The sequence below is a fragment of the Capra hircus genome, chromosome 25, assembly GCF_001704415.2.
Source record: "Capra hircus breed San Clemente chromosome 25, ASM170441v1, whole genome shotgun sequence".
NCBI lineage: Eukaryota > Metazoa > Chordata > Mammalia > Artiodactyla > Bovidae > Capra > Capra hircus.
In genome coordinates this window covers 42,623,107-42,690,568 of record NC_030832.1, presented here as the reverse complement: position 1 = coordinate 42,690,568, position 67,462 = coordinate 42,623,107, and the positions used below count along the sequence as shown (strand labels likewise).

Below are 67,462 nucleotides of genomic sequence, written 5' to 3'. Positions count from 1 at the left end.
GGGTGGATAGGTGGATGGATAGGTGGGTGGGTGGGTGGATAGGTGGATGGATAGGTGGGGTGGGTGGGTGGATAGTAGGTGGTATGGATTAGGTGGGTGGGTGGGTGGATAGGGTGGATAGGTGGGTGGATAGGTGGGTGGGTGGGTGGATAGGTGGATGGATAGGTGGGGTGGGTGGGTGGATAGATGGATGGATAGGTGGGTGGGGTGGGTGGATAGATGGGATGGATAGGTGGGTGGTGGGTGGATAGATGGATGGATAGGTGGGTGGGTGGGTGGATAGGTGGATGGATAGGGTGGGTGGGGGGGGTGGGTGGATAGATGGATGGATAGGTGGGTGGGTGGGTGGGTAGGTGGATGGACACAGGCTAGAGGGATAGAGGTGAAGCGCTTGGCAGCCAACAATGAAAAAGGAGGGCCCACTGATGGGCTTAGTTCAGGAAGCCAAGCAAACAAAGGTTACATACATTGTGACTTCATTTACATAAAACCATAAGAAACACCAGCCGCCAACCTGAAGTGACAGGAAGTGGAGGTGCTGGGGGCAGGTTACCAAGGGCACCGGGAAGCTGTGGGGCAACCAGCATGCTCACTACCCTGATTTTAGTGATGGTGTATACTGAAGTCAGGATTTACCAAAATATGATTTCACATATGTGTACTCAGATATCTGAGTAATGTCAATTTTGCCTCAATCACGCTGTTTTAAACAAGAAAGAAAATGCGGCATCAGGGTGGTGAGATACTCAAAAGAAAAAGATTAAATTGGATTCTTTCCTCGTACTCGATACCAGAAGCAAACTGGAATGGTTCAGAGACACAGAACCAAACGCGCGAAACCGCCTCGCAGGGGAGCGCCAGGCTGGCAGCTCCACTCCGGCCCAGCCGACGTTCTCGTCTGGCCCCCCAGGCCAAGTTCACCCGCCAGAGGGATCAGGTGGCCGGAACCTCTGTGCTGTCTTTGCCACGTCCTGCGATTCCATGACTGCTTCACAATGAAAAATCTTTTGAATAAGCAAACAATCCAAAAGGCCTGCAAGAAAATGTGGGCGCGTTTTCCACAATTTTTTGTTTAAAAAGAACTTTTCTTTGCAGAGAAATTAGAAACTAGATAAATGACAAAGTGAGAAAATGCCTCCCAACTGTATCATCATGGGTCAAAGATCATGGGTCGAAGGTTACCAGCGCAGGCTGTTTGGTGGCCTTTACATATAGAAAACGGCTAGCTACCTCCCAACCATATCATGGGCCAGAAGTTACTAGCGCCGATTTTTTAGATAGCTTTTACAAATTTAAAAAAAGGCTAGCTCTATAGAAAAATGGGCTAAAGAAATGAAGAGACAGCAGAAAAGGACGTCATATGAAAATGTGCTGGAAAACAGCAGGTGGGAAAACCCTAACCAGAGCTGTGGTGTCGTTTGAACGTGAGTATCAGAGACGGATGACTTAGGGGGCATTTGAATCGGCTGGAAAGCTTTCAAGGATGGTCAGGCAGCCCAGCAAGTGGGTCCACATTTCAACTGTAACCTCATGGGATCCAAGGACAGAGGAGGTCTTTGCAGGGAAAATGCAGGTGCAATTTCAGCTGTGCCGTCAGCTTAAGTTAAGCCTCAGACGCCGCAGGAAAAGGGAAACGGCTCATTAATGAGCTGTTCATCCACCCCTTGTTGGTGGGTGGCACCGTGCTGACCCGGCGGGATGGTCCTTTGGGGTCCAGGCCCGATCGGCCTGGACAGACTTGTCTCTCAGGCTTGCGGCCGCAACCCCCTTCTCTCTGACTCTTCTGCCGGGTTTAGGCGCGGGGCCAGTGTGACAGGAGGGTCCAGGGGGCGGCTGGGTCTCAACGGGGACACCGGCTGCAGGCCCCTTGGCCGTCCCGTCTTCCCTCCTCCCTGTCACCATCTTTCTGGGTCTGTGTCCGCTGCTGGGTTTGGTCCCTGCGGCCAGAGTCCTCCGGGCCCCTGGCAGGGGCAGGGTGCACCTACCGTGCACCCTCCCGCAGGGCCCTGCAGGGAGCCGGCCGGGCCACGCGGCCTCCCGCCAAGTGTCAGCAGGAAGCATGACTTCCTCCCACCCCCCCAACCAGGAGCTGCCAGCGCTCACCAGTGCCAGCTGCCAGCCTGCCCGGGCCGCAGGCAAGCTGCGTGTGAACAGGACTTTTCTGGGCCGCGACCCCGAAGGGGCAGAATGGATTTTCAAAGCGAGCTGAGGGGCGAGGCCTGACCCCGCGCCCCTCCTGGGAAGCTGTCCCAGGTGCCGTGACGGATGAGGCAGTGAATGAGTGCGTGGATGAGCCAGGGTGTGCTTCTGACCTCGGGGGCCCTGCCTGCCGGCACTGTTTGTGGGCCCCTGAGGGGGGGTACCCCTGCCCCGTTCAAGAGGGCACTGAGCATGGGCCCAGAGGCCGGGGCCCAGGCTCCCCGGGAGGGTCTCTGCTCCTTTCCCTGCTGCCTGAGTCTGTCTGCTCCTGCCGGGGACCCTCTGCCCCCTCAGCCCCCAGCTGGGCTGTGCTGCTGCTACAGGGGTGAGCGGGGCCCCAGGGGGTGCTCTGCCCTGCCCCCCGGGAGATGCCGGGGTGTCAGTGCTCGGGCAGCGCAGGGACCGCCTCACCCAGAGTGTGTGGAGCCGTCAGGGCCGGGGCTCCTGGGCTCTGGGGCCAGGATGACCTGCTCACGTGGGGGCGTCGCTTAGCCCCCTTCCTTCCGGGCTGAAGGACTGGCCAGCCTCCCTGGGAAAGACAAAGGCATTTGGTCATTTCCCTGAAGGCGCACATCCAGCGGCCCTGTCCTAAATAAACACATCTTGCCCAGCGTGCTGACATTTCCAGACGCGCACTGAGCCCCACGCAGCCGGGGCGCCCTCGGGAGGGGAGCGCTGTGCCCACCCGCAGGTGACTGTCCTGGGGTCACCCGGCAGGGCACCTGGGGTCCCACCCTCGGCCTCACCCTGCCCCACCCCGCAGAGCCCCTATAATTTGGAGTGACATCACCCCTGTCTTAGCCGAGTCCGATGAAAAGTCCCGTTCACACGAGAAGGGTAAAGTTTGTGGCGATCCCAAAATAGCCCCAAAGAGCTGCCTGCCACCCCAGGAATGCCCGGAAACCACGCCTGGCTGAGGACAGAGGTCACCCAGCTCCCAGGCCTTTGAAGCTCGAGGGAACTTGAAGAAGCTTCCAGAAGCACAGCAGGGTCACGGCTCCTCCCCTGCCTGGTCCACGGGAGCCGCGGAGAAGCGTCTGCATGGGGGCGAAGGAAGGAGGAGCTCAGGAGCTGGCAGGATGAGGGTCGGCTCTCCAGGGCCTCGGGGGCTCTGGCCCCACCAGCCTCACGCCCCATGGCCCCTGGAACGCGAGGGGCTGGATGCCAGCTGTGGGGGGCAGCCCCAGGACACTTGCCAATCGTCACGCTGGCGCCACTGGGTGACCCCCGAGCTGAGCGCAGAACCCCTTGGGGAGGGCTGGGAGGCCGCCCACTCAGCTAGAGTGAAGGGAAGGCCTCGGGGCGTGGCCGGTGGCAGAGGGCCAGCAGGGGGGCTCAGGCAGACCCAGCGCTCACCCGTGTGGCCACGGGCAAGCCACTTACAGCTTCCTGCCTCAGTTTCTGCACCTGTGAAACGGGGCCCTTCTGAAAGGCTGGAGGTCTGTGAGGCCAGGATCGCCTCCCAAGAGCGTGGTCACAGCTGCTGGCCTCCGCCCATCGCCCAGCCGCTCCCTTTTCCTCCCACGGACAGGGCCGGTCCCCTGCTGACCCCAGGGGACACGCACAGGTAATGCTGCCTTCAGGAGGGAGGCCCCAGGTCCCTGTGCACACCGGGATGGGGAGGCCTCGGAAATGCAGGGTGGTGCCCCAGGCGCTGCCCTCTCTCCGTGGGCCGGCAGCTGCTGCCCATTTCCTTTCCAAGCGGGCTTTTTCTGAGGCTTCGGAACATTCCAGAGAGGGGGAGTGGCCTGGCCCTCTGTCCCCGGGGCAGCTGTGTTTGGGCCTGGGGTCTCAGAAAGGTTGGCCTCAGCCAGTCCAGGGGGTCACAGGGCAACCCCTCTCCGTGATGCGCCAGGCGGTTGTGCAGGGGATGGAAGAAGTGCCCGGGGTGGCTGCTCCCCAGAAGGGAGCCCCGGGAACAGGTCCCACCACATCCACCACGGGTGGGCAACGGACTCTGCAGGGTCTCACGCCCATGGAACGGTCATGGGCTCTTGGGGGCACCATGCCCTCCTGGAGGATGTGCAGCGGCTAGGTCACGTCCCAGATGCTCTGAGGCCACAGCCGCCCTGCCTGTGTCCCCCGTACCCGCATCAGCGTCCACCAGAGCTGTGCAGACGGGCCACAGACACACGGAACAGCGCCAAGGGCGGGGAGGCCCTGCTTTAGTTCCAGCAAACCTGTGTGTGTCGTGTCCAGAGACAGTGTCTATTTCCTGAGCGCCCACTGCAGACTGCTGTGTGTCCTAGTCCATCAGCGCTCCCGTCAGACCCTGCAGATAAAGAGACTGCAGAGAGGCCAGCGTTGCCCGCAAGGTCCCATGACTGGTGAGGGAGGGCCAGCACCCGAATCAGTCTCCACACCAGACCCCGGCGGTTCAAGTGAAAGCCGCTCAGTCGCGTTTGACTCTTGGCGACCCTGTGGGCTATACAGCCCCTGGAGTTCTCCAGCCAGAGTACCGGAGTGGGTAGCCTTTCCCTTCTCCCGGGGTTCTTCCCAACCCAGGGACTGAACGCGGGTCTCCCACATTGCAGGCAGACTCTTTACCGGCTGAGCCACCAGGGACGCCCGCAGTAGTTTAAGCGGCCCTTTAGCTTCAGGGTCCCTGCTGTCTCTCTGCTGCGCTGGTTTCCGAGGCCATGACCCAGGCTGTGCATTGCCTTCATCCCCACCTTCCCGGCAGGTGTGTCTCACGGCCTGACGCGGACGGCTGTCCCTGGGGTGAGGCGAGCTCGTCCCACGGCTCCGGCCCCGGAGGCAAGCTGTCCTCCGGCTACTCTGCGAAGAGGAAAGGGGGGGGACCGCGAGTTCCCTGCCCGAGTGGACCCCCCAGCAGCAGGGCCCCGCCCTCGTGCACCAGGTCAGCAGCCCTGAACGTCGCCCCCACCCCCGTCCACTGGGTCAGCAGCCCTGAACATCGCCCCCACCCCCTGAGCCCCTGAAGGCAGACCCTGGGCCGGGCAGCCCCACCAGCAGCGGGCGAGCGGGTCTGAGTCGGGTTGGGAGCCTGGCTTTGCATCACCTGCAGACCCTTGGGTCTGAACTAACTGCCAAGCCACATGGACTCCCAGGGACACGGCAGGGACCCCTGGCCCCCGGGGGGCTGGGCCAGGAGTTGCTACGGCTTCCGTCCACCCAGACCACAGCCGGCCTCTCCCAGCAGCTTCCAGGCCGTGGGGCCATGCCTCAGAGCTGCAGTGAAGGGGTGCCCAGGGCCTCGGGGTGCCGCCCACTGGGGCCACAGCAGGATGCCCAGGGCAGCCCTTCCCCCTGGCCCCCAGCTGAGGGCTCTGTTGGTCATAGACTCACAGTGCCCCCTGAAATGGGAATTCAGGTATGGGCTTCCCCAGGGGGGCATGAGCTCCAGGACACGCCCCAAGCGGGTCCTAACCCCAGACCACAGCTACCCGCGATCAACCACCCCAGCTCTGGCTTCTGTACCCATAAAGCAGGAATAACCTTCCTGCTAACGCGGAGCAAGGCTAGTGGCGTCTCCGGAAAGTGCCTCCTGGGCAGGGAGCCCCAGCCTGGGACCCGCTGGGCTCCAGGACCAGGGGACAGGGCAGAGGGAGCCCCTCCTGAGCCTCAGGCACCCCCGCTCTGGGAGGGTGGGGGGCACTGGCAGAGGGCAGGCCGGCCCTGGCCGTTCCCCTTCCTCCAGCTCCCAGGACGGGGCGCTCTGCCCCGCACCCCGCACTGCTGGCCGCCTGCCAGCTCCCCAGCATGCCTGTGGGTGACTCCTGGAGCCCCGCCAGACGCTGTCACACGTCCCGGGGGCCTCGGATGCCTGGGTAGGGGGTGGGGCCCGGAGTCCCTTGGAATCCTGCACAAGATGTCAGGCCTGGGGGCGCAGACAGGGAAGGGGCCATGCGGATGCCCCCCTGCAGGAGGGTGGGTAGGGGTCCCCACTGGAGAGGCCCAGGGCCGCGGGAGCTCCGTCTCAGTGTCAGCCTTGCGGGTGGAGCACAGTCAGGGTCTCAGACCCGGGTGAAGGGGCGCAGGGCGGTGCCAGCCTTGGGGGCCGCACGCACGGGGGGTCCCGGGCCCCCACGCTGGAGGGGCCACAGCACAGGGGGTCCCGGGCCCCCACGCTAGAGGGGCCGCACGCACGGGGGGTCCCGGGCCCCCACGCTGGAGGGGCCGCACACACGGGGGGTCCTGGGCCCCCACGCCGGAGGGGCCGCACGCACGGGGGGTCCCGGGCCCCCACGCTGGAGGGGCCACAGCACAGGGGGTCCCGGGCCCCCACGCTGGAGGGGCCGCACACACGGGGGGTCCCGGGCCCCCACGCCGGAGGGGCCGCAAGAGTCTCCCTCCCACTGGGGATGGGGGCGGGGGCACGGCTGAGAGGGCCCCTGGCTGTGGGCTGCCCCATGGCGGGCGTCCCCAGCCCCGCTCCCCTGCAGGCCGTCGGGGGCCCCAGTTACGAGTGGCGGCAGCTGTGCTCTATTTATATCAGCGCCGCGCCATCCACAGGCCGGCTAGGCTGCACCACGATCAGCTTACATCTAAAATAAATGTTTCCTTAGCTCGAATCTGATCTCCGGTGGCAAATTTCGGGAAGCGGCGAGACAGGTCAAGACTCTGAGCAAGGCTTGCCTGCTGGGCCCGGGGCGGAGGCCGGGCCGGAGTGTCCCCAGGCGGGCACCTTGGTGATCCCGAGAGGCCACGCTCCCCCACCCGCCCCTCACGGGGTCCTCACGGGGGTCCTCACAGGGCTCTGGGGGCCCCTCCAGACAGGCGAGGGGAGGGACACACGTGGCCACATGGGGCCCTGAGCCCAGGGGTCAGGCGGTCAGACCCAGTGCCACAAATGCAGCTTTCAGAGACGCTGCCGCCTCCTGGTTTGAGGCGGGGCTCTGCATGGGAAGGGTCTTCAGAACCTGGGGGGCAGGAAGGGCGGCCCCCTTACCTGTGGCGGCTGTGGCCAGCGCGTCTGCCCCCCTGGGGCTCGGGCGCCCCCCCCCCCACGTCCGGGACCCACCACCTCCCCCTGGAAGGCAGGCGAGAGCGGGGCTGGGGAGCCGGGGCAGGAGGGTGTGCAGCCCCCTCCCCAGGCCACCCGAGCCCTCGGGCCCCCTGTGGGTGAGGACCCAGCGCCAGGCAGGGAGGGCTCAGAGCTGCCGGACTCCCTGCAGAGCCCCAGAGGCTCCGGGGGAAAGACTTCCGAGATGGCTGCCTCTCCACCACCCCACCCTTCTGGGGAGAAAGCCTTCGTGACGCCTACTGGGAGCCCCCGGGCCGCCCTGGGAGAAAGGGGTACGGGCATCAGCCCCGCCCTGGGGGGTGCCTGGCACATGGGGCCAGAGCGGGACCGACAGCAGGGGCGGGCGCGCCTGGTACACAGAGCTGGAGTCGGCGGATGGGGCGGACCAAGAGCCCCCGCTGATGACCCTGAGGGGCCTGGCCAGCTCAAGCCCAGATGTCAGGGCTCCTGAGAGAGAGGCAGGGACTCCCCCCCCCCGAATCCCACCCTGCCGCCCGCTTCCCTGCCCCTGGAGACCTGAGTCGCTTCCACAACAGAATTACATCCAACTCTGGGGGCAAACCAAACCCAGCCCACGCGGCCCTCTTGCCCATGACACCCTGAGCAGTGCCCCCAGGAGCGAGGGAGGCGCTGGAGGCTGCTGGGCTGCGCTTGTCCGACTCTCTCAAAGCAGGAATGCTAATTACCTCCCCCGCTGGGGCAAAGGAATCCTGAGGGGGGCCCTCCCAGCCTGGAAATTGCAATTGCCGGGGGCAGGGGGCCCTCCTCCTTCTGAGAGGGGTGCCTGCTGGATGTCAGCTGCGGCTCAGAGCTTCACTGGGACCCCCACCCTCAGGTGGGGTACTGTTCTGCCCAGTTGACAAAGGAGGAAACCGAGGCTCCAGGAGCTGGGATAGCCTGTGGGTGGTGGAGCAGACACAGGCCTGCTGACTTTGGAGGCCACGTCTGACCATGCCAGGCTGCGCAGACACGGGGGCCTGATGGTGAGAAGGGGGCCATGGCGGCTGTAGGTTGCATCCATGCGGCTCCTGCGGCCCAGGAAAGAGAAGACCCTCCCAGATCCCAGGGCTGTTCACTCAGGCAACTACAATGGAAGTGCCCACCCCAAGCCCAGCAAACACTGGGTGCCAACTGTATGTTCCACCCAGCGCCGTGGCATGCGGCAGCCGCAGCCCTGTGGAGGGGACAGAGGAGCGTGTGGGCCGCCCCGGCGCAGGGGAGGGGGCCTGGGCTGCGGAGCTGCAGGAGGGAAGCGCAGGGGCACGGCATCGTGGGTTGGGGGGCTTCAGGGACAGCTGGATCCAGGAACTCGGCCAGAGCTGGGCCCTGAAGGCTGAGCAGTCTTCCCCTGGGAAGGAGCCTCCAGGCGCAGCAGAGGGTGAGTGCGGGTGTGGCACGTGCCAGCATCTGGGGCCCCAGAGGCTGGTGGGGCTGACCGAGCGGAGAGGAAGCGGTACCCGCTGCCCCACGGCCCCGTCTGCGCCCAGCCCTCCTGCTGGGCAGCCTCTGGCTGGGAACCGGAGGTGGCGAGGGGCGGGCGGGCGCCCACCCCAAGGGGGCCTGAGCTCCTCCGGCCAAGACACCAGGCACTTCCTGACTCTGGGCCCAGATCTCCGGGCAGGGGCGGGCACCGAGGGGGCGGCATTCCAGCTGGCATTCCAACTCCTCCTCCACAATTTGTCCACTTCCTGCCCTGGCTGCAAATTTCAACCATTTCCCTCTCGGGCCACCTCCAGCCTCTGCCGCTGCCTGGCCCTGAGCTGACCCTGGCAGGGGACAGGACAGTCCTTGTCCTGCCAGCTCCAAGCTGAGAACCAGGCTGGCCCTCAGTCAAGCATCCTGCCAGCAGGCCCCGGGATGCTAGGAAGGGCACCGAGCCAGAGCGGGGGTGCGCCTGGGGTCCAAGCCGGGCTGTGTGAGCCCCAGCCCTGTGCCTACCCTCAGGGGCACACACACGGCGCCTACTGTGTGCCTGAGCAGAGCTGGTGCTGGAGGCTCTCTAAGATGGGAGGCAGCAGCCACAGGCAGGATGTGGGCAGCGCCACGTGCCAAGGGTGAGCGTCTCCCTGTTCACCTTGAAAGCACGGCCTCTCATCCCAGGGAGGGCAGGCTCCATGGAGAGGGGCCCGCAAGGTGCAGGGGGCCCAGGGTTCAGCACGTGGATTCCGGCGCCCCTCACCTCAGCAGACGGACCTCAGCAGATCCTGGCAGAGGTTGGCAGCGCTCCTTCCAGAAAGTTGCCGAGCAACTTGGGCAATGGACAATCGTTTCTTTGCAGGCACCCTCCCCAAGTTCAGAGAAAGTGCCCCTAGGAGACCAGCGTCCCCCAGATGAGGAGGGGGCCTCCCAGTCCCCAAGCAGGGAGTGTCCCGCCCTGGACTCGGGCTCCGCCAGAGGCCCCGCGCAAGCATCCTCCAGGGCACCCTGGCCCCAGGCCCCTCCCGAGGTCCCTGGCTGTGGGAGCCTCAGGCCTGCGGCTGATAGCACCCTGGGGTGTAGGGCTTGTTCAGGAGTCTGCGGGCCTCCCTAGTAAGTGATTTTTGCCAAATGTCTTCTCGGCATAAACCAGCCGGAGTGGCGGCTGCTGCTTGCAGCTACGTGTCGGTGCGGGTGCTGGATGGGAAGCTGGGGGAGAGGCCCCCCGGCTCCGGGGCCCACAGCCACTCAGTGGACGGCGGCAGCTGCCTGCGTTTCCCACCCAACCCAGAGACCCTTCCCGCCAGCTCCCAGCTGACAGCCCCCGGGGGTCCCTGCCAGGAATGACCCTTTCCAGACAGGCTGGTCAGTGTTTGTCCCCAGAAGCAGGCACCCAGCTGAGGGCCTGGGGTGGGGATGAAAGGCCCCCGCTCCCTGCACATAGCGCAGCACAGAGCAGCGAGGCCTGGAGCTTCCTGGAGGCGGGAGCTTGGGGACCACGAGGACCCCGCGTGCAGCCTCCTCTCCCAACTCAGGCCAAGTCCTGAGCCGGAACTCTGTCCCCGAAGGACGGCGTCCAGAGGCCCCTGGGGACAGCCAGACGTGCCCCATGCAGGGACCACGCCATCGGGTCGGCTCAGGGGCACACACACCTTCCCTGGCATCGGCCGTACTCTGGAGTTTGCACCATGGGCCCACAGGAGACATCTGGGGGTGTGAGCCCCCGACTGCCACAGCGACCACACCCAGGGGGCCGACCTTGCCCAAACTGAGCGCTGTCCTGAGGGCGTGAGGAGGGCTTGCCGAGACACCTGGAGAGGATGGGAGAGTCCAGCCCACCCCTGGCTCTGTGACGGGCTGGCCGGGCAGGGCAGAGGCTGCAGGAAGGGCCCCAGGGTGGATGCGCTGCAGGGAGCCTGGAGGACACGGGACAACGTGGGCCCAGGGCACAGAAGTATGCGAGCATCGGGCCGCAGGCTGGGCGCCCTCCAGCACGAGCTGCGAGCCCGGACAAGCGAGCAAAGGGGATACTTTCTGAGCTGGGGCCCCAGAGGCCCAGCTGGGATGCCCCGCCGCACGCTCAGTTCCTGGCGTAAGAGTGGAGGGCCCTGCAGTCTCTGCAATGAGTCTTTCCAGTTGGGGGTTTAATACGTCATGGGAGGCTCCTCCCCACGCCACCCCAACCCCCACCCCAGAATCCTGAGAAAATCCCCTTCCACGGTTTCCCACAAAGCAGGTGCAGGGCAGCTGGAGCGGGGCTGGGGGAGGGTCTGGGGGTGGGCCGGCAGGAGGCCCTCGTGGCTGAGTGCCAGCAGGCGGGCAGGCGGCCCCTGTGCCCCCAGGACCCCGGCTCCAGGGAGGGCATCGACCCCAGAGGCCCCCACCCCGGAGAGGCCAAACCCAGACCAAACCCAGCGTGCTGAGCCCCATCCACTCACACGCGACGTGGACATAGGCAAATACTTCAGGCAAATACATGAAGTCCACTTCTGTGTCAAATAAGGTTCTTGGGCCAAATTTGACCCCAAGGTCAGAGCAAACCATGCTAATTTGATGGACCTCCTCCCAACCCACCAGCTTCCCTGGTGGCTCAAGAACCTGCCTGCAGTGCAGGAGACTTGGGTTCAATCCCTGGGTTGGAAAGATCCCCTGGAGGAGGGGATGGAAACCCACTCCAGTATTCTTGCCTGGAGAACCCCATGAACAGAAGAGCCTGGCGGGCTACAGTCCCTGGGGGCACAGAGAGTCAGACACGACTGAGCGGCTCACACTTTCACTTCCTCCGAGCCCAGACAGCCTTCCCTGCCGCCCACCTGCCCTGGGAAACTGCAGTTTGGGGGTGCTGGCTGGCCGGGGGTGGGGAGACCAGGAAACGCTCTCCTGAGAAACCACCAGCCTCCCAGCGCTGCGCCCGTCCAGGCCCAGGCTCGGGGGCGTCCCGAGGGGCTCCTGAGACGCTGGTAGGCTGGGTGCACTGTTCAGCTTGGTCTCTGTGATGGGCAGCCCCCAACACACACACACACCACATGCACACACACACACACTCACACACACAGACACACACACACCACACACACACATCACATGTACACACACACACCAGACACACATACCATATGCACTCACCACACACACTCACACACACACACTCACACACACACACTCACACACACACCACACACACACACACTCACACACACACACACTCACACACACACATAGCACACACACACACTCACACACACAGATGCACACGCCACACACACACATCACATGTACACACACACACCAGACACACATACCATATGCACTCACCACACACACTCACACACACACACTCACACACACACACTCACACACACACACTCACACACACACCACACACACACACACTCACACACACAGATGCACACGCCACACACACACATCACATGTACACACACACACCACACACACTCACACACACACACCACACACACATCACATGCACACACACACGCCACACACACAGACACACACACCACACACACACACACAAACACACACTCACATGCACACACACACAGACGCACACACCACATGCACACACACACAGACGCACACACCACATGCACACCACACACACTCACCCACACACATACACACACACCCCATCCACATACCACAGACACACACACACACACACACACACACACACTGGCTGCTGTGACCGGCAGCTGGTTTGACTCAAGGTGGGAAGGACACAGGGCACAGGGAACGCGTGAAAGGCGGCTGACAGGCCACGCCCCAGCCCGCCCAGCCGTCACACTGGCCCGGAGGGCAGCGGCTGGCCCTGCGGCAGGTGAGGGCGGGGTCTTCCTGGGGTTTGCTGAGGCCCTGCAGGCAAGAGCGCCTCCAGGGTGGCAGGGTCTGTGCCCTGCCTGTTCTGAGGATCCCCGATGCCAGGCTGCTCCACCCGTGGCACGGCTGGGCAGAGGCGCCCAGCAGACAGGGCTCCACCAAGCACCGTCAGGGCACTCGACTGCCCGCAGGCCCCCAGGGGCAAGACCAGGAGGGCCTGCTCTTTCCAGAGCCCGAGCCCACCGACCATGTTGTGCCACAGGCCCGGCCCCTGCTCCCCCGCACACACACAGCAGGAGAGGGCTGGGGGGCCCGGTCAGTGCTTGGGCGCCGGCCTACCAGGGCCGCCAGGCTGTGGGCCGGTAGCAAACACGACCCGCCTCTAATAAAACAAATCATATGAGGCTGGGAAGCCGCAAGAGGAAACAGCTGTGCGCTGCTGGCTGTGAACACGTGTTTCCACGCCCATCCCTCAGCTTGCCCGCTCTGCTCCCGGAATTCTGGATGCTTGGACATTTTCTGACAGCAGAACGCTCTGGGCCATTGAGAGGGGAGTTTCGGAGGCCGAGGAACGCGGGCACACAGAAATCAGAAGGGCAGAGCCCTGCATAGTGGCCGCTGTGTGCCAGCCACAGACTGCGGTCCTCGCGCGATCTGACCCCAAGTGGCCCTCAGAGCAGCCAGAGGGACAAGGCTTGTGAACGAAAGCGGCAAGGATGCTCATGCTGGCTCTGACGGTCCAAGACCCGGACAAACGCAAACACGCATCAAGGTGACGGATAAACAGATGTCACACAAGGAGCCCCGCCTGACTGGGCCCAGGGCTGGACACTGCCAGGGCCACGTGGAGATGGGACCCCGCACGAGCAGGGCTCCGGGGTCCAGCCCACGACATTCGGGAGAGGAGTGTTGACCTATGGTGATGGGAGTCAGAACAGGGTTTCCCTCGGGTGGGGATTGGTCCCAGGGGGTTGGGGGCGTGGGAAATGCGTGTACATGGATCTGTGAGGCGGTCCCGGGCCTGCAGGTGTAAGTCAGAGCTGTGCACACAGGTCCTGGATTCCCCGTGTGCAGCTCACACCTCAGGAGAGTGCAGTAAAGGACAAGGACACACTCGAGGGCCCCGCCCCAGCCCACCCCGCACACACCCCGGCCCTAATCCTAACCCTAACCCTAACCCTAACCCTGCACAGGACGGGAGGCGGACGCCAGTCTGGAAGAGGGTGTGCTTTCTCTCACCCTGGGGGCTGGGCTGCAGCCTCCGCAGGCCAGTGGGCAAGTGCCCTCATGGTGGGTCTGGCCACGGAGACACACCAGGGTCTGAGCCCAGGTGATGCTAGAGTAAAAAGGGGTGAGGCCCAGCAGACCAGCAGGTTACCCTGGGTTTGATGACACTAAAAAAAAAAGTCTGGAACATCATCACGACCTTTATCCTGTCTCCTCCCGAGCACCACTGCTGTTATCAGCCCACTGCCCCTCTCCTGGACCAACACCACCTCCATCACCTGCAAGATCGTCACCACCATCACTACCATTGCCATCTCCATCACCTCCAACATCACGACCAACACCACCATCGCCACACTCATCACCTCCAACGTCACTACCTCCATCACCTCCAACATCACCACCTCCATCGCCTCCATCATCACCTTCCTCACCTCCAGTATCACCACCTTCATCACCTCCAACATCACCACCTTCATCACCTCCAACATCGCCATCATCACCTCCAATATCACCACCTCCATCGCCTCCAACGTCACCACCATCACCTCCAACATCACCACCTCCATCGCCTCCAACATCATCACCTCCATCGCCTCCAACATCACCACCTCCATCGCCTCCAACATCACCACCATCGCCTCCAACATCACCACCATCACCCCCAATATCACCACCTCCATCGCCTCCAACATCACCACCTCCATCGCCTCCAACGTCACCACCATCACCTCCAACATCACCACCTCCATCACCTCCAACATCACCACCTCCATCGCCTCCAACATCACCACCATCGCCTCCAACATCACCACCATCACCTCCAACATCACCACCATCACCCCCAATATCACCACCTCCATCGCCTCCAATATCACCACCTCCATCGCCTCCAACATCACCACCTCCATCGCCTCCAACATCACCACCTTCATCACCTCCAACACCACCACCACCATCACCTCCAACATCACCACCATCACCTCCATCACCACCATCACCTCCAACATCACCACCTCCATCGCCTCCAACGTCACCACCATCACCTCCAACATCACCACCATCCATCGCCTCCAACATCACCACCTCCATCGCCTCCAACATCACCACCTCCATCGCCTCCAACATCACCACCTTCATCACCTCCAACACCACCACCACCATCACCTCCAACATCACCACCATCACCTCCATCACCACCATCACCTCCAACATCACCACCTCCATCGCCTCCAACATCACCACCTCCATCGCCTCCAACATCACCACCACCATCACCTCCAACATCACCACCATCACCTCCATCACCACCATCACCTCCAACATCACCACCTCCATCGCCTCCAACATCACCACCATCACCTCCATCACCACCATCACCTCCAACATCACCACCTCCATCGCCTCCAACATCACCACCTCCATCGCCTCCAACATCACCACCTCCATCGCCTCCAACATCACCACTACCATCACCTCCAACATCACCACCATCACCTCCATCACCACCATCACCTCCAACATCACCACCTCCATCGCCTCCAACATCACCACCTCCATCGCCTCCAACATCACCACCTCCATCGCCTCCAACATCACCACCACCATCACCTCCAATATCACCACCTCCATCGCCTCCAACATCACCACCTTCATCACCTCCAACATCACCACCATCACCTCCATCACCACCATCACCTCCAACATCACCACCTCCATTGCCTCCAACATCACCACCTCCATCGCCTCCAACATCACCACCTCCATCGCCTCCAACATCACCACCTCCATCGCCTCCAACATCACCACCACCATCACCTCCAATATCACCACCTCCATCGCCTCCAACATCACCACCTTCATCACCTCCAACGTCACCACCATCACCTCCATCACCACCATCACCTCCAACATCACCACCATCACCTCCAATATCACCACCTCCATCGCCTCCAACATCACCACCTTCATCACCTCCAACATCACCACCATCACCTCCAACATCACCACCATCACCTCCACCACCACCACCACCTCCAACATCACCACCTCCATCGCCTCCAACATCACCACCTTCATCACCTCCAACATCACACCATCACCTCCAACATCACCACCTCCATCGCCTCCAACATCACACCAACACCTTCATTACCACCTCCATCACCTCCAACGTCACCACCAAGACCTCCACCACCACCATAGCCTCCAGAACCACTTCCACCGCCCCATCATCACCACTGATCCCCGCTCTGAGCCCACTTGCTTTATTACTAAGATGCAGGTGTATGTCCTAGTATCTGGGTCCCCAGGCAAGCAACAACCCTACATTCCAGCGAGAGTCTTTGGACCCTGACTGACGGCCTTTGCACCTCAGTACTCAGTCCCACAGCCAAGACCCATCCCCAGATGACGATGCGTCCACCACAAGTCCGGTGGTGGACTAAAACTCACTGAGACCCTGTTTTCAAGGCCTGCGTAACCTGCACGTACCTGGATGCCCCTCAGGTTCCCTGATGGAGCCAAAGGTGTCACCTTTAAGGAAGTCACGTGACATGTGGGAAGTACCATGGGCCCCTCCAGGCCAGCTGCGTGGTCTTCCCACTCCCAGGACCCTGGACTTGCGCTTACATGACCCTTGCTGGGAGTCTGAGCTGACAACCGCCCCGCCGAAGAATGACTACCACCAATAAAGCGTTTTATTGCCCAATCAGGACTGCTGGTAGAGTTTATACTTACAGCAGTTCTGTTAACCCTGGGAAGTGAAGGCTCGCTTGGCTCAGGGGCAGCTCGCAAAGCAAAGACAGCGGTTTCATTAAAGCCCTGGGGCTTTGTAAATCGAAGAAGGAAAAGCTGGACGGCGAGCCAGCCCAGGCGCTTGGGCATAGCTCTCAAGGAGGCCCTTCTCTGGATGCTCCAGGCCCTGGAGCCAGACGAGGTTGGGAAGGCCAGGGGAGCTCCAACTGGTGGAGAGAAGATGGGATTATGACCCCCACCTGGTACAAGAGCCGCAGAATGGTCCCCCAGCCATCCCTGCCCACATGGCCCCTCAGCCAAGTCCAGGGCCCAGGCGGGCCCTCCACGGGCCTGGCCCACGGGGCAGGACTCTTCCTGGACGTAAGCGGGCCCCCCAGGCCTGAGGCCAACACGGCAGCACTCGTCCCACGTGGCCACTTACACTGAAATGCAAGTAAGTGACGCTGTGGACACTCGGTCCCTCGGCCACACAGGCCACATTTCAGGAGGCAGTGGGCATACATGGCCAGTGGCTGCCTTGCTGGGCTCTGTCCATGTGGGCGAGGACGCCCATCATGGTGGAAAGTTCTCATGGGCAGAGCTGGGCTTGCGGTGACAGGTCAGGACTGCGTGGGCCCAGAGCTGACTGTCCGGACGCTGCACTGGCTGGTTTCTGCTGGAGGCCCCGAGGGCTTGGCCCAGGCCTCTCCCAGCTCCTAGCAGCACCTTTGAGGCCCCCTGTCACGTGGAGCAGCCCCGACCTGCCATCGTCACGGGGCCCTCCCCTCCGGCCTGCGTCCACACTTCCCTCTTCTTCAAAGGCATCGGCCGTCGGATTCTGGGCCACTGCACGCCAGGGTGGCCCCGACCTAGCTGATGATGTCCACAAAGTCCTTATTTCCAAATAAGGCTGCAGTCACCGGTCCCACGTGGATGGGGATCCTAGGATGACATTCCTCAGCCCAGCACGCCTCTCAGCCCACAGGCCTGCAGCTCCTGCTGCCCCGGGCCCCCGCGCTATTCTATAGACCACCCATCTCTCTCCACCTTGGGCCGTAAGCCCTGGGCCAGCACCTGCCCCGGCACCCTGCAACCCAGAGCCCAGCCCACGGTGAGGGCCTCGCCAACACTTGCCTCAGCGAGTGAGTGAGGGAGGGAGGACACAGGGGCCGCATGGACCCATCCCAAGTCTCTGGAGGGCCTCGGTCACAGGGCTCACCTCAAGCAAGAAAAGCGCACATTCAGGGAGGTGGCCTGGGTCTGAGGCCTGGCTCTGCTGGGTGTGCAGGTCACCACTCTCCAGCCAGAGCCCCATGTCCCCATCTCTGCAGGTGGGAGGGGAGGCTCCCATCCAGTCTGACCTGGGGGGCAGGCAAGGGTCACCAAGATGGCCCTGGGCAAGGGACGGGTGTCAGAGGAGGGCTGTCGGGGGCCTCATCCAGCAGGCCCCCATGGAGCCCCTCCACGGAGTGTCATGCCCAGCACGGAGGACGCGCCCGCCACCCCTCCAGCTGGGGTCACTGGGGCTGAGAGTGGCGGGGGCGCACGGAGGAGACGACTAACTGCCCAGGATGCTGCCAGCAGGCAGTGCCCGGAGCAGGTGCTGGCGCCCCCGTGGCCCCCCAGGCCAGAGGGAAGGAGGAGAGGGCTGGGGGCGAATCTGTTCTGGCAGCCCCCAGGGGCTCCTGGGCAGCTCGAGTTTCTAAGGAGCATAAACTTCTTACGAGTTAAGAGCACGACTCCGATGACTGAAGACATAACATAGCTCTGCTTACTCAGTCCCTCCTCAGAGCTCGGTGGGAAAGCGCCCGGCGGCCGGAGGGCTGGCCCCATGTGCTCTCCGGGAAGTGGGGGTCCTCCAGGAGGCTCTCCGTGGGGGGCGGGGGTCCTGCAGCTGGAGAGGGCTGGGTGTGGGGGTCCTGCACTGGCCTTGGTGACTGGCCTCAGGTCTGGCCACGCTTCTCCAGCCCCTCATTCGTCACTGCCTCTCCTAAAACTGCCTTTTCTCTGCACAAGGAGCAATCTTTTGATCCCCTCTTAATGCTAAGAAGGGAAATTTTAGTACTCAAGTAACCAGTTAGGATGTTTGCCTGCAAGTACAGAGGAACCAACTTGAAATGGCTTTAAAATATGTCATGTCATATGACAGGAAGTTCAAGTTAGTGCGCAGAGGTTGTGTGACATCACAGGACTTGGGGTCCCTCCTCTCAGCTCTGCCATCCTCACTTGGCCTCAGTCCTCAGACTTGGCTCTCCTGGTTGCAAGATGACTGCCATAGCTCTGGATATCACACCCTCATCCACCAACCTCTAAAGACACACCTGCTTGTGGCCCGTTTTTAAAGAGCCAAGAGGATGCTCCCAGGAACCCTCAGCAGCCTTCTCTAAAGTTCTATTGCCAAGATTATTACAGAAAGGTGGCTCTTTTCTTTACGCTAAAGTGAACAATTATTCTTTCTGTAATAAGAAAAAAATTAACTCATTTTTCTAAAGAAACCCTCTTTTCAGTAGAGCACAGTTTCTGGGCTCCAAACTGTGGGCTCGGTCCCTCCAGGGCAAGCCAGGGTGTGCCAGGAAAATCTGGGAGAAGATGGGTTCTCCCCAGGCTGCGCCCAGGGCCTGGCCTGGGCTCACTCTCCTGAGCCCGACTCCGATGCTCTGATCACTGGGCAGCAGCCCGCATGCTCATTCAGGGAACCAGGCCCAGGTGACCGCGGCTCCAGCTCCCCAGGCCCCTCCGCGGCCCCTCGGCCCAGTGGCAGGCAGGGTCGGGAGGGCGGGGGGCCGTGCGGGCCCACACAGCGTCTGTCTTTCTTCTCAAACTGCCAGCCCAACACAAACCCTGGGCCTAAGGTCCTGCTAACGCACCACGCCCCACGCCGCTCGCAGCAGGCCACCTGCGCAGCGGCTGCTCCCCACAGAAGCGGTTTCCCGGGCTCCCGGGGCAGCAGGAAGGATTTTAAGCCCCATCCTGGCTCCTGCTAGAAGGGACGCGCTGACTCACTGAGGCTGAGAGCCGGGGCCTCGGGGATCTGTGTCCGTGGGTCTGGTCTGCACAGGGGGTCACTCTGCCCCTTGGGGAGCTGGTCTCGGGAGGGGTGGCTGCCTGCCCCCTGCCAGCTGGGGCACTGCCGCAGTGCCAAGCACACCCTCCCCTTTGCTCAAACATCCTGCATGATGAGGGGAAGACTGAAGCACTGTTGTTGTTTTTATTAAAACACAGAATTAATTAATTCAGCCGTTTCTCCTGACCTCGAAATGTCGCAGGAGCAGAGTAAGTAGAGAGATGAATTATTCATATCTTTGGAATCCATTCTCCCAAACATGTGCAAAAATAAATTGGGTTTTCCTCCTAAAATGGGGCTGTTTCACCTGCGGGGCTGTGAATTTGAGAAATGAGATTTCACAGGCAGAGACCGTAGAGTCCCCCACCGTGGCCAGGGCAGCAGGGAAGGGCTGCCAGGTGGACGACCCCACGGCGGACACAGAGGACCTGGGGAGCCAGGCCCCGGGTGGCCCGTCCTGAGCAGAGAGCGGGCACAGGTGGGCGCGTCTGGGTGGACAACGGTCCTGGGCCTGAGGTATAGACCTGCTCCGGGGCTTCACCCTGCCCCCTCCCCACTTTCCTCATCTGCAACTGAGTCTGCCAATCAGAGGATGGCCTGAGGGCTCTGCACCAGGTTCTGAGACGTAGATTCAAGCATGCCCGGTGGCTTCCTTCAGTTCCTCGGGGTCACAGTCTAGGTGGCCCCAGGACAAGCAGCCTCGGCTGGCCCTCGGAGTCACGCCCATCCTCCCAGCTGGAGAGCAGCCGTGGGCTGCGGGGAGGGCCAGGGTGTGCAGGAGCTTTCACAAGGTGAAGCAGGGATTTGGTCCCATCGGATCTTTCTGGGCCTATTCGCCACTAGCACGTCTTCCTCGGCGAGGCCATCAGGGGTGTCTGGACGGCTCGGAAAGCCTTTCCGGAGGGTCTCACTGTCCAGAGGCCAAGGGACCACACATGCTTAGCCCTGGACACAGAGAGGAGTGGGGCAGGTAACCCGTCGAGGTTCCCTCCCTCTAGACCTAGGAAGTGACAGTTTGGGGGCACCGTCAGCCAGAGGGTGGAAAGCAGAGCCGGAGGAGGCACCACACTGCCTGGGGACCCGAATCACCTTCCGGAATTCTGTTGCTCTTCCACGCCCCTTTTGAATGACCTCTGGAGGGCTGGCGAGCCTCGCTCTTAAAGCCGTGGCTCTTAGGACGGGCTCCTTTAATGAATCATGGAGGACCCAGCCAGGACCCTCACGTCTGTTCCCACCACGCACAGCATGTGCCGGCTGCACTGGACACTGGGAGAAAAGCCTCAAGTAACAAGTAGTGTGGAGAAAGCAGCCTAAGACCAAGGGCCTCGGCGGCCGCCAGAGGGCCAGACCCAGAGCCAGGGCCACCAGGACTGGCCCAGAGGCGGGGGGAGTGGTCAGGGTCCGGGGCCTGTGGGCTCCTGACCCTCCAGGTCCTCATTCCTCACACTTCTGCCCGCATCCAGCAAAGCCCCAGGCCCGTGCCCGCCCCACCCTGCGCCTTGGGCTCTGCGCAGGGACGGGGCCCGGGGTGGCCAGGCTCCCAGCTCCTGCACGGAGGTCACGGCTTCAACAGGACGGAGCCCACAGGCCCAGCTGAGGACCAGGAGGATGGGCCCAGGACGGGCCCAGGAGCAAGCCTCGGGCCGGCCAACACCAGGCAGAGCCCGAGGTGAAAGTGTTTCCTCTGCAGCCGCCCCATCCTCCAGTCCTTGGCCACGGGGTCCCAAGCGCCTGCCGGAGCCACGCTGTGTCCAGGCCAAGCGCCTCACACCCTGGAGGCAGCGCCCACGGGGGCCCGGCCTCCAGGGGAAGCAAGAAGGCCCAGGTGGGGCTGGCACTGCAGGCAGGAAGCCAGGCTCTGATCCTGCTAATTAATTGCTTCAAACAGCTCGGAGCGCCAGGACTCCAGACAGCGGCGTCTCTGAAGACCGGCTTTGTCTACCTTCTGTCCTGATGTTTGGAAACCGAAGGCTCCCCTCCCCTAATCTCTCCATCTCCCCTCCTAGAAGGCAGCTCATTAGCAGAGTTTGATAACAGGTGGTCTGGGGTAGGGGCTGGGCCTGATGGGCAGCCCAGCCCCTCCCCACCCACCCCCCACCGCAACCCACCAAGTCTGTGCAGGCTGAGGGGCCACCACGGGTCCTTTTGCCCGGCAGCCCCTCCCGCCGCCCCCCACGGCCCCCGCTCACCACATGCAGCCCCCCAAGCCGCGAACAGAGAACATCCTGAGGGCTCCAGTCCAGCCCAGGTTCAGACCTCCCCTCTGCCAATCACCGGATGTGAGGCACGTTCCAGACGGAACTCTCCTGTAAAACAGGGCTTGCTGGGGGCCCTGATCCTGGGGCAGCTGTGAGGATTAAAATATAAAGCATCGCTCCCAGCATCAGGATCCTGCAACACACCCACTGCTTCATTTTCCCTGCAGGCCCCCAGTTCAGTCCACAATTGTCAGTGTGTGTATGAGTATGTGTGTGAGCAATGCCTGACTCTTCTCCTAATGATCAGCTCCACAAAGGCAAATATCCCTGGTGCCCAGCCCAGTGACAGGCCCTGGTAGATGCTGAAGAAACATCTTTTGGGTGGGTGGGTGGATGGGTGGATGGATGGGTGGGTGGGTGGATGGATGGGTGGGTGGGTGGATGGATGGATGGATGGATGGATGGGTGGGTGGGTGGATGGGTGGAGGGTGTTTAGAAGAATAAATGGGTGGATGGATGGATGGGTGGGTGGGTGGATGGATGGATGGATGGGTGGATGGGTGGGTGGGTGGGGGGTGCTCAGAAGAATAAATGGGTGGGTGAGTGGGTGCATATGTGGGTGGACGGTGTTGAGGATCAATGGATGGGCAGGTGAGGACACGTGGACCAATCGATGGATTAACTGTGGCCGAGGCCCGTGCTGTCTCCCTTGCTGTGGAACGCGAACTGACCCGGGAGCCCAGGCGCAGAGCAGGGCTGCGGGGAGAGTGTCTAGGGTCTCCCGAGGGCCGGCCCGCCTCCTCCCGTCCTGTGCCCACTGCTCAGGGGAGGAACACGGGGCACAGGTGGCGGCCCGCAGGGGGCTGGGAGAGTCAGGTGCCCAGCATAGGGGAGGCCCTGCCAGCCAGATGCAGCCTCGGAAAGCCCTGGACTCTGTTTGCTCAGCATGGAGGGTGAGAGCTGGCCGCTCCGTGCAAGGCTTCCCTGTTGGCCCCTGCCAGGCCTGCCCAGCACCTCCCCCAAGTCCCCCCCAGACTGCCCAGTGGCCACTGCAGATGGAGTCGCTGTCCGCTTTTCTCTGAGAAATCCATTTACTGTCTGCATTGCCTGGGAAGTTATCATCTCGAGACTGCAGCTTCCTAAGGCGTTGCCATGGAGATGAATTTTCTGTCATAAATAAAAGTATTCTGGGGTCAGGAGATCTCAAGCATAACTAGGACAGATTTTGAGGAAAATGCCAGGATTTTTTAAACACATGAGACGATGATTGGGCTGCTTTTTTCCAGAGGGTGTTTCTCAGGCTGTTATGAATTTGGACAGGAGCCCAGTGCCTCAGGAAGCGGGTCTGTCCCCCCACGGCCCCCTCCTCCCCCCGTCAGTGCTGGGCCCCCAGCGGCCACGTGCTGTTGGGGGAGGTCGGGGCTCTGAGATGGAGGGTCCCGGGGGCCCCGAAGCCACGAGAGGAGACCGAGGCACTGCTGCGTGTGCCCAGACAGGCTGCTGCTCCTCTCTGGGCGGGGACCAGCCAGCTCGCCCTGGGGGCTCAGCACACGGCCCACACCCCTCTAAGGAGCGGAGACCTGTGACTTCCAAGGAGGCCCCGACCAGTCCCCACATGCAGCCCGTGGACGTCGGCGTCAGGGAGTTCCTTTGTTCGGGGTCACTGCAGGTCAGCAGTGAGGAGGGGGAGAGGAAGGTATGCAGGCTGAGGGATGGACACCACCCAGGCCAGAGCCAGAGCCCAGGGCTGCTTGCCAACCCCCCACCATGCTGGGCAAACAGAGCCATCCATCCCCGGGGGCCTGAGCTGGGAGAGTGGCCCCCTGAGGCCCGAGGCCTGGGAGGGAGCAGGGCTGAGCCCCGGGGGTCTTCCGCAAGTAGGGCAACCCCAGGACCAGATGGAGTCAGTCCACAGTGAATTCTAGCGAACAGTTCTCGAAAGAATTCACACCGATGCTTTACAAACTCTTCCCAAAACATGAGGAAGGAACTCACTCTCACGGAATCATTACTTTTAGGTGTTGATACCAAAACCAAGGACACCACAGGAAAACACAGACCACTGCCTTCATGTACAGATGTAAAACCTTCGACAAAATATTAGCAAAACAAATCCAGCAGCACATAAAAACTGACTGTACCGCGTGGCAAGGCAGGGCTATCCCAGGGATGTGGGTGCAGCTCAGCAGCAAGAACCAGTCAGCGCTGGGGTGGGTGTGTGTGTGTGTGTGTGTGTGTGTGTGTGTAAATGCATGTGTATATGGACTGCACGGCGAGGCAGGGCTATCCCAGGGATGCGGGTGCAGCTCAGCAGCAAGAACCAGTCAGCGCTGGTGTGTGTGTGTGTGTGTGTGTGTAAATGCGTGTGTATATGTATGTGTGTCTGTGTGTGTAAATGTGTGTATGTAAATGTGTGTATATATGAACTGTGTAAATGTGTGTATATGTGTGTGTATATGTGTGTCTCTGTGTGTAAATGTGCATGTGTAAGTGTGTATGTGTGAATGTGTGTAAATGTATGTGTGTATGTGTGTGAATGTGTGTAAATGTATGTGTATGTGTATGTGTGTAAATGTGTGTGCATGCGTGTGTATATGTGTATGTGTGTAAATGTGTGTATACATGTGTGTGAGTGTGTGCGTGTGTAAATGTGTGTGTAAATGTGTGTATGTGTGTAAATGTGTGTATGTGTATAAATTGTATGTGTGTGTAAATGTGTGTGCGTAAATGTGTGTATATGTGTGTAAATGCGTGTGTATGTGTAAATGTGTGTATGTGTGTAAATGCGTGTGTGTATATGTGTGTAAATGTGTGTATATGTGTGTAAATGTGTGTATGCATGTGTATGTGTGTAAATGCATGTGTGTAAATGTGTGTATATGTGTGTTAATGCGTGTGTAGATGTGTGTGTAAATGTGTGCATGCATGTGTGTAAATGTGTGTATGTGTGTAAATGTGTGTATGTACATGTGTGTGTAAATGTGTGTGTATAAATTGTGTGTGTGTGAATGTGTGTGCATAAATGTGTGTATGTGTGTAAATGTGTGTGTGTAAATGCGTGTGTGTGTGTGTAAATTGTGTGTATGTATACACACACACACAATATACATGCATTATGTTCACAGGATAAAAAAATGCACATGATCTTCTCAATCACTGTGGAAAAGCATCACCCAGAAAAAATTGAACAGCATTTCACAATAAACACTCAGCAAACTAGAAACAGGAGGGAACTCCCTTACCCTGGAAGGAACTCACACCTGGCACCATATTTAAGGCAGAAAAATGTAAAAGTTTCCCCATCAGGAGCAAGAGAATGGTATCTGCTCTGCCAACTTCTCCCCACTATCCCGGAGGTTCTCACCCCGGCGATTAAAGAAGAAAAAAGAAATAGATCGAGAAGAAAGTAGCCAGCTACTCCTATTGGAAGGTGACACAAGCTTGTACCTGGAAAATGCCAGGAAACCCAGACACACACACGTTAGAGCTAAAAACAAGGCCACAAGACTGTAGGACGACATATAGAAGCCGGCTGCAGGGACCAATACACCCCAGCAAAGAACAGTCCAGAAATTAAATTAAGGAAACAGTTTCACCGGCAACAGCCCAGCAACAGGGAGGCCTCATGAGGCCCCTGAGCGCCTGTCTGATGCTTCGGGGCGGCCCCGGCGGGCATCTGCGGGGGCAAGAAGGAACGAAGGAGCTCATCTCTAGGGACCAGCGGAGACACCCACCATCCTCTGCATTTAGAACCCGGGGTTTGGCTCTTCCACCACCCACCCCAGAGGAAGTCTGGGTGGGGGGGAACCTGGGCTCCTGGTCTCCACTGTGCTGGGGGCTGGGGCAGACGAGGGATGGGGCTCCGGGGTCGGGGGTCCGCAGCGGCCGTGGGCTGAGCTGAGCCTCCGTCTTGATGTGGCAGCAGGCCCCCCCGCAGGCGCCAGCGACCCAGGGGAGCGCAGGTCCTGACAAGCCCACAGCCACCCCTCTCCCTCCGGAAACACAGCCTCCGCGGAGCAGCCAGGCGCCCGGAGGGCAGGGGGCTCTGTCCGCTCCCCCTCCCTGAGGGCCTGCAGGAAGGACGCGGGACCACCAGACGGGAAGGCAGGGACTCCAGCTCCTAGTACCAGACAGCCCCAAGGGAGGCCCAGCCCGCAAAGCACCCAGGGAGGCACCAGACACCCGCGCTGCCCAGGGTGATGTCCACCAAGTCCGTGAGGCCAGCACCCCCGGAGGGGCAGCAAGAAGAGCGAGGGCCGGGCTGTGAGCCCACCTGCGAGGGCAGAGGGCAAAGGGCAGAGGGCGTGGCTGCCCAGAGTCTAGAGGTGCAGAGAGGGCAGGCCGGGGCTCAGGGGCCTGCTAGCAACTCTGGGTTCCTCGTCCCCAGACGGACAGCCTGAGGCCCAGGGGCCACGCGAGGGCTGTGGGTGCTGGGGCTGGACTGCCTGCCTGGGGCCTGCTCTGTGTCCCCACCTGGAGAAGTCTCTGTCTGTCTGTCCACCCTGCACACTAGAACCACACTCGGCCTTCGGGACAGCACAGCGCCTGGTGGAGCCTGAGGTGGCCAGCCCTGCAGAGGCAGGTGCCAGCACAGGCCGCGGGGCCGGAGGGGGTGTGTGGGGTGCTTCACCCGCAGAGTGCCAGGCAGGGGCCTCGGCCGGGGGCACAGGGCCAGGGTCTGGTTGACGTTCTGAGGGCAGACGGCGAACACTCCACATTTTTGGCAGCTGAAGGGCCTGGTCTTGACAGTTGCTTTGCTATTCTGCAGAAGCCACCAGCTTTGCATCACAGGGCCCCGCAGCAGGCGGGAATAGCTTCCAGCCGATGGTGGAGGGGTGTGGGGGGCGCTGTAGGGTGACAGCTAGGCCCTGCCCATGCTGCAGGCCCCCAAGGCCAGGCTGGGTCCTGGCCTCAGCCTAGGGGTGACCCCGGGTTCCTCCCTCAGAGCAGCCCCAGGGACACGGAACACGCTCTGAGCAAACAGCTCACTTGAACACCAGGTCTCCCTTGGGGGCCCAGAAAAGACTCAGACCCTGGCCCTGCCTCCCAGGGTCCCAGGCTGGTGAGAAGATACCCAGAAAGGAGCCGTGAGCAGGCAGGCGGCCCCGATGGGCGGAAGCTCCAGGGAGGCCCTGCTCTCGTGCTCAGCCCAGCCCCACTGGGGAAGCGGGCCTGGCGGGCTGTCACCAGCGGTCCCGGGGTCCATCAGCCCACAGCCCCAGCAGACGCTCCCCCATCTGAGACTAGCTCCTCTTGCTCCCGCTCAGGGTCGGGAGCCCCATGAGTCCTTCTGGAGCGTCTGCTCTGGGCCAAGCCCTTCCATTCACCAAGGAGACCAGCACAGCTGTCCAATCAAGAGCAGGGAAACCACCTGCCAAGGTCACGTGCAAGGTCGCCCAAGGTCACAGGGCCAGGTGGCCCTGGCAGGGAAGAGCCGGGCAGAGCCACGTTCCCACACTCCACACTCAGCGGCCCCCAACACGTGAGCCGGGGTCTGCAGATGGACCGCTGGGGAAACAGCCCTCCCCAGCCTGTGCAGCGCAGGGCACTAGCTCACCTATTCAGGCCAGGGGCCCACAGGGGGACAGCTGTCCACTGGGCTCCAAAAATGCTGGCTCCTTCACCTGGGCCGCCCACCCAGCCTGAGCCCCAAGACTCAGCTACAACTGATACCCCACGGAATGGACAGAACTGGCGAGGCCAGCATGAGGGGTCACGAGGCCAGGGTGGGGGCTCACGAGGCCAGGGTGGGGGCTCACGAGGCCAGGGTGGGGGGAAAGCAGAAAGCGCAGAGGTTGGGGGTGCTTCCCAGCCAGGCAGGGCCCAAAGCCCAGCCCAGGTTTCAGACCGCACTCTCAGAGACGGCTGGGGTGGGGAGGCCGGCAGGTGCTCCCAGGGCTGAGCACGGCCCTGCACTCACACTTTCGCTGGGGCTGCTGTGGGCAGCTCTGTGCCCACAGCATCCTCCTGCTCACAAACTCAGCACCACAGTGGGGTCCCCGGCTTCCTGCCCACCTCCCCCAAGGCCACGGGAAGGGCCCTGCAGGAGTTGTGTGTGTTCACAGGTGCACAACCCGGGCAGACAGCTCTGATGGGCACTTCCAAGGCCCCCAGGATGGAGCCCAACTCCCTGCTTCACCATTTGACCGCTGGATGCCCCCGACAACAAGCGTTCTGCTCCCCAGCCCTTCACAGGGCCGTTTTGGAGGCCCAGCACCCCACTGTATGGCCACATCTTCCTTAGGGGGGCCTGTTCTCCCCATTTCTGTCTAGAGCTTCCAGGGAAATTCACAACAGATGGGGGACAAGGGAGCTGAACCAGCTGAGCGCGACACCTGGACCCCTCGGGGGTCGATGGCGCGGGCTCCCAGGAGTCCTGGAGCTGGACGGGCACTGGGCAGGGGCCAGCGTTCAGGGCCTTCTGCCTTTATCTGGGAACGGAGAGCGGGCCGAGACCCTCCCCACCAACATCCTCCCCGCAGCCGCTCGGGGCCCCTCCCCTTCCCGGGCGTTCCTCTCCCCCAAGAGCACACCAAGCCTTTCTGCGCGGTTGCTTTAATGGACAGACCATCAGACGCATTTGCCCAAAGGAAGAGTAAGTGAGCAGGGTTCTGGGCATCTCACCAGACGCAAATACACAGATCGCGTTTGTACAGATCACATCAGACACGTATCCACAGCACAGGATCGCACACCCCTCGGGACACCCCGTCCTGGGACTGCACGGGGGCGGTTCCCACGGGGTGGGGCCACAGCCCACGGCCACGCCCCCACATGCTCGCTCAAAGGCGTCCTACAGCCGCGCGTGGAAGATGCTCCTTAACGTGGAAGACTCCCCACAGACAGGTGAGTCCCGGGACGCTTCCTGTCACCAGAGTCAGCCCCAGGGCAACAGAAGGGTCCCAACGGTCACTCGAGCTCCGAGACGAGGAGGACAGGGGCAGCAGGCTGCGGGCAACACAGGGCTGACCCAGTTCGCAGGCACAGCAGACACGGGTCCATGCACTCCGAGGGAGCAAATCTTCCTCGTCCACTTGGCGTCTGGTGGGGCGCGCCGCTGCGCCTCTGTGAGGTTAGGGCGCCTGGTCCTCTAGGTTCCAGAATCCCGGAGGCAGGCCCAGGACACCGAGACCTCCCGGGCACCACCTGGAGCTCCAGCACCCAGGCCATAGGCCACGTGACGCTGACGGGCCGCAGCCACAAATGCTTTTCACCGTGAGTGCATTTTGGTGGGTTTGTTTTTTTTCTTTTGGTTCAAAACAAAAAAAAGCATGGCAGGCTCTCAGGTCTATAAAACTTGGTAATATTAGACAAAAATACAGACTTCACCTTTACAAAACAAAACCAAAAACAACACCACACAGAATTTCTGTTGAATACACGTAAAGCATAACATCTTACCAAAAATAAGAGTTTAGTTTCTGTCCAAACACTGGCAGCAGCAGGGAGCAACCCCGGGCCGCCGCTCAGGAAAGCCGGGTCCTCAGGCCCGTCCACGGCAGGCAGGAGGCTGGGGAACGGCATGTGATTGCTTCACGCAGTTCTCTCGAAATGGCTTAAATTAAAAGGCGGGTGAGACCGGGCAAGGAAGAAACACGTAAAGCCAGAAACATTCAGGAAATGATGCATAGGTGGGTATACCATGTTTATTGTAATACATCTCATTCACTTGCATCTTGCTAGGAAAGGTACCGTCCCACTGTCCTGACTGTTAACAGCAGCCTGGTGTTATCGGTGTAAATGTCTTCCAAAGAGATAATTAAAAAAAAAAAAAAGCTAGGCCAAGAGTAAAAAGGAAAGCTTAATAATCACTTTATGATGTAAAAAAAAAATCCACTTAAGGCTCTCAGGGAGGTTTCTGGATAAGACTCAGACACTACGGCAAGGAGATGCGGTTTCCCAGACAGTCTTGGCTCCCGCGTGCGCCTGCAGAGCCCGCGGCCTCCGAGCGCAGCCTCCAGAAAGCAGGCTCTGCACCCTCGACAGAAGCACCTGTGGCCACCTGGACAGAGGCTGGTCCGCCGCGACGCCGGCCCCTCCGCCCCTCGGGGCGCCCCTCCGTTCCGGCAACTGCTCAGATGCTTGTGTGAGTTTTGTTTGTCGAGTTTCGTGGTTTTGTTTGCTCTCTTTTTTTTTTTTTTTGACAAGGAAGCGTCTTATTGTTTCACCGAGTGCTACAATACTTGCTTTGATGTCACATGAACAACGTATACTGTCTCTTTGTTCTCCAAAGCGTGCATGGAGACAGTTTTCACGGAGGAGAACAAAGACCACGCTGGCAGTAAGCACCGTGCATAGTAGGTTCAGGAATGTAACACGCCATGTACATCCGTGTCCCGGGAGGGGGCTGCTGGCTGACCTTCACCTCACATCTGCAGGCAGGAGAGAGACGGACACTGAGAGGCCACGAGCTGACGAACGCCATCACGGCACGCACGCACGCACGCTGTGTGGTAGCTTGCGGGATTTAAAGCCTTTGTTAAATCTTTCAAATCAAACACACCCCATTACCCTTTCTGTAACATCCTGACCAGAACTGGCACTCGGCTCTTGGGATCTCATAGAACACAGCTTCAGAGCAAGCCCCATTCTCCCATTGTACAGATGGGGAAAACTGAGGCCCAGAAGGGTTCTTCTGCTTTTCTCCTCACCTTTCTCTTTCTTCTGGCTCACAGCTTGGTGTGACTTCTGGTGCTCTGGCAGCCACTCTGGGCCAGGAGGCAATCCTGCCTCTGGATGTCACCAGTGAGACACAGGGGTCTCTGTGACTAGGCAGGGTACAGGGACCTGAGCGTGCAGCAGCTCTTCCCTGCCCTCCACTGCCTGCCTGTTGCTTATCCCAGCGTTTGTGCCACGTGCCCAGAGCCCGAATGCCAGCAGGCAGGTGGGGATGGCTCTCTCCCTGCAGGGCCTCTGTCACCAGCTGGCCCATGGAGGCTTAGCCCAGCGGCTGCAGCCGGGAAGCACAGCCAGGCACAGGCCAGCCCCTGCACACCCTCAGGACCCACAGCCAAGGCTGAGCAGCTGGGGGCTGCTTCAGGGTCTGTGTACGTGGGCCTTTCCTCCCAGAGGAGCCTCCCGAGCGGACCTGGCCCCCAGGCCTCAGACGCTCCTGGCCTGGTCAGGTTCTGCAGCTACATCTCTCAGCTGGGCCTGGGTTCCCAGGCGCCTGTCGCTGAGAGTTCCTCTCACAGCTATCTGTCTTGGATGCCATGGGCTCCCACACGCCCAGGAGCAAGGACCAGGTGCTCCAGAGGCAGACAGCCCAACAGCAAGGCCCGGGAGACTCCACACTGCCGCCCTTCATGACGACTGCAGTTGCCCACACCCACCTACCCTGGGAAGCCCTTCGAAAAGACCACTTTTCCCAGGCCCCCCTCAGAGTGGAGGGGGGCCACTGGGATAAAGCAAGTCACTGGGCCCTCCACTGTTCTCCCCACTATCATCCTTCTTCCAGCCTGGAGTGAAGCACGACTTCTGGAGCTGTGGCAGCCACCTCCGGCCACGAGGCTGAGAACGGCATCGCCAGCCCTGAGGTGGGTGTCTGATGGTCCTCTGAGACTGCCAAACCTGCTCTGGTCTCTACCTCATCTCGCCCTTATTTCTAGTGTCTTGTTCGCAGCCAAACACAACTTCCAGTACAGCCACCAACAGCCCTACGTGTTTACAAAGCATTTCAGGCAGGAGCTATCCAGCCTCCAACCAGGCTCATCTGTGACCCCGGCGAGCCTCAGTTTTTCCATCTGTCAAAGGAGTGGGTAAGCTGTCCGTGTGATCCCAGCAATTCAACGTGGGAGCTACTCCATTGCTGCTCAGGGAGCCCAGATCACCCCGCTCCTATGATCTCCGTCTCCCGATCAACGAGGACCAAAGCCAGAGCGGGGGCCCCTGAGCAGGAGGGGGCTGGGGGCCAGGCGTCCCGAGCGGCAGGAGAGGGGGCAGAGGACAGGAGCGCGGAGACCCGCAGCCCGGCGGGACAGACAGCGGAAGCTCGCGGACGGATCAAGGCCAATCAGGGCGCGTCCTCGCCTGCGGGTGATTCGCGGAGCGATCGGGCGCTACGCCTCCCACCCCAGGATGGCGGCGCGGCGGGCAGGTGGCTCCTACCTGGTTGGCCACGTTAGGTGGGTTTTAACCTTTTTCTTTTCCGTTTTTTACCTGACTCCCTACGCCTTCCTGTTGACAGAAGGGCAGGAAGGGTGAGTGGGCCCAAGGGAGGGTGTGGGGTGGACACTGAAGCAATAAATACCTGGGGTGTTTGTCTTTCTGTGAAAACAGCTCGACGGTGCTGGCAGGGAGACACTTCCTGGTCCCGTGAGCCGGCCCAGCGCGGTGGCCACAACGCCGGGCTGCTCTGGGCAGAGTCTGGCCGAGAAGGCCAGGACCCCGAGCGCCAATGCTGTGGCCAGCACCTGCCACCCGCCAGGGACAGGCCGCATCTCTCCAGCTCACCGCTTGGGCCGGGGCGGGAGACGGGACCCCACAGCGGCCTCACCCCTCCCTCCAGGCACGTGGCCCTGTCCCCGCGATCCCCTCGGGGGCAGCACACCGCCCCCCCGCCAGCAGGTCCCAGGCCGCACAGGCCCCACAGTGAACAGCCAACAGGCCTCAGCTGCAGCCCCCGCCCCTGCCGCCCCCCGAGGCCACTGGCCGAGGCCAGGGCGCAGCCCTGCCGGGACTCACCCGCCTCCTCCTCGCGGCGCTCGGGGCTCGGGCTGGCGCTGGTGCACGCACACTCCAGGTGCTCCTCCAGCCGCACCTGCACCTCTTTCAACTTCGCCTTCTTCCTGAAGTACTCCACCTTGGCCACCTGCCGAGACAGCAGCGTGCCGTGGACGAGCGGCACACGGGCCTGGGAGCGGGGACGCCCCCGGCCCCTGACCTCCTCCGTGGGAAAAGCGGGAGCCCCGGTGAGGAAGCGGTGAGATCCGGGGCAGCGTCTGTGGTTTGGCCCCATTTTAACTTGAGCCCAGAGGCTCGTGCACGCCAGGAGAGGCCCTGAGGATGCCCCCAAGGGGGAGGCTCTGGGCGAGGGAAGGGGTTTGCTTCCACGCTTCAGGGACACGTGGAACAGCCACAGAGGTCGGCAAAGGTGCGCCTGACCGTCAGCAGCCCGGGACGGGGCTGCTGCTCGAGGCCCGGGACCATCCGCCCTCCGGCCCAGACCCGAGCCGCAAGGAGGGGCAGGAGGTGTGGGCCCACCTGGGGCTCCGGACAAGGACCCCGTAGCCGCCCGGCATTCAGCCAGGCCCAACCCTGCAGCTTCACCAGGGCTCCCAGAACGGCCCCCAGGGACACTCTCCATCCCTCGCTCTTCGCCCAGGGACATGGGTGTGGGGGGAGCAGGGCTTTGCCAAGACCCACCTCCAGCACTCAGAGGCCCCGGGGAAGCCCGGCTCATGGGCCACAGCTGACCGGGGCAAACAGGACCCCAGGCGGCAACCAGAAGCCTCCAGCCTGGGACCATCCTTTACAAGGAGCTTCGAGGCCAGAAGCCAGGGGACTCCGGGCAGGGGGTTGGCCTGCACTGTGGTGGCCAGGCTGCCCACCCCATAGGCGAGCCGCCTGGAGGCCCGTCCAGACTTGGAACAGCCACCCGGCCACATGAATTAACCAAGCAGAAGAGAGCCAGAGGCCCACCGGCCGCGTGATGAGGCTGTGGCTCACACGGATCAGAAGCTGGGCCAGGTTTGCGGCCAGGCCCAGGGGTTTCCCAAGTCGAGATCTCAAGACCAGGGAGACAGGAGGCCTCGGGTGGGAGCTGCTGCAGGACGCCTCCACCCGGGGCGGCCTGGGGCTCGGCTGTCCCTGCCCCCTTCCCCGGGGAGAGTCCGAGAGCTGGGCATGCGGGCCATGTGGGCAGCCAGCCTCCGCCTTCCCATCTGTGAAGTGGGAACATGGGTCACACGCACGCTCACGATAGAAGCACCTGGAACTCAGGTCACTGTCCAGAGGCCACTGAAGTTGGCACCTCTGCGCAGAGCCTATCCAAGGACCCCATGCAGAGAGGCCTGCACACAGGCCAGCGCCTCACCCCACCCCGGACCCCACTCTGAGTGCCCACATGCTTCCCGCCACCCTGGCCTCTGCTGGGGGACACAGGCTACCCGAGGGCTTGGCCCTCCGTATGGCATGCCTCTGGCCAGTGGGTGCCTCCCCTGGTATCCTCTGCAGGGCAGGACGAGGACCCAGGACCCGAGGCGGGGGGCCTCGCCAGCCATCAGACAGACTGCCCGGGGACTAGCGCTAGGCTCAGCAGCGCTGCCCCAACTGGCCCCTCAGTGAAGGGTGCGCAACAGCGGCCACTCGAGCCTTTAGAGAAAAATCTTGTTTTTCTTATCACAGAAAAACAAACAGGGATTCATGGCTGCACCTGCTTCTGGGTATGCAAACATTCCGGGCTGGTCCACCACCTCCATCTGGCCAGGAAATGGCTACATTTTTCCCCCAAGAACGCACTGTGAATATTAAATTCTCAAAAGCGTCCTCCACTCTAGCCAAGGCCACGATGAAGATGCTGCCGTCCTCGGCACCCCACCTCCAGACCTACGCTACAGCCTCTCGGAGCCCACGCGCCGTGCTCTCCCCACCGTTTGTCTCGGCTGCTCCTGAAAAACCAGACACTCGGACTCCCCACCAGAGCTGCCCTGCCTGCAGGGCCCCAGGCCAGACCCACCCGAGCACACCCCCACGACGCCGTCAGCCTTCTGAGCCAGGCCTTGGGTTCCTGCGCCCACCAGCCCCCATGAAGCAGGACACTCCCAGGAGGGCCAGGGGGAGCCACGCCCTGCAGGGCCCCCCAACACGGGTCATCCGGAATGAACAGCGTCTCCTGAACCCCACGGGCCAGGCCCACGGCTCTCACAGCAGCCTCGAGAGAGCACAACCATGGCCCGTTTCACAGACGGAGAAACTGAGGCCGCACAGACAGGGCCTGGTTCACCGGCAGGGGTCCCGGACTTGCGACCAGCAGGGCCCCTGAGCACACCCCTCAGCCAGGCCACGTCCTGAGTCCGCTGGGCGGGGTCGCCAGGGCCCTGCAGCCCCAAGTCCACTCAGAACTGAGTCCAGCTCCTGGAGTCACGATGGACAGACTGACCTGGCTCCCAGGTGGGCGGCAGGAGGCCTTCTCCAGGCTCGGTTTAGAGGCCACAGCGGCCGGAGAAGAGAACCCCAGCTTCGGGGCCTGTGGCCGATGGGGTCTGGCCTCCCTGACCGACTAGGGCTCAAGTCGGGCAAGCAGCGGGCGCCTCGCCACACGGGGCAGGGACTCAGAGCCCAGCACCCAGACACGCTGCCAGAGCCACTACCTCGCCCTCTCGGCCCGACCTGGCTCCCGGAACAGCAATGGCCGATGCGGCCCCGTGGGGAGCCCCACCCAAAGCACAGGCCCCTGTCCACGAGGGGTGCAGAGGCCCACCCTGGACTGCCCCAGGTAGACACACCAGGCCCACCTCCCAGAGGCCGGAGGTCTAGCGATGTCAGACTGCAGCTAACTGCCCGACACGGCTGCAGAGCTGAGCCAACAGCTGCCCCGAAAGCAGGGCCGCCCCAAACTCCCCACACCTGAGAGGCCGGAGGCCCACCTGGCGGCAGGGAGCCTCTCCTTCTGCCTGACCCACCGCCACCCACGCCCAGCTCCACCTGTCCCGGCCACGGAGGCTCGGGTCTAGGGGCGGGGTCCGTGTGTCAGCCCGCACCAGGGGGCAGACGCCAGGCGCTGACCTTGCTGCGCAGGGTGCAGGGGAGGCAGCCAGGACCCCTGCCCACGTGGCAGTACGGCGGGTCTGGAGGGGCTCCGGGGTCCACAAGCCACCCCCAGGGCAGGCCCCGGAGGCCTCAGGGCCCTGGTGGGCAGGCCACCAACCGGGGCACGTCCTGACCCCGGGCCCAGAGCCCCCTGCAGCTGAGGGTGCCCACCTGGTTCAGTCACCTGGGAGACTATTCCAGCCTCCCCGCCCTCTCTTCCCAATGAGGGGCCTCGGGCTGTGTGTCGCCCCATGACCCCCAGCACCAACCCTGCGTTCAGTCTGGGCCTCGAGGGCCGCTCTCTCTGCTCGGCCTCAACCCCAAATGGAACAGGGGTGGCCCCTGGCCAGGCCAGGGGGCGGGCACGCCACAATGGGCCTCCTGTTCCCACTGACCTCCGTCTCCTCCCGCCAGGACCCCGGGGTCTGGCACCGGATGTCTCCTTGCTGACCTCCTGATGGGAGGGCGGGAGGGGCCCTCCCCGGGAGAGGGGGTGGGCGAAGGCACGCGGGGTACCGGATGCATGCGGAGCTGGGTGGCCAGGCCCCCCGCGGCGGGCTGACCCTCCCCCCACCCCGCTCTGGGCAGACGGAACCAGGCTCTCCCGCCCGCTGGGCAGGCCTGTGACCCGGCAGATGGAGCACCCGCCCTCACCCACCGAGACCCCTGAGGAGCTGTGGACCACCGCCCACCCTTAGGATGGACCAGGGAAGGCAGAGAGTCACTTCCCAGCCCAGGACCAGACATGACCTGGCCCTCACACCAGGGGGCAAGAGTAGGGGCCATGAGGGACCCCAAAGGGTGGAGGCACAGGCAGAGAGCCCGCTCCGTTTCCACCCCCCCCCCCCCGTACCTCCAGGCCCCTGCTGCTGGCCCGACAGACAGGCTCCAACGTCCGTAAGCAGGACCATTTAATCTAGGGCACCCCACCCCCAGACCCAAGAGACAAAGGCCTCAGTTCTGTGGATTCCTGGGGCTCCTAAGACCTCTCAACACACCACAAGGAGGGATCCCCAGACCCAACGGAAGCCCAGGAGGCTGGGCTGAGAGCCAGGGCCTCCGCTGAGCCCGTGGGCGGGCATCAGGCCTGCTTCCTCCTTGAACCGAGGAGGATGCAGCGGGGCCCACGGGGTGCCCGGGGCGGATGCCCCCCACCCGGAGTCTGAGGCCTAAGGCGGGAGCCAGCGCCCCAGGCAGGCACTCCAGGGCACCTTGGCCCCAGGGGAGTGTCCACCTGAGACCACAGGCAGCCAGCCGTGGAATCTGCTTACTCAATCCCCAAAGCACGCAGAGGACCAAGTCCCCGAGGTCAGTCAAGTCCCAGTTAGAGTCTAAAGTGCTTCTCGCGTGGCCCTCAACTCCACACCTCACTCTGGGGCCAGAAGCCTGGACTCAGACTGGCAGGCGAGCGGAAATAATTCCCAGCGGAGAGAAGAGTTCTACTGCACCCCCGGAGCAGAAGTCCGCGCTCCAGGAAACCTGGAGGCCCAGCTGAGTGGGGAGGGAGCTGCTCCACGGGGCGGTGCCAGGTCTACGCCCCGGGGCCACAGGGACCACAACCCACCTGCAGCCAGACCTTGCATGGGGGCAGGCAGTCCCCACGCCCCAGACCCACCCCCCTGAAGAGGCAGGTGCAGCCAGAGGGGAGCGAGCCCAGGCTAAGAAAGGTTTGCAGACATGGGGCCAGAAGCCCACCCCTAGCTTAGCTGCCCAGTGACCTGAGGGTGCAAAATGTCCCCCAGATTCAGAGGACCAGCCCCATATGTGTCCTTGGAACCTGATCCGCTGCAAGACCCCACGATGCCCTTAGAGGTCAGGCCAGCCAGCCTCCTGCCTGGCAGAAGGCCTCGCCGTGAGCACTGCCGTGCGCTGGCTCCCAGGAGCCCAGTACGGGAGGCAGAGACATCTGACCCAAGCCGCTGGGCCTGTGGTCCGCCACGCAGAGCACACCTTCCTGAAACAGGGGGTGACCTGGCCCCCAAAAGGACACCCCAAGGCTGGTGCCCCATCAACAGCACATCCAGTGGAGAGGGGCACCCTCCCAGGTTTCACAGGGGCCAGAGGTCTAGCATGACGGGCGTGTGCCTGGCCCTGAGCCAAGTTCTGAGCTGTGGTGGGAGTCAGCCTCCCCACCCAGCCCCAGCCCAGGGCTCCCTTCCGGTCTCAGTGGGGAGAGGCTCTCAGGGGACGCCCAGCCCCCTTGCCACACACCACAGCCCCTGCTAAAGTGCCCAAGAGACCCTTCCAGAGCCTGGAGGGGACACCAGGCAGCCCTCAGCTAAATGGCTGGACACCACGCGAAACCCGTCGGCAAGCAAACCACCACTTGTCCTAAGATCCACGAGAGGCCCTTGGAGAGGGGACTAGACACCACCCGTAAACCACCTACCAGGACCCAAGCCCCAGCCCCGCCCCCAGGCCTCAGTGTGCCTGTCAGAGAAATGGACGCATCCTCCGGCTCACCAGCCACAGCTGGCCGCCGTGGGCCAGGGATGCGCGGGCTCACCTTGACATTCCGGTGGTGGACGCGTGACGGCTGGCACTTAACGCTGCTGGTGTTGCAGCAGCCGGTGCAGCGCTTCACCTCCACGCACGGCGGCCAGATCAGGAAGTTAGCGGACGTGGGGTCCACCTGGCTCCGAGGTATCTCGTAAATGACAGTCCTGGTCTTGCAGACCGCTGGGATGGCCTCCTCTGCAGAGGTGAGAGGCGGGTGAATGTGCAGCAGCGCTCAGGGGTCCAGGCAGGAGCGACCCACGGCCCACGGCTTAAGCCCACGGGACGTGTCACACAGCCCCTGGTCCAGCAGAGGCAGAAAGACCCCGGCCCCTAGCACGGTGCCACTGGCTGGCCCAAAGATGAGCGGTAACTGGAGGGCTGGGAGGGGAGGCCCCAGAGGGGAGGGGGCTGCAGAGAGCCCCCTTGGAGCGTGGGGGCTGAAAAGGGGCTCACACAGCCCGAGGCCAGCTTGGAGCTGAGACACCATCTTCACTCAGGGCCGGGGGGGGGAGCCATCTCTCACCTGCCTCACCTCCCAAGGGCCCCGCCTCCCACAGGCACATTTCCAGTGGCCCCCAAATCAAGAGGGCAGGGTACTGGTGACCCAGCTACCCCAGTGCGGGAAGGGGCCCCGCTCATAGCGCCCAACCCAGCGCCCACCAGTAGGAAGGGTCTGGGGGGTCCAGCTAGGCAGGGCCACAGGCCTTCAGTCCAGCCCCAGTTCCACTCAAGGGCAGGCCCCCGGTTTGGAGCAGGAGAGGCCCCCATCAGCCCCGAAGACTCGAGCCAGCACATGTCACCTGGGAGGGCCCGCTGGCCTCAACCAGGAATCGTCTACCCACATACCACGCCCAAAGGCAGAAGCTATAAAATCCATATTCTTGGAAAGACAGCTCAGACAGAGGGAGTCACATACCCAAGGTCACAAGGAGGACGGGCAGCTGTCAGGACCCCCAGGTGGCACGGGACCGGGTGGTCAAATCCCCCAACTGCACCCCTGGGGCAAGGCCTCCTCTCAAGGATGAGCCCAAGGCCCCAGGAGACCTCCACCAGCCATTCACTCCTGAAGGGGCCCGGCAGACCCTGGATGCTCAGAGTGGGGCCCAGAGGCCAGGCCTGCGGGGGGTGGGGACCCCGGAAAGGGCCCCCAGGCCCAGCATGGCTGCACCCACCGCCTCGCAGGGCAGCGGGGAGCACTCTGTGCTCGATGTCATGAACTGCAAATTAAACGCGACCCATCCTCCAGCGAGGCTGCCTCCAGCACAGGCCCCAACAAGACCGGGCACTTCAGGAATTTACGGCGGCTCCCCACTTCTGGAAACTCTTGGCCCAGGCCAGGCCTGCAGCGGGGAGCGGGCGGGCCAGGGCAGGGAGGGGGACGCGGGGCCTGCACAGCAGAGAAGGGACGGAGCCCACATCCCCAGAGCCCCTCCACAGCCCCCCAGCACAGGGACTCACCGATGCTCCTCTTCCTCCGGATGGGCACCGGCCGCCTCTCCGGGCCATGCCTAGCGCCGTGGCCCCCGTGGGCTCTCAGACTGGTTTCCAAAGGCTCCTCAGCTCCTACAGGAAAAAGAGATGCCGACCATCCGCCCACACCTGGGCCCCTGGGGCCTGCACAGCAGCACACCCCACCGCTCTCCTCGTTACAGAGGGGGTCCCTCTGCACCCACAAGGGGGGCCTCCAGACGTGTGCAGGATGAGACTCCCAGCTGCCAAAGATGTCTCAGCCGCCCCACGCAGCCAGCATGGGGCTCCTGACATGGGCGCCTGCCCTGCACCCTGCACGAAGCTGCAGAACACCCGGGAAGGGCCTGCGGCCAGCCCGCCCGGGGCACCTCCTCAGGGAAGCCGGGTGAGGGCTGACCCAGGGGAGGTGCCTGAAGCCAGCCCGCCCCACCCGCAAGGCCAAGCCGACAGGCCTGCTGCTGCTTGCTGGACAGCGCACCTTGGACAGAGGGCTGGACGGCAGACTGGACCGCGGACCCGCACAGGCTGTAGCCGCAACTTTTCCACCACCTCTGCTTCTGCCGCCTCCTCTGCTGCCCTCACTGACCCAATCCTGGCTGAGCATCCTGGCCTTGCAGGGGCATCAGGAGCAAGGCCAGACTGGGCCTCGGTCAGACCCCACTCGTCCCTGAACATCAGCCCACCATGACGGAGAGGCCATCAGAGCCGGGCGCAGCGCATCAGGAGTCCAGTGCCCGGTGGGGGACACGGCTCTCAGGAAGGAAAGTGCTTTGAGCGGCCCCAGAGCCAAGGTCATCACTGGGCCTAGCGCCCCAGGCTGGCTACAGCCCCCTCAGTACACAGACCACCACCCGCTCTGCCCCCAGGGCCCACAGACAGGGCTCGGAAGGGACACACACACCTGCCGTCTGGCCTCACCCCGCCCAAGGACAGCACCTGCATTAGGGTGGAGTGGGCCACACACGGCTGCTCCACCCCGGCCCTCAGACCCGGTGGGGCATCTCCCCGCCTCTCCCCTCCATCACTGCTTCCCCCACAGTTAACCAGAGGCAACCAGAGGCATTGGGCTCTGAGAAAGCATGCCTCAAAGGCCACAGCTGCCCAAGGAGCCCATTCTCACCACCTCCCCTCCCCAAGAAGCTCCAGTGGTATCCCGGCCACGAGCCCAGACCAGAGGACCCCTCTCCCCGATGCGCAGTGCACAGAGGCCTTGGAGACTGTCCACGTGCCCGCAGTCGGAACCTGCACACACTAGAAGCGAAGCGCAAACACAGAAAACACAGCGGGGACACAAGACGCACGGCCGTGCACGCCGCCGTCCAGGAGAGCCCAGCTCTCCCCTCACAATGACTCAATGTTCCACTGCCGCTAATTTTTTCTGAGACCCAAAATAAGATCAGAACAGAACTGCTCATGCAGTAAGAATCCCATCCACCAACTGTTACAAGAAGCATTTTTTCAGGAAAAAAGTGACATGATGAGTCACGTCCTGGTGGTGGCCATCTCGCCATCGCCAAGCCCGGGAGCAGCCGGTCCGTCCTGAGCTTCTAGGAGACAACCGGACGGCAGCAACCCAGGCCGCACTCCACCCAGCACTCCAGCCAGGCAACAGCAGCCTTCCGCGATATCATGGTGCCGTGCACACAGGAGGGGCTGCCAGCTTTCCAGCTCAGAGGAAACTGAGGCCAAGGCTCAGAAGAACAAGCAAGGCGGATGGCCAGCAGGAGCCCCTGCCTGCCTGCGCCACACCCAGGCCTCTTGCCTCTGAAGAAGCAAAGACAAAGCCTCCTGGTCCATCAACTGTTCTAAAACCTGAACTCAGGACTCACTCCCCAACAAGAGTAGAAAGAGCTCCCAGTCAGACCAGCTCATCCACCACCCTATGGAGACGGGTGGTCCGGAAACCCAGCCTGGACCTCGCTGATGGGGAGGTAGCCCTCTGATTTATGTGGGTGGAGATGCGACTGGCAGGGACCCGCCCCCCCCCCCCCCCCCCCCCGGCCCTGCAAGAGAAGGCCACACGTGAATCACAGCCAAAAATGGCTCTCAGGACGGTTCATCAACTGGTTTTCCCCTCTGCCTCTTCTGCACAGATGTCCGAAAGACAGGAAGCCGTCTTCCAGCCGTCAGTCCTGGAGGAGCATTAACGGCCTAATGGGATGACATTTACGTATCCTTATTCAATGGCCACGGGCACCCGGCCAGGCTTCAGAGAACAAAGCTCCCGCGCGACTGAATGGTCTGCTCTCCGCACACCCGACACACAGGCCGCAAACTCCATGCTACTGGTCATTAAAAGACCACATGCTGACCCCTGCACCCAAAGGTCACACGTGAAAAACCAACTGTCCGGTCTCTCAGGCGCGGGCAAGGAATCCAGCGCCTGCGGGCCTGGGCGCAGCCTCACCTGGGAGACGGGAACGCCCGCCCCTGGAGGCCCCGCCCACCTGCCAGTCACGAGGCCCCGCCCCAGGGAGGAGCCGCTGAGAACCCGAGCGTCTGTTCCCGCTCCCAGGCGTCAGTCGGGGAGAGCTCCACTCCGAGCTGTAGCTGTAGGAGGAGGGACGGGCACCTAGGCCAACCGGTCCTCTCTGCACCCACCCGCCTCCTCACTGATCCCACCTCTGGCTGACCCTGCTGGGGAGTCCTGGGCCTGGAGAAGTAACCTCACAGCAGTTCACAACCTTTCCTAGCAGCGGGGTCCATTGCTACTCTTCACTTGGGGCAGAAACAGAAGCTGGGGAAAAGACACCCACACCCCCAGCCCACTCCTGCAAAACAAGCTACAGAAGCAACCAGCTCAGGTCAGAGCTGTGAGAGGGGGACCACCCAGAGCTCTGATGAAGGAGCCCGCCCTGGGGTCTGCGTCACAAAGGGTCCGGGAGGGACAAGGCTACTGAACAAAGGAGGTCCTGGGGCCCCTCCAGTGTTCTCAGCCCAAAGCTCACCAGGCACCAGGCGCTCCCTCTCAGACCCCAGCTGCCCCAACAGGTGGGGGAGGGAGGGCAGCAACCACTCTGCCCACTCCCTGGGGCAGGAGGGGGCCAGGCTCCCAGGCTTTTATAAGGGGGCAATTTGAAACCAGCCCGGAGAACCGGCTGGTGCACCCTTGCTTCTTCTGTTTGGACCCTCCAAGGAGGCCGTGGACCCAGAAGTCCCCAGGTCAGGAATGCTATCAGCATGACCCCGGAGCTGCAATGCATTAATGGGTGGGGGGTGGGGGGTTGGGGGTGGGGAGGCGGGAGGCGGGGCTGCAGAAAACAGAATAAGAAAGGTCCCAGCAGAAAGTGAATGGCCCATTTCCCCAGCGCAGCCCAAAGCAGGTCCTGCGGGAGGCCCAGCCTTCCCCAGGGAAAAACCTCTTGGGAGCCAGTCTCCCCGTTTCCCAAGTCCATCAGGGAGCAGCAGCATGCAGGCAAATGTTCTCCTCGGCTAACCAAAGCCAAAGCCTTCTCCCCAGCGTTACACATCAAGGAGCCAGATCAAACCCCCCCCCACCCCCGGCCCCACTCTGATCTCCCAGTGAAATTCTACCCTCTTCCTGATAAGGATCAGCCAAAGGATTTCCTGGGTCAAGAAACTACAGAAACCATGCCGTTGCTAGAAAATGGTTTTGGCATGAAATGAAAATAGTTCAGGCCTTTCCACCACCATAATTAGGTACAAATTTCCAAATGACTAGACCATGTGATTTTACTTAATTCCTCCACCACCCCCCTTTTTAGAGTAGTTTGCAGTGAGAGAAAAATCATTTCACTTAAAATTCTCCCAACCAACCCCTGGCTAACTTTGGTCGCTCCATTTGACAAGCTCACCTGGGGCTCCTTTTTGTCCAGTCAACAGGAAGTTTTCTTACATGAGTATTGCCCTAGCTAACTCACAGTGGAATCCCTGCCACAGAAATGCGGGCCAGAACCCTGTCTTCTAGAAGAGCTTCCTCTGGTCCACAGGCAAGCACAGCCACCCCGCACCCCCGGCTCCCAGCCAGGCCAATATGGGTTGTCAGCACCTCTGCCCACCTGGGGCCAGTCCAACTCTGCAGCCGACACTCAAGAGCTTCAGAAGTCTGCCTGACACTTTCCTAAAGCGGCTCAGCTCCAGAGCCTGAGGGGGGAGCCCCAAAATAGTCCCCAAACAGCAGACTGTCCGAGGCGCGCCTTTTTTATTGGCTCATGAAAACAGAAAAACACAGGACTCACAACCACAAAGGCCCAGCCCGGCAGCAGGAGCGGAGAAAATGCGCACCGATGACAAAGGGGCCCTCGGTGGGGCGGTGGGGGGCGGCACCGCGCAACAGCTTGCGCCCAGGTCAGGGCTCAGCGCCCAAGGCCTGGGCTGGCTCCTCCCGGCCGGAGGGCAGGCCCCGGACCGCACACCTGGCCGGGACGCCGGCGCCCTCTATGCGGCTTAACTTTCTGAGGCACATTCGGCATTTTCCTTAGAGCAAAAAAACAATCCCTGGGCGAGTGAGCAGCCCCGGCCGCCGCCGGGAGAGAAAGTGGTGATTGGAAGAGAAACTCCTGACTCATCCGCCTCGGCTTTTATGGCCCGGGATTGGATTCTGACCTTTCGGTGCGCTCCTGCGCGGCGCCCGGCCCGGCCCGGCCCGGACGCGGGAGGCGGCACGGGGCGCACATACAGGCTGCCCACCCGCCCGCGCCCTCCCCGCGCGCCGAGGGAAGGGGCGCGATTTACCTACGGAGTCTATCTCCAGGAGTCGCTGGAGGTCCCGGATGCTGTGGATCTGACTGTGCGCCAGCCTCTCAATGACCTCGCGGGGGATCTCGGCTTCCTGCAAGCATAGCAACACGGTCAGCGCCCGTGGCTGTCCAGAGCGCCTGGTCCCCCACCCGGCCCGCGCGGGCGCCGTGCAGGAAGGCCGCTGGACCCCCAGCCTGGGCCCTGGAGCCTAAGGCCCAGGGTGGGGCTGGATGAGACCCCCAATCCAATTCTCCGTCCCCATCCGTGTCTGCCCTTTACAAAAAGAAACCGCTCCCCGCCTTTAAATTTAAAAAAAAAAAAAAAAACCACCGGGCCCCTCTGCCCGGGGGTGTCCATTACAGGAGGTCTAGGGGCAGCGAGGGGCCCGGGGAGTTGCTGGTCTAATAGTGAAATCAACATCGAGAAAGATCAAGTTGAAATGCGTCACGGACCGGCGACGAAAGTCACGGCGGCCCTAACACTTTAATCTACCCCGAGGTTTAAATTTCACACCCGGAATCCCGACCGAACCTGCGGGGGAGAGGGTCTGCAAACACGCGCGCGCACACTCACACTCGCCCCACCCCGGGCTCCGGCCCAGCTGCGGCCCTAGCGCCGACGAAGACGCCCCAAATCCAGCCGCGACTGGGAGGGGCTGCCAGGGAACGTGAGGGTTAAATATCTTGTCTGGCAGCGCCGGGTCCCAACCCAGACCACCCCCAACCTCTCGGCCTCCCCTACTCTTTCCAGATTTTTAAAGGGAGTAGGGGGTCGTGGGGGGTCTCAAGCACTAAGTCCCGACGACGGGCGTGTAGAAAGTCATTTATCACAGCACAGCTCACGAGGACTCGGAATTCGAGATTGGGATTGGGGGTGGGGGTGGGGGTGGGGGTGGGGACGCGGGCGGTGGGAGGGCGAGGGCTCCCGGCCCGGCCCCGGCTCGCCTCGCTCAGCCACCTGTAAGCAGGCCCCGGGCGGGCGGGACTGCGCCGGCCCAGCCGCCGCTCCGGGCGTGGGGACCGGGACCCGGGGTCTGCGGCTCCGCGCTGCTCACCCTGCCTTCCGGGGGCTCCCGCTGCGACCGCCCCTACCAGTTTGTCGGGGGCTCTTCCCTCTTCCCCGGCTCCGCGGGCTCACACACACACACACACACACACACACACACACCCCCTTCCGCGCTCCCGCACCCCAATGCTGCATTGTCCGCCGCGCCCTAGGTCTCCCTCCTCGGAGAGGAGCCCGCGGCCCCCGAAGTTTCTCCCCACTCGTCCACCCAGCCGCCACTCCGTCCCTCCGCGGCGGAGCGACGCAACACGCTGGAAACTCACCAGACACACTTAGGCATGGCAGAAAATAGAACCCAGTTGGGAAAATTTTAAAACCGACCACCCTAGCAGAAATCGAAACGCGCCCTGCAGAGCCCCGGAGCCCGGGCTCTCGGGCGACCTCAGGGGGCGTGCGCAGGGGGAGTCGGAGAAAGGACAGGGCGCGGGGGTGGCACCCACCTCGGCCAGGGCATTGGCGAGGTACCCGCAGCCGAGGAGCAGCAGACAAGCCCAGGTCCTCATCGCGTCCCGAGGCACCGGTGGCTCGGCGGGGAGGCGAGGCCGCGGGGCGGGCGCTCCAGCCGGGCTCCTGTGACGGCGAAATTCAGTACCATCCCTCAGGGAACGCGGCCCGAAGGAGGGTGGCGCGGAGAGCAGGCAGCCGACGGAGCGCGCCCGGCGCGAGCAGCGAGTGCGGAGAGAGGCAGGCAGCGCCAGAGAGGAGGAGGAGCAGGGAGTGCGCGCTCGCCGCGCCCGCCGCGCCGGGAGCCTCCTGGGCCGCCGGGTAGGGGGTGGGGACGGAAGGGGCGGAGGGCGGGGGCTGGGCCTCTTCCTTGGTGCGTTCCCGGTGCTGGCCGCCGCCGCGCTCGCTCCCCGGCGCTGGCTCTAGGAGCGACCAGGCCGGTAATTCTGCATATTTGCGGGCGTCAGCCCCGAAAGGGACCCCGGAGCGAGGCTGGAGCCGCTGCCGCCGCACCACCCATCACCTGTCTGGACGCCCGGCCAGGCCCGGCGCGGGCTCGCGCTCTCCCTGCGGGCTGCGGGCGGCCCTGCGCGCCCACCAGCGGCCCCGCGCTCGCCTCCGGCCTCCTCTCGCCGCCGCCGCCGCCGCCGCCCGGCCGGGCACGGCGCGGCCCAGCACGGCGCGGCCCGGCGGCCTGCGTGCGCCCCTCCGCGGCGCGCCCTCGGCTCCGGCGCAGCGCTCCGCCCTCCGCCGGCCCGAGCCGGGCAGCGCCCGCGGCCGCTCCGCCTGGCAGCCGCCGCCCGCCCGGGGCCTCGCCGCGCGGGCCTGAGGGCCGAGCCGGCGCCGCCGCCGCCGCCGACAGAGAAGGAGGAGGAGGCGGCGCGGGCAGGCCCGGCTCGCCGGAGTTGTGCGGGCTCCGCGGGGCGCGCGTGTGGAGCCGGCCGGCGGCGGGGAGGGGGTTATAGCGCCGCGGCGCGCCCCTCCCCCGCCCCCTCCCCCTCGCCTCCCCCGGATTCCGGGCCCCGGACCCGCACCTCGGAAGCGCGCGGGGGCCGAACGGGCCGGGCAGGGCCCCGCCGCGGCCGCAGTGAGCACACACACGCGCTCGCGCAGGCAGTAAAACCCATCAAGGCCCCGGGCCCGGCCCCGAGCACAGCCGCCGGGGCTCCGCGCGCTGCCCGGGGCTCCCCGGGCGCCCCTCCCTCGAGCTTGCCCACCCCCCAGTGCCAGCTGCCGCCCTGCAGCACCGGACGGGGAGGGGAGGAGGCGGCCGCAGAAGCGCCGCCGTCGCCGGCTCGCCTCTCTTGGGCCCCAGCGGCGGCAGAGGGCAGCGCCCAGAGCTGCTACGCCAAAAAGGGCAAAAGCGAGCCGGCCCCCGCCTCCAGCCCCCCGCCCTGGTGCTCCGGCCTCTGCACGGTTTGGATCCCGGGCCCCCGGCTCCCCCGCCATAAAAGGAGGGGGAGTGAGGCTCTGGTGAGAGGTGGGGCGGGTTTAGGGGCGCGTCTGGGACACTCACCTGGCGGCTGCCACGCGCCCCCGCCCGGAATCCGATGCCTGGGGCGTCTGAACGAGGAACCTCCACCCACATTCCGGGAGAGGAAGGCGCCCCGGTCGGAGGAGGGGGCTGCCGCGGGCCTCGTCCCCGCCCTGGGCTCCCGCACCCCCAAGTCCCCGCGCCCTCGTGGAAGGCCTGGCGGCGGTCTGAGCCAGAAACTCGAGGGCTGGAAGGGAGGAAAAGAAAAGAGCCGCTCGAGAGGAGCCCGGGAGTCTCAGCCTCCCGCGCCGGGATCCGCTGGGCGCACAGAGCGCCACCTCCGGCCGCGGCGCCGCACAGAGCGATGCGGGGGAGCGACGCGAGGAAGGCCGAGGCCTGAGCGGGGCTGGACGGCGCCCCCGCCACCGAAGGGCGGTGCGCCGAGCTGGGTCCCTCCCGCCTGCCTAAGCAGGTGGGACCGCACCCTGGCGACGGGTCTCTAGAAGGGCGGAGAAGCCCCCGGTATCAGGGCTAGAGGGGTAACGAGCCAAGTGACCCCGCAGCTAGACGGGAGGCCATTAAAGGCTAGGGACTGCGAGGGGGTGGGCTGCGGAAAGAGAACCTCGCTGGCCCGAGCCCTCCACCCCACACCCCCATCCTCCGGGTTGGGCCCCTGCCCCCGCCCAGGCTGCCCTCCAGCCAAAGGCAGTAAAGACGCAACCCTCCAGGCGCTCTTTCATCCTTGGCTTCTCGGGCTCCAGCATTCCAAAGGCCGAGTCCAGGGGGCCCTCGGTGGGGGGCGGGGAGGTGTCCCTCAGCTTCCCCCAGATTCCGAGGAGGAGGGGTGGGCCCCTCCCGGGATTCCCAGCGGGCGGGGTCTCCCAGCACGCAGCCCCCCCCCCCAAAGCACGCACTCGGGGCTTAGAATGAAGGAGGGTGAGGCAGAGCTCGGGAAGTCTTGGTGCTGTCCTTGTCCACCCAAGTAGACCTCCCACTGCACTGGAGGGAGTCCGCTGAATGGTTTCCAGCAGGCGAAGAGCACACTGCTTGGACTCAGGCTGTTCCCCTGGCGGAGCCCAGAGATTTCCTGAGAGTTGACTGCATCACACCTGCTTGAGCGTCCAGTTCCTCACAGGCAGAGGGGACCTGAGGACCCACGCGTCTTCGGGGCTGAAGGACTTGGTTTGATGGCGGGTGTGCGGATGAGGAAAGGTCACCTTGTATTGCAGGGGCTGGGGTGGGGGCCCTTCTGGCTCCAACCTCTGTACAGAGGTTCCCTAGGTCCTGGGGGTGGGGGCGGTCCCACCAGCTTTGAGCAAGTGATTCGCTCGGTGCCCCATCCCAACCTGGAAATTCAGGGGCTCCCAGTTTGAGTTTGGGACAGAAATGTGGGTTTGGGGCAGAAGAGAAGAGATCTGGGAACATGGAATGGGGGCATCTTCTCCGGGAGCCCAGGCCAAAGTTAGAGAGCAGGCGAGATTGGGGGGGGGAGGGAGGGGGCGCCAACGGAGGCACCCTTCTAATCTCTGGCGGCTATTAAAAATAAAGCCTCGGCTCGTTGTCATAGCGACCACGACAACAGCGGCTGCCCAGGGTGGCACAAACTTGTGCAGCCGGTGACAGCCGCTTTTGGGGGAGACTCAGGGCAGACTCACACTGGTCCATCAAGGTCTGCCCTGCCACCAAGGACAGCCCTCCCCCACCCTCCCCCCTCATCCCTCCTCCGAAAAAGCCGGCAAAAGTAGATCGCTAGACGCTGTTTCCTAGACCTTGAATCGACTTGAGCAAGAATCAACAACCAGGACGGGAATCCACGCGTGTGGGGACTCCCCGGCCCTGGCGCCTCTCTCCGAGGCCCCTTCCCCTTTCAGAGCCTGGCGTCCTCATCTCTCGGGAAGGGGCTGAGTAGGGAGGCGGTTTCAGATGGAGGCTCGGCGGCGGGAGAGGGGAACCTGGGTCCCGAAGCCAGGCACGTGGGCGCTCCAGCACCTGCCCAGCCCGCCTGTCCTGCGATCCTGGCTGCTCAGGTGTGGTCACGTGCTCCTTTCTGCCCAGGAATCAGGTTTCACTTCCAGCCGCTATTAGGCGGTTCACACGGTTCACTGCAAACATTTGATAAAGAGGCTAAATATACACTGGAGTCGGAGGAGGCGTGGGCGGCCTCGCAGAGCGCAAGGGCGGGGCTCCGCGGGGCATTCCCGCCCAGGCCGAGAGTCCGGCTCGACCCCGACCAGTTCCCGGTTCCCGATGCTCCCACCCTAACCCCCCCGCCCCCCCACACACACAGTTGGGAGCCCAGGCCCAGGACACGCGGCCCTGCAGGCTGTGGGCGCCCCTTGGCAGCCAACGGCCCCGAGGCGGAAGAAGGGGGCGCTGGGGGGGAGCTCCAGAGAGGGTAAGCGCTGGTGGGAGGTGAAGGCGCACCTGGCAGGCCGGGATGTCCGGTCGCCCCCGGAGCCGGTGCTTCCGGGCCATCTGCAGCGTCCCCGGCGGCGCGCCCCGACGTTTCGCGGACCCATAATTAAGGTGAGTCAGGTGCTACAAATAGGTGCAGAGAGGGACTCCCGGGGCAGCCGGGTGGCTGCGCGTCTGCCCCTCGCTGGTTCTTCTGGGCACCGCCCATGACCGCCCCTCCCTCCCGCCCCCCGCGGAGGGGCGGGAACGGCCGGGCCGCTCCTGGAGAGCGGGACGCCTTTGTTAAGGACCTGAGGCCAGCCCAGGACCCTTCACCCTGCAGCCCACCTCACCGCGCGTGCAGCGCTGGCCTGGGGCCTGGCACCAGCTGGCACACCATTGCTGCTATCATCCTTTTATCCTTTTTTTTTTTTTTTTGCAGTGGGAGTCATGACTAACGCCCACTGGACGCCTCGGTTTCTGAGGGTTTCTGAGTGGCCCCTACGGGTGGAGAGCCGCCCCACCACCCCTCTTACAGATGCCAGGAAGTTGGGCACTGCCCACAGCCCCAGAGCGCAGCCCCAGACAGCCACTCCTGGGCCAGCTCTCCCAGTGCTGGGGGTGGGCGCTGTCTCAGGCCAGCTGGCCCTGCAGGTTTCAGAGGGGCACGAAGGATGGCGCGGCCCCCTGGCAGTGAGGGCCTCAATTCCCCCGTCCCGAGAGGCGCTAGCTGCCTTCTGCCCGTGACCTTGGCTTTGCTGGAGCACTTTGCCCCTGCCCTGCCTTGAATCTGTTCTCACATCTGAAGAGTAGGGGCCGGCAACCTTGCTGTGCACGGCTGTCTCCCACCACCCAGCCTCCTGCCCAGGGAGGCAATCGCCGCACACACGTGCCTGCAGGCCCTGGCACCCCAGGCTCGGGCGCAGCTGCCTCCGCCTGGGTGGCCAGCTGGGCGTCCAGACCCAGGTCTCTGCCCACTGCCAAAGCAGATCTCAGAACAATTTGTCATGACGAAACACCACGTTTCCCTTTATCTCTGGGCAAGGATTTCTTGGTTCAGGGCAATTAATCCAGGAGCGGCCTCAGCGGAGTGGGCAGCTCTCCTTGAAGATCAAAAGTGCCAGGCGGGTGTTAATTAAGTCATCATCTCAGCCGCCCCAGGCCCCGGTTCAGGATCAGGCCTTTCCAGTCCGGCCTCCCTATGCTCAGTGTTGGTTTTAACTCCCTATTAAATATTTTCCTTTTAAACACACAAACCGCAATGAGGTTTTACATAGCGTATGGGCCTACAATCATTCTATGAATATTTTGTCAATGAAGACCTCTGAGAAGGGGCACTTGGGGGTTTCAGGAATCGAGGCCAGACCTGGTCTGTCTAGGATGGGAGCCCCGTGCCACGGGAGGCCACTGGGCATTTGAAACGTGGCTGGTATGTGCTGTTTGTGTAAAATACACACGGCCTCCGAGCCCTGGTATAGAGATAAAGAGTGTAAAAATGTTCACTAGTAAGTTTCACATTTGTTACCTGCTGAAAGGATAGCACTTTTGATACATGAAGTCAATAAACTGTTATTGCGACTGATCTCACCCATTTGTCGGTCCTGTGTTTAATGTGGTGGCTAGAAAATTTAAAATACTGCGTGTGGCTTTAGCGAGGTTTCTACTGGACAAGGCTGGTCTGGGCATCCGGAGTTCCTGTCTCCTCGGTGGAGCCAAGCCGGTGAGTATGAGTAGGGCAGGGGCGGGGCGGAAGTCCTGCCCTGGGAAGCCCGAAGCACCTGGAGACCAGAACAACCCGCGGCCTGCTCTGCCCACCACGCGTGCTTGCCTCATCTGCCGTATGACCCTGAGCAAACTCTTCGGCATCTTGGAGCCTCCCCTCCTGCCTCTGGTAATAGCCAGCCCCAGGGGGCTGCTTTCGGAAACCCTCACTCCCACGGGGTATTTCCGTGCTGGGCACGGGTGCAGCGTTGACAGGATGCCCTCGCGGAGCCGGCAGCCTCTCCAGGGAACAGCAAGCAGGTGACCAGCGTCCACGCTTCCAGGTCAGGAAGCTGGGGTGGTCAGGAAGGCCTGTTTCTGAAGGAGTCAGTGCTGAGATCAGGATGCAAGCTTCTAGGCAAAGGTCACACAGCCTGTGCCAAGGCCTGGAAGCAGGAACCGGCGAGGCGTGTCGAGGACCAGCAGGAGGGCATGCGCTGGGACTGGTGGGCGGTGGGCAGGTCCCACAGACCTCGCAACCGTGTCAGGGTCGTGGGCTTGTTCTAGGGGGCAGAACCAACACATGCGGGGGGCAGAAAGAGAAACCGGTCCCCCACGGCCGCCTGCCAACTGGCCAGGCCCCAGTGGCAGACCTCACCCCACCGTTGTCTTCAGGATTCATGGCCGAGTTCCTGCATCTTAGACGTGAGCTCCAAGGTTCAAGTCTGGTGGTCACCTGGCTTGAACCCAGAGCCAACGCACTCCTCCTCCCCAGGGGCTGCTGGCAGCCCCGTCCCTCTGTCCGGGCTGTGGATGGGGTGAGGGGGGTAGACAGCCTCCCTTGGCCTCCAGATTTGATGGGACTCAGCCCCCAGGGGAAGGCCGGAGTCTGGGGCTCACAGGTTGGTTGGGGAGAGGCATTGCTGGCTTCCCAGGCCTCCTAGAGGAGAGATGGTGAGAGCATGTCCCTCCAGAGAGACGGACTCACTGGATGGAAAGGTTTCCCGTGGGGAGGCCGGCACCTCCCGGAGCAGAGGCGCAAGCCAGACCAGCGCCCGCGGGGTCAGCAGGGAGGCGACCTTGGCTCACGGGCGGGGCGGGGGGAGGACATCAGAGTGCCCCAAAGAGGCGGAGTTGCGGGGTGAGCACCCATGCTCCCAGAACGAAGAGGCGCACGGGCTCTGAGCGTGAAGAGGAAGGTCAGACGGCAGGGCGCCGGGATCGTCAGAACAGCACGGAGCACGGGACAGACGGGCCGGGACACGCAGAGCCCGGAAAAGCTGAAGCGACTCCAGAGGAGGAAACGAGACGCTGAAAGTCCTGCACGCAGTGCCACTGGGGCAGGTTAGAGAAACTACCTGATTAAATCCTCACTTCTTGCCACGAAGTACATTTCAATGAATAAGAAATTAAGTTGGTAAGCAAACGTTTCGGAACAAACTTCACCACGTATGTCTTGGGGGAGGCCCCCACCCTCCACTGCAGTGTTCTCACCAAAACCGTTGTCTTGAGGAGGGGAGGACACACCCAGGTTCAGAGAGACTCCAGCAGACACCTGCTCCTGACCCCTCGGAAACGTCACCGCCTTGAAGAGAACACGGAGAGAGCTGGAGGTCACCGCAGCACCCAGTCCTGGACTGACTCCTCCGTCGAGAACAGCAAGTAGCTCGCGGGACGCAGCTGGGTCCGCGGGACAAACATTAGGTGACTGTACCCAGGTAAGACTCCTGGGTGTGGTGGCGGCGTCACAGTGACGTGGGCGGACTCTGTTGTCCTTGGAGGCCGTGGTACTGCTGCAGGTGAAGGGTCAGGATGCCAAAGCTTGTTCTCACGTGGTTCGGGGAGCAGGCAGTGGCGCTGACAGGTGATGGACAGACGCACGTGAGCGCACACAGGAGGACGGAGCACGGGTCCCTGGCGGAGATGGGGGAGACGAGCGACGGGTGGCGGGCGGCTGGCGGGCGGCGCGCAGGCGGGGCGGTGGACGGGCGCTGGATGCAGCTGAAGGGCACTTGGCCGCTCATCGGACCCTTCCTCCCACTCTTCCGACAGGTCGAAATGTTCCAAAATGAAAGCTATGAAAAACTGCCAATTCCCGTTTTCTAGTTTTCCCGTAGTTGATCGAACTTCTGGAACACAGAGAACTTTCAGAGCTCTAGAAGACACAGGACAAATTATATTTGCTATGCATCACATTTTCTGACTTCAAAACAGACTGTTGGATTTAGAAATTGAAAACAAGTAAAAACATTTTAAAACCTGAACAAAGGGAATCCTTCCGTTGTGTGTTATAATCACGTTTCTGCTGTCCCTATGTATTTTCATCTGCACAGAGTAAGTATATTAAGCCAACACTTTCAAACACATCTGCCGGGGTCTTTGCTCCTGTTGTCTTGTGAGAAAACCAGGAGAGATGCTCAGAAGGGACATGGAGACACCTCACTGCCAGCCGACACCTCAGACACAGCCCTGGGGTCTGCTGTTTCCCGTGCGGGGAGGGCACCAGGCGGGAAGGCAGGGCTGAGGGGGCTGCTTCCGCGGCAGGGGCCAGTCGCGGTCAAAGCCAGTGGCTCCTTGGATCAGGAGCCGTGAAAGTGGCCGTGGCCCCTGACCCCGTCATCCCACGGCTGGGCGCTTAGCCCACAAAGACGACCCAGATCCAGAACGACCACAGGCGAAACAGCTCAGGGCAGCACAGCTTGAAACAGCAAACCCTGGAAACAATCGGAAACCCCAGGTGTGAACCGACTGTTTCCCTAACCCTTCCCCTCCGGTGGGAAACTGGGGAGCAGGGTTTCCTGCCGTGGAAACTCCAGCGATGTGTCCGGCAGTCTCACCTCTGTTTTCTCCACCGGATTTGGGGCGCCCTGCTTTTCTCAGTGTTGGCAGAGACAGGGCACTGTCCGTGAGGGGCGCTTGCAGGGGGAGGCTTGTCTGGCATCTTTTTCTCAGTCCTGCAGTGAGTTAATCTTGTTGAAGAAACTCAGTCGCTTCTATTTGGAACGAGCCACGTGGGATCAGAAACCGGGGCTCTGGGCTGGGAGCAGCAGGTTCCCACCTCCCTGGGCCTCAAGTTCGATGAACAGAGCTTCGCCAGCTGGCCCTCCTCCTCCAGGAAGCCATCCCAGGGCCGGCCAAGCCTGGCTCCAGACCCAGCCTCTTGCTGACCCTGTGACGGGCAAATCATATCACAGCTCCAAGCCTGTTTCCCCATCAGGGAAAGCAGGACTCTGGGACCTCGGTTCCAGGACTGCTGTGGAAAGAAAAAGCAGAAGTGATGGAAACACTCTGAGAGCATCGTGGCCTCCTCCCCATGGCCGTGTCATCAACCCGGCACGTTCCCGCCTGCCTGTGACCGGCGTCGGAGGAAAGGGCTATCTTGTGGCAGCGTCGGCAGCCTGGTGGGCTGGCGTCTGGGGGAGGGACCAGGCTGGTCTGGGTCAGGGGGAGCTCTGTGAATCCTCCTGGGCACAGGCGTCCTGCCCTCTGGGGCCAAGTGAGGTCCAGGGCACAGAACCTCCTTGTAAAAGAGGCTTCTTCACGCAGCCTGGCCCGCTGGGCACACCCTAGGGGACGTGGAAGGCAGCTCTCCGGAGGCCAGGAGGCCTGGGAGGAGAGGAGGGGTCAGGGGAGTGGGAGAGGAGGAGAGAAGCGGAGGAATGGGGGGTGAGGCGGGGCGGAGCAGGAGGCAGGAGGGAGCACCCTCTCCGCCTTGCCCACATCTGCAGTCACAGGAGGCTCTCCCGCGTCAGCCTGAGCAGGACAGCGGTGCCAGTCGCTGTCACGATGGCGTCCGCTCCGCAGGGGGCCCGTGTGCGCCTGTGGGACGTGAAGATCGCACCCTTCTCGGCAGCCACACGGAGACGTGGCTGCACTCGTTGGGCCCCAGTCACAGGGGGCCCCCTAACACCTTCATGCATGAACACCCCCGTGCACGAAGGTCCGGCCTGGAGGCTCAGAGCGGAAGGGTGGGCGGGCAGGCTCCCTTTGTCCTTGTCAGTCAAGTCCCAGGTCAGAGAACCGACAGGAGGCCCCCCATTCCGTGTCATCTCCCAGAACGTGACAGCTTCCAGATAGGAAGAGCAGTCACAGCCCACCCCAACAATCCGGTTTTGGGATCAGAACTCTTGTGACAGGGACCCAGCTCACGGTGCCCAAGGAGACAGGGGATGGCTGGGCCAGGGAGAGCAGCGTCAGGTGTGGCTGGATCAGGGCCTTGTCTCAGACTTGCACCCAGCAGCCCCCGCCTGACCCCCGTGCAGCCCCGGACTTCTCAGGACTGTGTCTCACTGCCACGCCTGGGGCGCTGACTGTGTCTGGGGGGTGTGGACCCAGTGCCCAGGACTCCTTGGGTCGCCCTCAGCCCCCAGGTTGATGAGGCGACACAGCCCCTCCTTGCACCCGGCCTCCCTGAGAGGCTGCCCTGCCCTGGCTCTGACCCCAGACCCCTGGAGCACCCTGGAATTCGAGGTTCACACCTGTGTCCCTGGGGACTCTCAGCTGCCCTTTGGAGGAGTGAGCTGAGGCCCGGGTGTGACTGCCAGAGACAGCCTCTGCCTCCAAGTTGTTTTTCTCAACAAGAGAGAGCAAAGCGCGGAGGTAGTCTTATCCCTGTCCTGCTGTGACCTGCAGGCACCCCTGGGGCAAGGAAGGCCCTGCAACCTCTGGACACCTCTGCACATCCCTGTGGGGGCTCAGGGGGCAGTCACAGCGTGGGCAGGACAGGGCCCGGGCCCAAGGAGCCAGGCCTGGGTTTGAGGACACCCCCGCTCCTGCCTCTTGTGCAACCTTTGGTAAACACTTCCTTCACTGGCCTCAAAGACAGGGTGGGCAAGACAGCGGAAGCAGACCCGCGGTGTCTGTGGCAACGCCCGAGAGGCAGGCGCTCAGCGCAGAGCTGGGCGCATGTCTGAATGCAGCTGGTGTCCCGTGGCCGGTGACGGGCAGGTTGCACAGGGTGCTCTCTGCAGAGACGCCAAGCCCGGTAAACAGCAGGTGCTCAGTACCAGCAGCCCTGCGAAAGGAGCCCTGGGCTTGGGGACAGCGGCAGCCGCTTGGGTTCCCTTGGGCCAGGGCCACTGAGCTCGCGTTCACCTGGGCAGGAGCCCCTTCCTGTGTCCCCCGGCGGGAGACCAGGCCGGTCCTGGGACGGCCGCCCTCGCTGGAGGCCGAGTCTCAGCATCTGCTCACGGCTGGGTCCAGGGCCGTTCCCGTCTCCCCTCCCTGGACGGTCTGCCAACCCCCCCGCCTTGCAGGCTCCCACATGGCCCCCACACTGACCATCCTGCACTGGGGTCTCCAGCCCAGAGCTCCCTTCTGAACCCTCCCCAACCAAGACGATCCCCCAGACCTACCTCTGAGTTCTGGGGACACCATCCCCTCACCCCTACTGCTAGGCCCAGGAGTCTCAGAGCCAACAGTGAGCTCCTTCTCACTCTGTACCTCTGAGCGGGCAGGAAACCTTGTCTACTGACTCTCTGAAATTTGACCAGTCTTCAGTCCTCGCCTCCGAGCCAGCTGCAGCCCCACCCCTTCCCTTTATCCCATGCACCCCAAGACTGCACAGTCAGTGATCCTTTCAGAGGCGAATCCGCCCAGGTCACTTCTGCTCCAAAGTTACCCTAATAAACTCTGGGCTGGAGAAACCCTCCAGGAGATGCTTAAATGACGCCCACCCTCGTGCGAGATGAGAGCAGGGTCAGGCTGCAGGCGAGTCCAGCCTTGATGATGGAGAAAGGGCTCCGCCAGCAGGCTCCCTCACCACCACCAGGGCCCTCCCCGGAACTACAAAGCGCTTTCCCCGGCAGATAACAGGTTATAAATAAGTCTGTCCTTCCCACCAGCTCCCTCTGCCAAAGCTGATGGGTGGAGGCAGATGCAGGCCATGAGAAAGCAGGCCCTGGGGTCCGCAACGTGTTCCATCCGCAGACGTCGGGGTCCGGCCCAGCCTGACCCCGCTCTGTCTCCCGAGAGACCCCAGGAGTCAGGACCACCCGGGTTCTGAAGGCAGCCTGACCTCCCCACCGCACACAGCGCTTCCACACACCACAGGGAGCCACACGCCTTCCCACCACGACTAGGCCGTTGGGCCCGATGTGGCCAGGAAGAGGCCTCCGACGTCACCGAGGGTCTGACTAGGACCCTGAACTCCAGAGCAGCCGCGGGGTCCTGGGCGAGGGCAGCTCAGCCCCAGGGAAGACCCCGCCCGAATCTGGCCTGACTCTTCCTAGTGTGTTCGGGGTGTGAGTCAGGTCTCCCTGGCCGCAGTCTCAGTATCCCAGGAGGATAAAGTCTGCTGTAGCTCCCTACTCCCACCAAGCGAATGGTCCCAAGGCAGACAGTGAAGCCACAGCCCAGAGAGGTGAGCTCCGGAGGCCAGGGCCCTGAGCGCTGGGCTGGTGGACCTGTCCATGAGCCTGACAGCAACTGGGGGCTCCTTCATCCATCAGCCTGGCAGGAAGCGGGGGCTCCTTCTGTCCGTCAGCCTGACGGGAAGTGGGAGCTCCTCCTGTCTGTCAGCCTGATAGGAACTGGGGGCTCCTTCATCCGTCAGCCTGACAGGAAGTGGGGGCTCTTCCTGTCCGTCAGCCTGAGAGGAAGTGGGGGCTCCTCCTGTCCGTCAGCCTGACAGGAAGTGGGGGCTCCTTCATCCATCAGCCTGACAGGAAGTGGGAGCTCCTTCATCCGTCAGCCTGAGAGGAAGTGGGGGCTCCTTCATCCATCGGCCTGACAGGAAGCAGGGGCTCTTCCTGTCCGTCAGCCTGACAGGAACTGGGGGCTCCTTCATCCATCAGCCTGACAGGAAGTGGGGGCTCCTTCATCCATCGGCCTGACGGGAACTGGGGGCTCCTTCATCCATCAGCCTGAGAGGAAGTGGGGGCTCCTTCATCCATCGGCCTGACAGGAAGCAGGGGCTCTTCCTGTCCGTCAGCCTGACAGGAACTGGGGGCTCCTTCATCCATCAGCCTGACAGGAACTGGGGGCTCCTGCATCCATCAGCCTGACAGGAACTGGGAGCTCCTTCTGTCCATCAGCCTGACAGGAAGTGGGGGCTCCTATCCGGCAGCCTGACAGGAAGTGGGGGCTCTGCGGTTGTGAGCTGGAGGCCTCAGTTCCGCTTCCTTCAGAGCGAGTGACCGCAGCTGGGCAGAGCCGAGGCAGCCCCCACGGCTGGTCCTGGGAAGTCCCTGCCGCTGTTGGCACTGGTGACTCAGGCCAGCCCTGCTCCACCCAAAGGGGATCACCAGGCCCGCCCTGACTCAGAGGTGCCCACTGGCTCTGGCACATGGGGGAGCCCCAGCGCTGGGCCCCCCTCGGCCTCTCAGGAGAAGCACGGGGGTTACAAACACCAGGACTGAGAAGTGGGCAGCAGTGACCAGCAGTCTAATGCCCAGAGGGAGAGCTGGCTTATACTCTCCTGAAGTGCCCCCAAGATGCCTGCCCACCCACCTCTGACGCCGTGGGTTTGAGGTGGGAGCGGCCCACACGTCCGTCCTACCTGCCACCTGCCTGGGGCAGGACACGTGCGAGGAGGAGCCTGGGGGACATGCCAACGTCCAAGGGTGGGGAGGGGTGGCCTGGGTGCTGGGAGGCCCTAAAACCGCCCGTGCTCATCAGGCTCCGGGCAGCAGCTCCCAGCCAGGGTGTCCCCAGGGCCCCGAAGGCCACCCTTGGGAGTGGACACCCCAGCCAGGCGTCTTCTGGCACTCAGCCACCGTGAGGACCAGAGAAGAGCAGCCTGCACGTGACCCCGAGCCCCCTGCCAGCCCAGGCCCAGTAGCGGGAGGATGCAGCCAGGCTCCCCAGGAGCGCCTCCTGATCCAGGAAGCCAAGGATGGATCCAAGAGGGCTTTCGGGAGGAGGTGGCATTTGAGTGGAGCCTTGAAGGGTGGCAGCCAGTAGCAGGGCTCCTCTGCCAGGAACTCTCCTTCCAGCCAGGCCCCACCCATCTTATCTTCCTCTCAGGGGAGCTGGATCCAGGGACCTTCCTGTGAAGGGCAGCAGAGCCTCCGCCTCTCTGCCCCACGCTGCAGAGCTGTGTGTCACCCGTCTGGAATGTGCTTTCCATTCCTCCGCCTCCCCGCCCCCTGTGCCGCCTCCCCTCCCCTTCTCCTCGGCTCCCTCTCTCCCCCGGCTCCCCCCTCCCCTCCCCTGTCCCCCCACCTGCCCCTCCCCCTCCACGCCCTATCACCTGCCCCAGCCGTGCCAGGGCGGCCACCTGGCCCAGAGACTGGGTCTGGGGATCTGCAGACCACCGCCCCACCCCAACCAGGTACGGGGCAGAGGGAGGGGCACCTTCCCAGTCAGGGGAGGATTTCCCCACGGGCCTCCCTCCAGCCCGAAGGGCAGAGTCAGCACCCTCTCTTCACGGGGGCCCAGCACAAGGCCACGCACTCAGCTCAGCCAGCCAGGCAGAAGACCCCAAGCCCTTGCATCTCCGGTCCTTTCTTCATGGGATTCTGGCTCCCATGGAGGAGACTGCACCTGTTGGGGGGGGTGTCCTCATGGAGGAGAGGAGACTGCACCTGCGGGGGGTCCTCCTGGGGGAGGGGTGACTGTGCCTGTTGGGGGGGGTGTCCTCATGGAGGAGAGGAGACTGCACCTGTGGGGGGTCCTCATGGAGGAGGGGTGACTGTACCTGCGGGGGGTCCTCCTGGGGGAGGGGTGACTGTGCCTGTTGGGGGGGGTGTCCTCATGGAGGAGAGGAGACTGCACCTGCGGGGGGTCCTCATGGAGGAGGGGTGACTGTACCTGCGGGGGTTCCTCATGGAGGAGAGGAGACTGCGCCTGCGGGGGGGGTGTCCTCATGGAGGAGAGGAGACTGCACCTGCGGGGGGTCCTCCTGGGTGAGGGGTGACTGTACCTGTGGGGGTTCCTCTTGGAGGAGGGGTGACTGTACCTGTGGGGGTTCCTCTTGGAGGAGGGGTGACTGTGCCTGTGGGGGGTCCTCCTGGGGGAGGGGTGACTGTACCTGTTGGAGGGGGTCCTCATGGAGGAGAGGAGACGGCACCTGTTGGGGGGGGTGTCCTCATGGAGGAGAGGAAACTGTACCTGTGGGGGGTTCCTCTTGGAGAAGAAGAGACTGTACCTGTGGGGGGTCCTCATGGAGGAGAGGAAACTGCACCTGCGGGGGGGGGGGGGGGGGGTCCTCATGGAGGAGGGGAGACGGTACCTGCGGGGGTGGTGTCCTCATGGAGGAGGGGAGACGGTACCTGCGGGGGGTCCTCATGGAGAAGAGACTGTACCTGTGGGGGGTCCTCATGGGGGAGAAGAGACTGCACCTATTGGGGGGGTGTCCTCATGGAGGAGGGGTGACTGTACCTGCGGGGGGTCCTCATGGAGGAGGGGTGACTGTACCTGTTGGGGGGGGTGTCCTCATGGAGGAGAGGAGACTGTACCTGCAGGGGGTCCTCTTGGAGGAGGGGTGACTGTACCTGTGGGGGGTCCTCATGGAGAAGAGACTGTACCTGCGGGGGGTCCTCATGGAGGAGGGGTGACTGTACCTGCGGGGGGTCCTCATGGAGGAGGGGTGACTGTACCTGTTGGAGGGGGGTCCTCATGGAGGAGGGGTGACTGTACCTGTGGGGGGTCCTCATGGAGAAGAGACTGTACCTGTGGGGGGTCCTCATGGGGGAGAGGAGACTGTACCTGCGGGGGGGTCCTCCTGGGGGAGGGGTGACTGTACCTGTGGGGGGTCCTCCTGGGGGAGGGGTGACTGTACCTGTGGGGGGTCCTCCTGGGGGAGGGGTGACTGTGCCTGTGGAGGATCCTCATGGAGGAGAGGAGACGGTACCTGTGGGGGGTCCTCCTGAGGGAGGGGTGACTGTACCTGTGGGGGGTCCTCATGGAGGAGGGGTGACTGTGCCTGTGGGAGGTCCTCATGGAGGAGGGATGACTGTACCTGTGGGGGTCCTCCTGGGGGAGGGGTGACTGTGCCTGTCGTGGGTCCTCCTGGGGGAGGGGTGACTGTGCCTGTCGTGGGTCCTCCCTGGGGGAGGGGTGACTGTGCCTGTTGTGGGTCCTCCTGGGGGAGGGGTGACTGTGCCTGTGGGGGGTCCTCCTGGGGGAGGGGTGACTGTACCTGTGGGGGGTCCTCCTGGGGGAGGGGTGACTGTGCCTGTCATGGGTCCTCCTGGGGGAGGGGTGACTGTGCCTGTTGTGGGTCCTCCTGGGGGAGAGGTGACTGTACCTGCGGGGGTTACTCATGGAGGAGAGGAGACTGTACCTGTCGTGGGTCCTCTTGGGGGAGGGGTGACTGTGCCTGTCGTGGGTCCTCCTGGGGGAGCCAGGTTTGCAGGGAGGAGGGCTTGCGATCCTGCGAGGTCTTTGCCTGCTGCCCACTACCACCCAGGCCCCCTGCTCGGCATGTGACCTGCGTGGTGCCAAGGGGTCGCCCAAGTGGGCCTGGGCGACTGTCCCAGGTGGGAGCCAGACCAGAACAGGAAGGTCGGTGACCAGGGGCACAAATTTGGAGGGGTCACAGGTCCGGATCCCACCCCAGGCTCCCGGCAGGGGAGATCACACCTGGGAGGCTCCCCCCGGAGCCATCTGTCTCCCCAAGGCCACACCGGGCCCAATGGCTGGTCCCTAGCGCGTCAGCGCTCACCGCTGAGCGGCCACCCTTCTTCCTTCCCAGAGCGGCTCCCTTGTGTGGGGAGCTGAGGGGCTCAGGGCGGCAGGCAGGGCCTTAGGGGCTCAGCACATGGGCCGCTGCACTCAGCTGGCCGTTCTGTGCTGACAGTCCACCCCTCGAGACCAGACTCCCTGAGAGGAAGGACACTTCCGAGGCCCTGGGCCGGCGGGGCTGTAGCCAGGCAGTGGAGTCGGGAGCGGTCCACCCCAGAGGCCCTCTCAACGCCGGCCGGGCCCTGGGGTGCCCACTAAGGCCTGAGAGAGGGGGTCACTGAGTGAGCGAAGCATGAGGGCAGCAGCCTGCCCTCCTGGTGGCCTCCTGGGAGCTGGGTTCTGACGGGTCCACTGAGCCCCTCAGCCCTGGTCCAAGGGCGACCCTGCCAGGACACAGCGGCAGACGCCTGAGGGTCCCAGAAGGGCCTGGGGCCCCAGCGCTAGGGCGCTGGCTCCCCATCGGGGTCATCAGATCCTCCTCCTCGCTGGCCCAGGAGTCCCTGCCCTGGCACCCGCAGCCTGGGTCATGGGGACAGTGCGTGTCCAGGACCGGGGCCAGCGACCCTGGCCCCCTCCCAGCACCGCTGACACTCGGTATCTTCAGGATGGCCCACCTCACGACCTGAGCGCGACCGCCCGTGAAGGTCCTGCGCGCGACGGCGTCCACACCAACGGGCAGGGCACCCCCTTCCGGAAGGCTGCGGGCCCACGGTTCCATCCTGGGCTCTGAGTCCCTGGAGCTCCCTCTGCGGCCCCAGCCGCTAGGACATCATGCAGGAGGCCCCCTGCAGAGGCCACAGAAGCTTGAAGCCCGCCCCCTACTCCCACCCCCTGGGAAGGCCCGAGACCCCCCACTTTGGGGGCAGGGATTCGGGGAGCGGGAGGAGCTGGGACTCCCCAGCCGGCGGTCCAGGACCCGGGGGGCTGCAGCGGGCGCAGGGGGGCAGGGCTGTAGGCTCCCTGGCACAGGGCTCTAGGGAGGGAAGCGGGGGCCAAGAGACAGCGGGAAGCCAGTGGCCAGCAACCATGGGGCCTGGACTCCGGGAGGGCGCAGAGGGGAGAGCAGGGAGGCAGAGGCAGCCAGGCTGGGGCCATCACCCACGGCGGCGGTGGGCTGAGAGGCCGGCCTTCTCCGCACAGTGAGAGAGGACGTGACCTCAAGGAAACCCTCTCCAGCCCAGGGTGGCCAGACTCTGGCCACTGCTCCCTGGCCCCACCTCCCAACCAGCCCTCAGGCCAGTCTCTTGGCCCAGGGCATCCCCGACCCAGACCCCAGGGAGCGGCCGTGGCCTTGGGCGGGGGTTGGGGGGACCAGGCTCTGCCCCCACCCGCAGTGACCCCTCCAGGCAGGTGCCACAGGTAACCGGCACTCGGGCGGGAATCCATGGATGCTGGCTACTTGGCGTGTTCACACTGGGACTATCTAAATTCGTGAAGGTTTCCTGTCACGGTTCATTCAGTCTACAGAAAAAATGCAGCAGGAGTTCCTAGCAGTACCCCTGCACGCTCAGGGGCTTTTCCTTCTGAAGCACGAAAAATTCAGCTGGAGTGTGTTTGGGAATGATGAAAATCTTACCAAAAGCAAAATAACAAGTTTTCTTCTGACTGGGGCAGCTTGGAGGAGTTGCAGGGGACAGCGGGCCTCCAATCTGGGCTCTGGCCTCCCCACCCGACCTCTGCCTCTGGGTCTCAGTACTGCTACCCCATCTAGGGGTCCTGGGCTCCCTAGTAAGCAGTCCAGTTCATTCTGCTCTTTGCAAGGGCTTTTGTGCAGGTTTAGTTAATCACACATTCATTCAACAAACGTTTGTGTGCCTGCTGTGTGTCTGGGGCTGGGGGACAGTGTGGAACAGAGCCGGCAGGGGAGACACACCTCCTGGAGGAGCTGGGCTGGACCAGAAGGACCCCAGCCAGTAGGACGCAGAGAAGGGTTCAGCAGCACGTGCTCGACCAACGCCCACCGAAGCCTGTCTGGTGGGGACCGAGTTCTGGAAACTGGGAGGTGGCGGCGTTCTCAACAAGCCTGCCGGTTCTCGATGCCTCTCCTGTGGGGTGGTGGGGTCTGCGTCCCCTCCCTGAATTCAGGTAGGCTGGTGGAGGTGATCCTGGGTGACTTGGGCTGCCAGGTCCCAGGAGGGAGCGGCCTGCTCCCGCTTGGCTGGAAGAGCTGCTCCCGGAGGCTTCAGGGCCCTGTAGAGGGTCTTACTGCTGAGGCCACCACGTGGCGCGGAAACCCAGCCACGCGGAGGGACCTGGGGCTCCAGGGAACGTGGCATGTCAGTGCTGAGCCTCTCCCAGCGCTCAGGGTTTGCAGCCGGACCCCGGGGCTCTGAAGCTGGGAGAAGCCCACCTCCCAGGGGCCAGAGCAGTCGTCTCAAGCTCCAGGATTTGGGGTGACTTCACAAAGCAGCTGCAAACTGGGCCCGGGGCAAGCCGCGTGTGCTGGAGAAGACACGCTCACCGCCTGCACAGAACTGAAGCCCGGCCCCAGGGGCGGGAAGACGGGGCACGGGGACGCACCACCCGCTGGCTTATCGGGGAGGGGGCACTGCAGCTGCCTTGAGGGAAGATGGGGCGGGGTGAGGGGGGTGGGGGAGGAGCCTCCAGCCAAGCGTGGCCCAGAGAGGGCCCAGGTGGAGCCCGAGGACCCCAAGGCGGGGCTCGAGCCCCACATGTCTGGGCACAGCTGGGGCCTGGCCGTCATCGATAATGTGGGTGACACGGTGAGATGTCCTGTGTCACAGCAGCTCCAAACCTGACCCCGTGCCGAGGCCTGCACACACGATCCCGTCTCTCGGGCACAGCTAATCCGGGGAAGCGCGCATCGCCAGTCCCACGTTACAGACGAGACGGCCGAGCCCCGGGGAGCTGAAGGAGCTGCCCGAGGCCACAGAGCCCCCAGGAAGTAGGGCCAGCGCTCCCAGTGCCAGCCCCAGTGTGTCACACTGTGGGGGCGGGCCTGGGATTGCCTGGCTCATTGTCCGGTGCATTCCTGAAATACACCAGCCTGATTTATTTTTCCAGCTGCCAAAAAAAAGACTGTTTGGCCAGTGAGGTTGGTGACGGAACTCCAGTCTGCACTGGAAGGGAGGTCTCCGCTGGAATGCCACCAGGCTGTGTCCTCGAGGCAGACCTGATACCAAGCTGGAGTGGGGCCTGCTGGGAGCAGCAGGATGGCCCAGCCCCCTCCCACACGGCTGAATCAAGCCCCACGTGTGGGCTTAAAAGCGCACGCTGCACGTGTAGGAGCTGGCTTCGCTGGGCAGCACCCATGAAAAGCTCTGAGGCCCTCGGTGGCCCCCACGAGCACCATGGGCCTTGAGTCTCCAGGCCCAGGTTAAGACACTAAGAAGGCCCTCCTGCCGGTGGAGTCCAGTTTGAACAGACCAGATGACCCCTGGAAGAGGGGAGCTGCTCGGCACAACAGGAGGCGGGGCTGCAGCAGAGTTGTGAATCATCAGCTTCCCAGAGCAGCCACAGCCCACGAGGCGAGAGAAGTCCAGGGGGAGCGGGAGGTCGCTGCGGTCGGTGGCATCGGGACAGTCTTCCTGGCAGGACGTGGGCTGTCTTCCCGCACTCGGACGGGAAAAGGCAGACCCCAGGGGCCCATATGGGTCTGAGCCCCCGTGGCCTGCAGGAGCCCCTAGTCGCCCAGACGGGCTGGCCCCTGCGGAAGGCTGCTCCCAAGGGCCACCTCTCCCCCAGGCCCCACGCAGTGGAGGGGGATGCCAGGCTCTCTCCAGCCTGGCAGTGGTGGGCTGGGAGGGAAGTACCCGACCCCAAAGTGAGTCATCACCCGCTGGCTGATTCAGCCACGGAGCAGGGTGAGGCCAGGCCCGGCCACGGCATGGTCATCACTGAAGGCCCAGCTCACCCAGCAGGCTGTGTGGGCTGGACACACCCTGCAGGGCCCCTCTTGACAGCTGGGACCTTGTTTCTTGGCACTTTGGGGGCAACTGCCCCCCTTTGACAGACGGGGAGGTCGGGACAGTGCCCCATCCTGAGACCTGAAGGGCAGAGCTGTGCAGGGAGCCTGGGGCAGCCCTGAGTACTGGCGCGCAACAGCCACCTGCGGGCTCCTGGCCTCAGGTCCTCCTGCCAGGATGCCCAGCTCTGCAGGAGACAGGCTGCCACCCACCGCCGGGGTTGCTGGGCACAGGACACACTGATGCCAGGCGGATGGGCGAGCCTGCCGTCCTCCTGGCCAGGGCAGCCCCCCAGACCACCCCACCCATGCCAGCCCTGGCCCCACCTGAGCCCAGGTCAGGGAGGGGCTTTGGGACCACCGTGTGTTCCAGAAACATCTGGAGTGCATTCCTAGGGGGTTTAGAGGAGGGGTGGGTGGGGCCCATGGGTGGGGCCCAGAGACGGCAAGGGACTTGTCCAAGGCCACACAGGGAGCGGCAGAGCTCTTGCTCTGTGGGGACAAGGGCCGGGGCAGGGCAGGGAGGGGTGCTGGGAGGGGAAGGCTTGCTGAGGCCCGGGTGCCCCCTCTGCCCGCCTCTCCTATCCCAGGAACGCCACCAGGGAAAGGAAGCCCGAGGGTCGCCCTGGCCACACAGTCCCAGGACCTCCAACAGCACGGATCAGAGTCGCCCAGCCCCGAGCTCTGCAGCGGCCCCCGCCAGCCTCCTGGGGGCACAGAGCCCTTCCCACATGCCGCCGCCCCGGCCTCCCCAGGCCCTCGGACACCCAGGCTCTGTCCCTCCCAAGAGCGGTGCACTGGGCTGTGCGGGCACCTGCACCCAGCCACCCCCACCGTGACGTCTCATGGGACTCCGGGGCAAGACTGCGAGGCCCTCTCTCCCCAACCCGAGCCCTGCGTCCTGGGGGTTTGTCACCCGAGGCTCATACAGCGGGTCACCCCTGGGGGTCGGCATTTCCTCTCAGCTCCATTCCCTGGAGACCCGCCCAGGCAGCCGCTAAAACCAGGGGCTGCTCCTTGTGCCCGAGTCGCAGGGGGTGTGGGGCCCTCGTGCTCAGCCACTCGCCCCAGGCACGTCCAGGCACGTCCAGCTCTGAGGATGCGGCTGCGTGGGGCTCCCTGTGCGGGCGTCCGGAAGAGCAGGTCTGCATTCTCCGGGCTAAGTGCCCAAGCTGTCCTGGCTGCGGCCTGCAGGGCTCTCTGCTTGCTTCAGGTTTGTGGGGGGTTTCATATCATTCTGTGGCTTGCCTTTGTTTAAATTAACTGACTTATTTCTGGTGGCAGCGCTGGGTCTCCACTGCCACGCGGATGCTCTCCCGTCGTGGTGAGCCCGGGCTTCTCACCGCGGGGGCTCCTCTTGCCACAGAGCCCGGGCCTCAGGAGCTGTGGCGCACGGGCCTAGCTGCTCCGAGGCACGTGGGATCTTCCCAGACCAGGGATCGAGCCCATGTCCCCTGCACCAGCAGGCGGACTCCCACCCGCTGACCACCAGGGGGGTCCTGGCTCTGTGTCCTTCTTTTCTCATAGAAGCCAAGCCACACGGGTTTGCACCCCCGCCAGCCGCGTGTGAGCGGCCCCGTCCCCCGCCTCCTCGCCAGCACTGGGTGTGGTCGCGTTTCTCACCCCGGCTCCCGGGGTCGCCCCTCCTCCTCCGCTGTGTGCGTGTCCTCTCCGTGCCTGCTCGCTGCCGAGCTTCGTCGTCCCGGCGCAGGCCCTGAGGGGGACACCGTCCCCTCCACCTCGTCCG

General features: G+C 63.1%; 1 protein-coding gene across 7 annotated transcripts; it reads right to left on the bottom strand.

Moving 5' to 3' along the window:
* On the bottom strand, positions 28,207–49,578 carry PDGFA (platelet derived growth factor subunit A). Of its 7 annotated transcripts, none has more exons than XM_018040679.1 (8): positions 49,494–49,578; positions 47,112–49,171; positions 44,081–44,177; positions 39,374–39,478; positions 37,923–38,110; positions 32,351–32,477; positions 31,775–31,843; positions 28,207–30,039 (listed from the first exon to the last, which is right to left on the bottom strand). In XM_018040679.1, exons 2-7 carry the CDS (start codon positions 47,181–47,183, stop codon positions 31,788–31,790), a joined length of 645 nt encoding a protein of 214 aa, XP_017896168.1. In that variant the 5' UTR covers positions 47,184–49,171; positions 49,494–49,578; the 3' UTR covers positions 28,207–30,039; positions 31,775–31,787. The 7 variants fall into 7 exon arrangements, with proteins under 7 accessions (XP_017896168.1, XP_017896169.1, XP_017896171.1 ...); XM_018040680.1 differs by lacking the exon at positions 49,494–49,578 and having other exon boundaries at positions 47,112–47,316; positions 47,984–48,296; XM_018040682.1 differs by lacking the exon at positions 49,494–49,578 and adding an exon at positions 45,592–45,721 and having other exon boundaries at positions 47,112–47,185.

Bases quoted from the DNA above. Each gene is read 5' to 3' on its own strand.
- PDGFA (XM_018040679.1), bottom strand. From the start codon at position 47,183: ATGTGGGTGGAGGTTCCTCGTTCAGACGCCCCAGGCATCGGATTCCGG. The intron at 38,111-39,373 runs GTGAGTCCCTGT...TCACCTCTGCAG, and splicing joins CCGGAGGAAGAGGAGCATCG to AGGAGGCCATCCCAGCGGTC. The intron at 31,844-32,350 runs GTGAGTCCCGGC...TTCTGTCAACAG, and splicing joins GCGCCGCGAGGAGGAGGCGG to GAAGGCGTAGGGAGTCAGGT.